The sequence below is a fragment of the Cornus florida genome, unplaced genomic scaffold (genome assembly GCF_030987335.1).
Source record: "Cornus florida cultivar Cherokee Brave unplaced genomic scaffold, ASM3098733v1 CherokeeBrave_3.0.0_Hap2_Chr02, whole genome shotgun sequence".
In the NCBI taxonomy this organism is placed as follows: domain Eukaryota; kingdom Viridiplantae; phylum Streptophyta; class Magnoliopsida; order Cornales; family Cornaceae; genus Cornus; species Cornus florida.
The window spans coordinates 54,629,478-54,701,566 of NW_026775572.1; the positions used below are offsets into that span (position 1 = coordinate 54,629,478).

A 72,089-nucleotide genomic window follows, 5' to 3' on the forward strand; every position below is an offset into this window, starting at 1 on the left:
GTTTGGTGGTAAGCCGAGAGAGAGGAGTTGGTTGTGAGGTGCATTGGTTTGCAGGTTGAATTGCAGCAGCGAGGTGATTCATGCATTGTGGTTGTAGGGCTGCAGGCAAGTTGCATGGAAGTGTGGATGCCGAGAAGGTGGAAAGATGGGTTGGTGTGCATAGATTGCAAGGATGGTTGCTTGCTTGCATGGTGAAGTGGAGAAATGCCGAGAGAAGGTTGCATGGTTATAGGAGCTTGTTGCAAGCATGGAGGTCTTGGGTTTGTTGAGTGGTGAGAGAGAGAGGTGGAGTGGTGAGTTTAAAAGAGAGCGAGAGGCTAACTTCGAGTGCTCGAAAATGAGCCTGCGAGCACTCGAAATGAAGGCAATGTCTCGGGTGTTTAGTGCAAGCAATTTCGAACAATCGAAATGGTATTGCGAGTGCTCGAGATTTTGGCAGAGAGAGAGGGTTGGTTGGTGCATGGAGTTCGAGCACTCAAACCAGAATTTAGAGTGCTCTAAAATGGCTCAGAAGGCTACGGAAGTTGGGCTAAAAATTTGAAGCAATCCAAATGGGAAGCTAGAGTGCTCTAAATGAAGGCAGTGAGCTTGGGATTGATGGTTCACATTTAGAGCACTCCAAATGGGAGCTAGAGTGCTCTAAATGAAGGCAGTAGGCTCATGGAAGTTTGGTTCACAATTGGAGCAATCCAAATGGAAGCTAGAGCGCTCCAAATACAAGTAGTAGCCTCGGAATGATGGTGAGGAAGTTTGGAGCAATCCAAATGAGAGTTAGATTGCTCCAAATTTTGACAGTAGCATTCGAATTGATGGTGAAGACATTTTTTTGCAACTGCTGCACCTGATGCCAAGCAATACATAGATGGATTTTCAGAGCTTGCATGCATTATTCCAAACCAATGCATGGATGGAAATCAAGAACTTGGCAACTTCATGCAATGCATGGAAAATTTGGAAAATGCTTCAAACTGTGCAAATTTTTTACAGCATGGAAAATTTTTAAAAATTTCAAATTCAGTCCATTCCAATGCATGGGTGGAATTTGGTCTCTTCAAACTCATGGATGAATGTAGGAAAATTTTTTAAACCTTGCAAATTCATTCCATTCCAAAGCATGGATGAAAAATTTTGAAAACTTTTCAACTTCGTTCTAATGCATGGACAATTTTCAAACTTTTGAACTTCAATCCATTCTAATGCAAGGAGGGAAAATTGTCAAACTCTACACTTCATTGCAATGCATGGAAAATTTAGAAAAATTTTCAAATTGTGCAAATTTTTTTTCAATGAGTGCACGGATGATTTCAAGAAGATTTCCCAACTTTTGCAACCTCACACAATGCATGGATGATTTTGAGAAAATTTTCAAACTTTGGAACATCTCTTCAATGCATGGATGAGATTAAGAACATTTCAACAATGCATTGAAGATGAGAGGTTATGCATGTGAGTGCCATATCGAAAGTCCGAGAAAATTGCCTGATAAAGCCGGAAACTTACGGGAATGAAAACAAGAGTTGAGAAGGTCTAAGAAGCCGGTCTAAAATTGTGGAACACAACTGAAGAGCATTCCAGGAAAATCAAATTTTTGGCTTTTCGAAACCATTTCCCAGAAAATTTCAAAGCTCAGGCAATTGAAAGGAGGGAAGCTTGGAAATTGAAAGAATTACTTCCCATAAGTGCTAAATTTAGCGTCGATAGCTAGACGCACCGAGATCAGGTTAGTCCTCCTTACCCTATACCATGTCTCTCTAGAGATTCAAGCTTCCCTAAGTAAGAAAGTTCGTTTGGAAGCGGAAGAAAAAGAGCTTGAAGACAAAAGTTGGAAAGAGGTAATGGAAAGACCTCAATCCACTCTTCATCCTCAATGAAGTACTTTGGACTATGGGGCTGATTTGGATTATAGGAAGATGGAGTAGGTGAGAGTGCACCTAGCAAAGGCTTTTGAAGGGTCATATTGAGCACGGGAATGCTCGACAACTTATCCTTCAAAATTTCAACATCCTCCTCACACTTATCCGGCGGTTCGGGCTCAACAACTTGAGACAACTCAAGTGAAGGAATGGGATGAGATGCAAGCTCCCAAGAAAGAGATACATTTGATGTTGACCAAGGAAGAGAATGAATAGGTGGATGAATATTAAGCAAAGAATTCACCTCCGAAATGGAATTGTCAACATTAAAATCCTCACAATTGAAATGAGCCAAACAAGCTTTTAGAGGATCCTCCATTGAAGGAGGTGCATCAAGCAAAGGATTATGTAGGGGCTGTTTTGGAGTAGGGTAGACAATCTCTACATCATTATTTTTTCCATTTTGAGCCACAATTGCTTCATTTTGATGTGGGGCAACAATTTGATCTTCCACCACCATTTCATCATTTTCACATGTAATAACCACTTGATCATTCTCATGATGAAAGTTACTAGGAGTAATCTCATCATTCATAGAATTTTCTTTTAGATTGGCTATAAATTCAAATGAAAATGTTTCCTCCTCTTTATGATTTTTAGCATTAATCCTTTGTTGAATTTGAGATATTTGGTCATCTATCATTGCACTAACTTGGGACTGGTGATATGGTACCACTTGATTGATAGACTCCACTGTGGATTGCATGCTAGCAAGGGAAGCCAATAGTTGATTGTTGGAGTCCATCATTTGTGTGTGCATAGACTCCATCATTTGTTTGTTAGCAACAATTAGCTCATCCAATGGAGACGGTGGAAAAGGAGAAGAGGGCGGGAAAGAATGATCATTGGGTTGAAAAGGTTGCATATGAGATTGTGGGGTTGAATTTCCTATGTCATGCCACAAGAAGTTTTGTTGGTCTCCCCAACCCGAGTTGTAACCATTGAAGTATGGATCACTACCCGGTTCAAAGAAATTTTCATTTGGTTGCTCTAGATAAAAATTCGAGAATTGTCTCGTTGGAAGACAATCTCTTGTATGATGTGAATTACTAGAGCAAAAAGCACAAAACGCATGTGGTGTGTAGAATTGAGTTGGGAGATAATTATTCTCCATCTAGGAGTTAAACATCAACAACACACAACATAATCAACACAACAATTCTTTATCATCAACTCCACATACAATGATATTCCCTTTCTCCTCAATTATCAAGACAAAAATTAAAATGGCCACGACAAGGACCGATGCTTTGCAATATAGTAAAACAAAAATAGCCTCGACAAGGGCTTCACAAGCTAAATTAAACACATACACAATATTCATAATGCGAAACTAGAAGTCACGAGACTTACCTGGGGGCCTCTAAACTTACAATTTGCTAGCGTTCCCACGGCGAGTTTCGAGTCCCTAGAATCTCACAAACATGAAGATGATCAAAAATACACAAGGAGTATTCACAAGACACAATATTCACAATCAAACTAAAATTAACCCTAGAACCTTGGTCGCTAAACCGTATGCAAGTACCCGGCAACGGCGCCAACAATTGATCGGTTGATCAACTATATATCAACCTTCGCAATAGCACGAATCATTGTAAAATAGGGCTATTGGTCGGGTAAGTCGAACCACTGGGACTACGCTAGTCTATGGCAACCTAAGTGTCTAGAATTGTTCTTAGAATGATAAGGGGTAATAAGGGTTTGTTGATGGTCACTAAACTAGGAATTCAAATGTGCATAAAACAATAGTGACTTGCAAGAATTAGAAGAGATAGAACAATAGAGAGGACTAGGGAGATGAATCCACACTACACCCTAAGTACATGCTAGATTAGGTCTAAATTTGGGGATAAATAGCATTTATGCAATGGTCAAGAAATATGAAGCAACTCCGTTGCCTAATAATCATCAATAAGTTCACTTAATCAAAACAAGAATGATCCATCAAAAGCTACCATAGTTGAACTACTTAAACTAAGGTGTAGAATCAAATACACTATCTCAAGCAAAAGACCATCAAGCTTTCAATCAAATGGTGAAGCACATGAAGGTAGGAATCAAGTATAAACCATCAAAGGAGGTACCTAAGCAATGGAATATCAAGTTTCAAAATCAACATGCCTTGAAAAACATTCATAGTCTATATTTTCATTGTCACTATGAAAATAAAAGCAATAAGATTGATCCAAGAATCATCAAAGATATGACAATGAACTTACATCAACCATTTACACATTAAAATTCATTACAAGAAGGAATATGCTCTTAGACTATGAAACTACCATACATTATACATTATAGTCCCCAAAAGTATAGCCTAATCTAGAACATGATCAAAAGAGGAGGCTTCATCACCTCCCTAGAGAAGATTTAGTTACCCATAGGAGCAATGGAAGAAGGAAGAAGCTTGAAGACCTCCTCCATTTTCGTGCTCCCTTCTTCTAGCTCCAAGAACTCTATCTCCTTGCTCTCTTTTCTCTACAAAATCTGATCCCAAAGTAGCTTATGAGATGTGTGGCTCTTATCCCTCTTATCTACCACCAAACTAGGCTCTCTCTCTCCTACAAAAACATCCCCAACCACCTCATAAAAGAGGGCCATCCAAAATTGGAAATTTCAGAGCACAAGTGGGCTGTCTCGTGGAGCAAACTGCCCAAATTTCGAGTGCTCGAAATAGGGCCTCGAGCACTCGAATTTAGTGTGAAAAGCTCCATGCTTCATTTGCTCCGCCCAGACCTACTTTGATGAAATGGCCATAACTTTATGCTCCGAACTCCGAATGACAAACCGTTTGAAGATTTGGAGAGATAATTCAGAGCTTTAAATAATTCATGTTTTGGTGGAGATCCAATTCTCAAGGATGGTTTGTCGAAAATGAAGATCAAGGCAGAATTTCATTGCTGCCAGGCAGTTCTGCACACCTCTGGTAACAAGGCCATAACTCTCTGCTCCGAGCTCCGAATGACAAACTGTTTGAAGATTTTGAAAGCTAATTCAAATCTCTAAATCTTTCATGTTATGAGGGAAGTCCAGTTCTTGATTTTGGAAGGTCAAAATGGCGAGAAAATTCCAGGTTCTACTGCTACCAGAATTCAGCATTGGCACCTTTTGTTGCTCAAGATTCCACAAGGCCTTATTCTTGTTCCATTTTGGCCAATGAACCTGAAAATGCATAAAACATAGAAATGAAGATAATCTACATAAATTAACATACAACGGACTTTACTAATGCAATTTAAGGCGCTTGAATATACAATATTCGGCGCTTATCATTTTGCTTGTCTTTAGCTATGGAATTGGTGGCTTTAATCCAAGAAAAGACAAACCTTCGTGACTGAGAACTTGACACTTCTGTGTTCTAAGCACTGACATCTAACCTATTGAACACAGAGAAACGAGGTGTATGGTTACCTTGAGGAGATGATCTATTCATCTAGCTTGTCATATTCAACCTTTCAAATACGGAATTGCGGGGTATTGGAACTTCAATTCGATCGAATAATGAGGTTCATGAAACAGGCTATTGATCTTCATTATCTTCATTTTCCTTAACACTAATGTATTGTGTACTTACTTTCTTATCAATCGGATGGCTAACGATACGGTGGTACTTGCAGTATTTTGGGTCATTCACTCATCTTATCTCTTCAGGGCTTTTGCATTATGGGAGTTCAATCATTTTCTTTTCAAGTAAAAATTCTAGTATTCTTAACACATCGAAGTCTGGGAATGAGTACTCTTTTTTCTCTAACTCTTTGAGTGTCAAACGTGACTTCTCTGGCCAGAGCTTATCCTTCTCTTGGAATTTGTTTTGCTTATCACTTCCTTTATTCTTCTCCTTTGTGGAGATAGTCAATGGTACTCTCGTGATGGTCATAGTCTCTTTGTTGCCTTTCTTTGTCGGCTTGTCGGCTTCTTATCTTTCCTTACTTCCTTTTTATCCTTAATCTGCTCCAAGTTAGAAGGATTGTTTCCTCCTTAAGTATTGATGCTGATCTCCATGTCATGAGCATGTGTGGCCAACTTTTCAAAGGTACGGGGTTTGATGCCTTGAAGAATATAGAGAAGTCCCCAATGTATACCTTACATGCACATCTCAACAGCAGAAATATCTGAGAGTCGGTACATGCAGTCTAGGCTAAGTGCACGCCACCTATAGATGTTGTCCATAACAAGTTAGTCCTTCCACTACCTAGTGTTGGTAAGTTCTATCATGCTCATGGTACGACGGGTACTGTAAAAGCAATTTAAAAATTCACGTTCCATTTGGTCTAGCCATCTATTGACTCAGCCTCTAAGTCAGTGTACCAATCAAAGGCATTTTTCTTTAGGGAATGAACGAATTGTTTCACCAAAAGATCACCATCAGTTTTGGCATTGTTACAAGTTTCAACAAAATGGGCGATGTGTTGCTTAGGATTGCCATTTCCATCAAATTGTTGTAATTTGGGAGGTTGGTATCCAACTGGCATTCTCATGTTGTCGATTCGCTTTGTGTAAGGTTTCGAATACATGAGAGAACTATGAGTTTCCCCGCCATATTGTGACCTAGTCGTGTTACTAATCATATCTTAAAGTTGTTGGACAGACAATGAAGCGATGGAGAGGGCAAAGTTGGTTTTGTTTGCCCCCTGTTCGGATGTGGTTGCATGGTGAGTCTTGTTCGCCATGGTTGCATGTGGCGTGAAACCAGGAGGGTACGTGGGTCCTTGACTTGACTCAGCGAACTTTTGTACTTCAAGCTTATTCATTAATGAAGCTGCAAGTCTTTGTCTTCCACAGTCTTGGTAAGTTTCTCAATAGCACGAGCCATAGTCACCAGTTATTCTTCTACCGATGTTGTATCAGCCATCATGACTTGCATGTAGGTTGAATGTGAATAAGTCAGAGAATCAGCATACCTTAGTGAAGTCATACCTCTTGGAGACACCGGGGATAAGGCTGAGTGTGAGCCCGTGCTTGAGTCGGAATCCAGAATGGATCGAGATAAATGCAGTGACATACTTCTCGAAGAGAAGTCTTCCATACCAGCGATGTCCTCCTCAGGGCTCGTGGGGTTGATCTTCATGGCTCTTAATGATTCAAGGGTGATGAATGGTTGAGCCTTTGCATTCACAGGCTTAATGGAGTTGACACGCACTGTGCTTGGCTTCTATGCTAAAGAAGTGGCTGCCATTGCTTTGCTACTGGTCATTGGTCCCGTGGAAGTGCTACTTCCACTTGATGGAGCAGTGGTGTTCTTGGCGGCCTTTGAGGTGAGAGCCTTGTTGGTCGTTGCAACCGCGACTTTCTTACCAACATTCTTCGAGCCATGAACGATTTGAATCTTCTTAGAGGCCATCGATGTAAGTAAGAGAATGTGTTGATGAAGTGATTAAGGAGATATAGATGAGAGGCAGAGAAGTCCCACCGGGCGTGCCAAAAATTTGTACACACAAATTTTGATTCCGGAGATTCAGGAACGAAAATAAATGCGATGAATAATAATTTTATTAAATAATATCATAAAATAAATGAGTACAGTTCTCTGTTTGGCGATTCTATAGAATCTCCCTCTGATTGAATCTCCTTGGAACGTTGGCGCAAAGGCTTCGGAAGCTTGATCTTGGGCCAGTGGTTGGATTGTATTTGAGTTTTTCAAAATTGAAGAAAACTCAAGTGGATTTCTGAATGAGGGCTGGTGAGGCTTGATCTCGAACGGTAGATTTGATAGTCTTTGATGAAGAATGGCGTATGTGTGGCACGCTTGTTGTTGTTGTTCTTCAAAAACTTTGGAGTGTTATTGTTGTTCTTCAGAAACTTTAGAGTTTTTGTTAAGTCAGAGCTTCTGAAGAGCTTCAATGTTTTGTTTGTCTCTTTCTTTGTGTGTATTTTCTATGTCTCTGTTGGTGTCCTTTCTCTTGTAAGGTGGCCTTGTATTTATAGGCCAAGGAGTGGGTCGTCTAATTTGGAAACTCCCCAATATTGTGCAATTCTTCCATAAATAAGGGATTTGTTTCCTTTTATATGGAAATCAATTCAAATTCAAATTTAAATTAATTTAAATTTTACTATTCTTTTCTTTAAAGGTATGAACCTTTAAGATTTTGACACGTGTCCATTGATGGGATCAGTATTTGTGAAATTTAATTAATCAAGGAATATTTGACTTCTCGACCAATCCGACGGTGATTAGACCATCACAAATTTTAGGCGTCTACAGACCTAGATGCTATGGAGCATGCCCCATAGAAATTACCTCTAATTATCATGAATGCCATGCTTGGATGACTTGAAGGACCGTAGATTAATTTTATTACCATACCATCTACTGGAATTGTTTTCTCACCCTACCATTTTGTAGGCACCAGGGTAGACAGTTAGAGCTCCTATGGTCTTTGAAACACAATCTAGAACTTAAATTTTTAATTGTAACTTGATCTTGTTACTCTTTTCTTTTATTTTTTTTCTTTTTTTTTGATGTAACATAACTTATGTAGTGTTTTCTTTCCTTTTGTCAAACTTGCTCCGAAAAGAAAGAACTGGTGTGGGAACCATCATTTGTCTAGTGTTGAGGTTTTCATATGATTTCCTTACCCTTAGTCCCTTATTTGTATCCTCTGAACTTTTAAGTAATCTTTAGGTTTAAGACTACGAATATGTGTTTTGCAAGTTAACTTGTTATGGCTTAAAGCATGCAATTGATATATATATATATGAGTAAAGTGCAAAAAGCTCCTTCGTTATATAAAAAATGTGTAATTATCACCCCCACTTTTTATTTTGTGCTTATAAATCTCTGTATTATTAATACTTGGAGCAAATTGGCCCCCTAATCATTAGTTTTGACTAAACATTTTATAAAAATTCTAAACTACCCTTGCTACTGATGTAACCAAGGTAAAGGCTCTCTCCTTTCTTATGTCTCTGTCTCATCTCTCTCTCTCTCAAAATACAACCATTTACCACCGAAGCAAATCCAAGGCCAGCCCTAGGCTTAGGCGACCCGGGTGGGTCGCCTAGGGCCTCCAATTTAGAAGAGCCTCATATTTAAGATCATTGTACAAATATAGTAGTATATATCTAAAATGTGACTACTTTTCATAATTCCAGGTAATAGCAGTAACTAATTACAAGCCAAACACATGTCCATTACAGTCCATAATTTCCATTATTAAAAGACAATACATATACTTACATATCCTATAAATTTATGGCAATAACACATGTACTTATAATATCAATTTATATATATATATATATAATACAATAATTTGTTTTTGTCCCTTCCCTTCAAAAGAAAAAAGAGTTTTTTATATTTAAACTTAGAAACCGGTTTATTATTAATATTATATTATTATATTATTTTTGGACTTATGTGCATGCATAGTGAGCTCCGTTAAGCCCAGTCCAAGCAATCAAATGTCACACACTCCAAAATATTCTTAAAAATTTCCTAAAATATGACATGAATTCTGATACTGATGAGACTGAATTATTTTCGGAGCTAGAAATCTTAAGAAAAACTTTACCAATAGGAATAAAAACCCAATTAGTATTGGATTTTATAAAAACACAATTTTATTTTATTTGTTTTCAACATTAATATATTTTATGTGTTCATTTTAATGAAAATTTTGTACTCTCGTGAACTGCTCATTTAAAACCTTATGCATGAAGGTCTAGCATTTGAAAATTGGTCGGAGCTATTAAAAAATTGGAAATCTCAGGGCAGTTTTGAGCAAATCCATTAAATCAAAATAGAGTCTCTGTTTGTGATGCTAAACAAGGACAACAAATCAAAAGCCCGAACCTCGTCGCTCCTGAGTACGATGATCAAAATTTGTCTGACAAAGTGTCTGACGTATTTGATACTATTGTTTATGTGAGATAAGGGTAGATTGGTTTTGGGAGTGAGCAGAATTTGGAATCACATGGATGAAAAATTGAAAAAGAACGAAATTGTTTGCCATTTAACATAGTGTGAGCCAATTATGGTTTTGGTTTAATTTATATATATAATTGGTGTATATATGATATGATATGATATGATGTGGGTTTGATCTGGGTGTTGTGACCTTTAGGAGTTGAGGCATGTCCGAAGGCTTCCCAATTTTGAGATTTGCGATGTTGAATGAATCCATCTTTGGGGAGTTCGTCTTGAATTTTGTGTTTTGCAGTGCAATTTTTGGGGGTTTTCACTTGAAGACAATTGGGTTCGGATCAAGGTGTTGGTAGTTCTTCGTACATACTCGAAAGAGTATCCATCTTTGCCGAATCCCACAGTTTGGATCCAACACAGTTGCAACATGCTACTGAAATTGGCTTCGTTTCCACACACGTATTAAGGTATGAATGATTATAAATATATATATGTATATATATTAATACAACAAACCCATTTATGTATATGTGTGTGTGTGTGTGTGTGTGTGTGTATGGGTGACTGAAAAAAACCAATAGATGAGAAGTTCTGTAGAGAGAGAAAGACACGTATACATATCAGTTATATATATATATATATATAATCTATTTTTTATAGGGAAAATTACATATAAATGGAGTCAAAGTTCCATATTTACTTAGATATTGAGTCAAAGTTCCATATTTCTCTAAAATGGATTGCTGAGGTGGCACATGGTTTTTTACTGTTTAAAAAATTGTGGTGCCTAAAATACCCTTCCCTAACAAAAAAGTAGTACCTTCAGTTCAAAAAAGTAGTACCTTCGGAAAAAAAGTAGTACCTTCGCGGGTGTTTAAAAAATATGGTACCTGGACGCCAAAAAGTAGTACCTTCAGTTCAAAAAGTAGTACCTTCGAAGAAAAAGTAGTACCTTCGCGGAAGGTTATTTTAGGCACCACAATTTCTAAACAGTAAAAAACCATGTGCCACCTCAGCAATCCATTTTAGAGAAATATGGAACTTTGACTCAGCCTCTAAGTAAATATGGAACTTTGACTCCATTTATATGTAATTTTCCCTTTTTTATATGCATATTTTATATGGTAAGAGTATTTTAGTCATTTAATTGTTTAATTTTGTGTAAATTAAAGATTTATCCGGCCAGTTTTATAAATCATATGGGGTGTAGGTGCAGACTTTGACAAGTCAACAAAATCTCTACAATTATTACACCCAAAATAATAATAGAAAAACAACAACGAACTAGAGAAATTGTATAGAGATGAAGGGGTATTTTGATGATATGACCGAACTTAGGATTATCTAGATTGCCTACGTATCTCGCTTCATGGAGCATGGGAATCAGGTCGGAACGTAGTTCTGGCAATGAGATTTGGATCTCTATTTGGGGGCTTTGCCCTTTTTTCTATCTGTCCCCCGTTAAGGATCCTAAGCCCTTTTTATATATCAGGTCGGAATGTAGTTATGGCGATGAGATTTGGATCTCTATTTGGGGGCTTTGCCCTTTTTTCTGTCTGTCTCCTGTTAAGGGTCCTAAGCCCTTTTTATATAGGAAAAAACCAAAATCGATTCCTTTTAGGACTCGCATTGTTTGTCCCTCAAGAATCATACTATCCTTATAACAAGGATTTACATTATTTGGTTCCTATAGACAATAATCCTTTTTCTAATAGAACTGTTACTAAAATGGGTTTAGTAATATATTCGTAATTAGGTTTGGGGTCTCATCATCTCGGGCCTTCTTAATGAGTTCAGCCCATTATGCTTAGTTAACCAGGCCCAAGCTTCTTGTAGAGGCCCAGTTTGAAGGCTGAATAGTCTCAATGTCTGTGGTGGTCCCCTTATGTGCTGATGTGTCTTATCTTAATTGGAAGGGGAAATTTTTGCCCCCACACTTTACCCCCAATTCCCTTTAGTTTGACGTGGCAGTCATAACTAGAGGGAATTAATCGTAGCTAATGAATTGTAATGGTAACTGTAGTAAACCAAAAGTTACGTTAGTTAAAAATTGGGAGAATATGCCTTGACGGTGATGACTTATATTTGTCTTCTTGGAAAGTACGAAGACCTAAAATCAAGGCTTCTGAGGAGGTTGTAGTTGAGGTGCCCCCATGCTCAAAGGTGGCATCTTATGTTGAGCCTTCTTCTGTTCAAGTAATTGGTGCTTTTATTTTCTCAGGTTGACGGTGATCGACTATTCACACTGATGATCGACTTCTCATGCCTTTTGCTAAACGTTATTTAAATTGTTATTTTTTGTAAAATCTTGGCCTTCAAATTTTTTTCCAAGGCGACGTGTTTTGCTTCAACACTCTTCTGTGTCTTAGGCCATAAAATTTATACTTCGACTCTAGTGAGTCCGAGTTAAATTTTTTGTGTAACTTTCGTTCTTTAGCTTTCTCCTATGCCTTAGTGGATTTTACATGAAAATTTAACCTTTGAATTATTTGAGTCCGAAATAATTTATTTTTATCCTCGGCACTGCACTGTGCGTCAGAGGATTTTATATGAAAATTTTAACCATCGACTTTTTTGAGTTTGAGGTAATTTTCATGTCATTTTGTTCCGCAGCACTTTTGTGCCTTGGAGGAATTTTGAGGTCCTCGGGCTCTTGAGGTCCGAAGGCGAATTTAATTCCTTGGCAGCTTTGTGTGCCTTAGAGGAATTTTTTGGAATCCTCGGACTTTTGAGGTCCGAAGATTATTGTTCCTCGGTAGATGTTTATACCTTAGAGGAACTTTGAAATCCTTAGACTCTTGAGATCCGAAGACTATTGTTCCTCAGCAGATGTTTATGTCTTAGAGGAACTTTGAGGTCCTCGGGCTCTTGAGGTCCGAAGGCAAATTTAATTCCTTGGCAACTCTTTGTGCCTTAGAGGAATTTTTTGGAATCATCGGACTCTTGAGGTCTGAAGACTATTGTTCCTCAGCAGATGTTTATGCCTTTGAGGAACTTTGAGGTCCTCGGACTCTTGAGATCCGAAGACAAATTTTATTCTTTGACGGCTTTTTGTGCCTTAGAGGAATTTTTTGATACCTTCGAACCCTTGAGTTCCGAGGAATTAAAAATGAGAAGAGGTCATGAAGAAGAGTAACCGTGACTGTGTAGTCCCCTATTCGTTTGTTTGGGAGCCTATATTGTAGGGAGACTCTTTTCGTGGTGTCTACCTATGGTGAGATACGGTTATATTAACCATATTCTCCTTATTTGCATTCGATGTGGGATAAAATAGAATAGAGTTAACGTGTTGGGCCAAGTATTTTAGGCTTTTTGTTTGCAAAAAATAGGGGAAGGATTATTACAAAAAGTGTCCGTTGGACACAGTGCTTGGAGATGGCTCGTAGGCCTCCTCTCTACCAATGGGCCTTCTTTGCAATATGCTTGTATGTTTGAATGTTTCCTTATATAAAGAAGTCGATAAAGTTCTACTTTATAGATGTGGGACAACATATATATTGCAAAAAGTGTCTATTGGACACAGTGCTTGGAGATGGCTCGTGGGCCTCCTCTACTACCAATGGGCCCTCTTTGCAATATGCTTGTATGTTTGAATGTTTCCTTATATAAAGGAGTCGATAAAGTTGTACTTTATAAATGTGGGACAACATATATATTTTTGTCTGTGTCAGCCAAAGAAAGAAAGAGAGAATATATTTTCTTTTCTTAATATCTCTTTAGGGCTGCTTATATTGCCCTCATTACGAAAGGTATTATCCCCATTAAGGAAAGAAAAATATTTCTTGTTTTTGTTTTGCCTTTGCTATATGTCACTTGAAAAGCTAGGACAATATGCCTTGATGGCGGCAATGTAGGTAATTTTCATAAAAGTTTATTCCTCGGCACTATTTTATGCCTTGGAGGATTTTACACGAAAATTGAACCTTCGACGTCTTTGAATTCGAGGTAATTTTCATGTCATTTTATTCATCGGCACCCTTTGTGCCTCAGAGGATTTTACATGAAAATTTAACCTTCGATTTCTTTGATTTCGATGTAATTTTCATGTAATTTTATTCATCGGCACCCTTTGTGCCTTAGAAGATTTTACATGAAAATTTAACCTTCAACTTCTTTGAGCTTGAGGTAATTTTCATGTAATTTTATTCATCGACACCCTCTATGCCTTAGAAGATTTTACATGAAAATTTAACCTTCGACTTCTTTGAGTTCGATATAATTTTCATGTAATTTTATTCCTCGGCAGCTCTTTGTGCCTTTAGAGGAATTTAATACAAAAATTTAACCTTCAACTTATTTGAGTTCGAGTAAATATTCATATAATTTTATAACTTAGCAACTCTTTGTGCCTTTAGAGGAATTTTGAACTTCTCAGACTCTTAAGATTCAAAGACAAATTTTATTTCTCGGCAGCTCTTTGTGCCTTAGAGAAAATTTGAAGTTCTCATATTCTTGAGATCCGAAAATGATTTTTATTTCTCGGAACCTCTTTGTGCCTTAGAGGAAATTTGAAGTCCTCGGACTCTTCAGATCCGAAGACGAATTTTATTCCTCGGCAGCTCTTTGTTCCTTAGAGGAAATTTGAATTCCTCAGACTCTTGAGATCAGAAGACGAATTTTACTCCTTAGTAGCTCGTTGTGCCTTAGAGGAAATTTGAAGTCCTCGAACTCTTAAGATCCGAAGACAAATTTTATTCCTCTTTGCAGTTCGTTATGCCTTAGAGGAAATTAATATGAAAATTTAACCTTCGACTCTTTTGAGTTCGAAGTAATTTTCATATAATTTTATTCCTAGGCAGCTCTTTATGCCTTAGAGGAAATTTGAAGTCCCCAGACTCTTAAGATTCGAAGACGGATTTTTACTCCTCGGCAGCTCTTTGTGCCTTAGAAGAAATTTGAAGTCCTCAGACTCTTGAAATCCAAAGACGAATTTTATTCTGCGACAGCTCTTTATGCCTTGGAGGATTTTACACGAAAATTGAACCTTCATTGGCACCCTTTGTGCCTCAGAGGATTTTATATGAAAATTTAAACTTCAACTTCTTTGAGTTCGAGATAATTTTCATGTAATTTTATTCATTGGCACCCTTTGTGCCTTAAAGGATTTTACATTAAATTTAACTTTCGACTTCTTTGAATTCGAGGTAATTTCATGTAATTTTATTCATTGACACCTTTTGTGCCTTAGAGGATTTTACATGAAAATTTAACCATCGACTTCTTTGAATTCGAGGTAATTTTCATGTAATTTTATTCCTCGGCAGCTCTTTGTGCATTTAAAGGAATATTGAAGTTTTCGGACTCTTGAGATCCGAAGACGAATTTTATTTCTCGATAGCTCTTTGTGCCTAAGAGGAAATCCGAAATCCTCGGACTCTTGAGATCCGAAGACTATTTTTATTCCTCGACACCTTTTTGTGCCATAGAGGAAATTTGAAGTCCTCGAACTCTTGATATTCGAAGACGAATTTTATTCATCAGCAGTTCTTTGTGTCTTAAAGGAAATTTGAGTCCGAGGACGAATTTTACTCCTCGGCAACTCGTTGTGCCTTAGAGGAAATTTGAAGTCCTCGGACTCTTGAGATCTGAATACGAATTATATTCCTCTTTACAGCTCATTATTCCTTAAAGGAAATTAATTTGAAAATTTAACCTTCGACTCTTTTGAGTTCAAAGTAATTTTCATGTAATTTTATTCCTCGGCAGCTCTTTATGTCTTAGAAGAAATTTGAAGTCCTCGAACACTTGAGATCCGAAGATGAATTTTATACCTCGGCAGCTCTTTGTGCCTTAGAGGAAATTTGAAGTCCTTAGACTCTTAAGATTCGAAGATGAATTTTATTCCTCGGCAACTCTTTGTGCCTTGGAAGATTTTACATGAAAATTGAACCTTCGACTTCTTTGAATTCAGGGTTTTTTTTCGTATAATTTTATTCATTGGCACCCTTTGTGCTTCAGAAGATTTTACATGAAAAGTTAACCTTCGACTTCTTTGAGTTCGAGGTAATTTTCATGTAATTTTATTCATCGGCACCCTTTGTGCCTTAGAGGATTTTACATGAAAATTTAACCTTCGACTTCTTTGAGTTCGAGGTAATTTTCATGTAATTTTATTCATCTACATCCTTTGTGCCTTAGAGGATTTTACATGAAAATTTAACCTTCGATTTCTTTGAGTTCGAGGTAATTTTCATATAATTTTATTCCTCGGCAGCTCTTTGTGCCATTAGAGGAATTTAATATGAGAATTTAACCTTCAACTTATTTGAGTTCAAGGTAATTTTCATGTAATTTTATTCCTCGGCAACTCTTTTTGCCTTTAGAGGAATTTTGAAATTCTCGGACTCTTAAGATCCGAAGACGAATTTTATTCCACGGCAGTTCTTTATACCTTGGAGGAAATTTGAAATCCTCGGACTCTTGAGATCCGAAGACGATTTTTATTCCTCGGCACCTCCTTGTACAATAGAGGAAATTTGAAGTCCTCAGACTCTTGAGATCCGAAGACGAATTTTATTTCTCGGCAGCTCTTTAAGCCTTAGAAGAAATTAGAAATCCTCGAACTCTTGAGATCCGAAGCCGAATTTTACTCCTCGACAGCTCGTTATGCCTTAGAGGAAATTTGAAGTCCACAGACTCTTGAGATCCAAAAACGAATTTTATTCCTCTTTGCAGCTCGTTATACCTTAGAGTAAATTAATATGAAAATTTAATCTTCGACTCTTTTGAGTTCGAAGTAATTTTCATGTAATTTTATTCCTCAGCAGCTCTTTGTGCCTTAAAGGAAATTTGAAGTCCTAGAACTCTTAAGATCCGAAGACAAATTTTACTCCTCGGTAGCTCTTTGTGCCTTAGAGGAAATTTGAAGTCCTCAGACTCTTGAGATCCGAAAACGAATTTTATTCCTCATCAGCTCTTTGTGCCTTGGAGGATTTTACACAAAAATTGAACCTTTGACTTTTTTGAATCCGAGGTAATTTTCATGTAATTTTATTCATCAGTACCCTTTATGCCTCAAAGAATTTTACATGAAAATTTAACCTTTGAATTCTTTGAGTTCCAAGTAATTTTCATGTAATTTTATTCATCGGCACTCCTTGTGCCTTAGAGGATTTTACATGAAAATTTAACCTTCGACTTCTTTGAGTTCGAGGTCATTTTTATATAATTTTATTCATCGCCAACCTTTGTTCCTTAGAGGATTTTACATGAAAATTTAACCTTCGACTTCTTTGAGTTCGAGGTAATTTTCATGTAATTTTATTCCTCGGCAGTTCTTTGTGCCTTTAGAGGAATTTAATAGGAAAATTTAACCTTCGACTTATTTGAGTTTGATGTAATTTTCATGTAATTTTATTCCTGGGCAGCTTTTTGTGCCTTTAGAGAAATTTTGTAGTTCTAGGACTCTTGAGATCCGAAGATGATTTTTATTCTTCGGCACCTCTTTATGCCTTAGAGGAAATTCTTGAAGTCCTTGGACTCTTGAGATCCGAAGACGAATTTTATTCATCGACATCACTTTGTGCCTTAGAGGAAATTTGAAGTCCTCGGACTCTTAAGATCCAAAGACGAATTTTACTCCTCGATAGCTCATTGTCCCTTAAAGGAAATTTGAAATCCTCGGACTCTTGAGATCCAAAAAAGAATTTTATTCCTCTTTGCAGCTTGTTATGCCTTAAAGGAAATTAATATGAAAATTTTACCTTCGACTCTTTTGAGTTCGAAGTAATTTTCATGTAATTTTATTCATCGGCAGCTCTTTGTGCCTTAGAGGAAATTTGAAGTCCTCGGACTCTTGAGATCTAAAGATGAATTTTATTTCTCGATAGCTCTTTGTGCCTTAGAGGAAATTTGAAGTTCCCGGACTCTTGAGATCCGAAGACAAATTTTATTCCTCGGCTCCTCTTTGTGCCTTAGATGAAATTTGAAATCCTCAGACTCTTGAGATCCGAAGACGAATTTTATTCATCGGCACCTCTTTGTGCCTTAGAGGAAATTTGAAGTCCTCGGACTCTTGAAATCTGAAGACGAATTTTATTCCTCGACAGTTCTTTGTGCCTTGAAGGAAATTTGAAATCTTTGGACTCTTGAGATCCGAAGACAAATTTTATTCCTCGACAATTCTTTGTGCCTTAGAGGAAATTTGAAGTCCTCGGACTCTTGAGATTCGAAGACGAATTTTTACACAATAGAGTATACTGAATAAACAATTTGATTTTTACACAATAGAGTATACTGGGTCGTAAATCTTTATGTATCATGATTGTATCATGTGTGAAATATATATATATATGTACATATATAATATTGATATATATGTATATATATATAAATTGTAATAAAGATTTAACTGTAAAAATCAAGTTAGGAAACTTATCTGAGACCCATCACCTCGTTGTGTCTGAAACGGAAAATATCAAATGGAAAAACTGTTACTATTGATGTCGACTAGGAGAGAGGGGGTACTCTCTTTGATTGGATCGCTTGTCTGCAACTACCGATACCATCAATTGGAAAGAGATTTCATCCACCGCTTCTTAAAGAATTCAGTAAGTATTATACAACCATAATAATGCGTCAAGTAGGAGTTCTTTTTGTGTGATAAATATAAGGAATTTTTTTTGGGGTACGGACTAGTTGGCTTGACTCGAAAGCCTACCACAACATGGAATCATCAATACGTGGTGCTTGAAAAAGGGCTGGGTTCAAATCCCAGAGAGTTGCGTTATTGAATTCGTGAATGCATCACGTTGCTGGAATTCGTATGGATGAAAGTCACGTTGGAAATTTTAATTTAAAGTGTTGTGACTTTTGGTTGGTGTATTGTGCGTTGTGGTTGGACGTTTGTTCTTGTTGTGCAAAGATCTAGCCATGTGAGGAACACGAGCTTCGGAGTTTGCCAGGTGTGGAGACCGGCTGGCAGTTGGAAAGTATTAGATTCAAATCCTAGAGAATCACTTTGCTGAATTTGAACGCGCACATGACACTATTGGACTTCACCTGGATGAACAACGATTGTAATTTTGGTGATTGGAAAGGGATAGGTTCAGATCCTATGCATCACGTTACTGGTGTAATGTGATCTGAGCCAAATAACTAATCACTCGTGGGGTATATTTTTATATGTTTTCACAGACGGCGCCAAAGTGTAGATGCAAAAATTCATTCGACTTTGACAAGTCAACGAAATCTTTACAATTACTACACCCAAAATAATAATGGAGAAACAACAACAAACTAGAGAAATTGTATAGAGATGATGGGGTATTTTGATGATATGATCGAACCTAGGATTACCTAGATTGCCTACGTATCCCGCTTCATGGAGCATGGGAATCAGGTCGGAACGTAGTTTTGGCGATGAGATTCGGATTTCTATTTGGGGCTTTGCCCTTTTTTCTGTCTATCCCCTATTGAGGGTCCTAAGCCCTTTTTGTATAGGAAAAAACCATAATCGATTTCTTTTAGGACTCGCATTGTTTGTCCCTCAAGAATCATACTATCCTTATAACAAGGATTTATATTATTTGGTTCCCATAGACAATTATCCTTCTTCTAATAAAACTGTTACTAAAATGGGTTTAATAATTTATTCATAATTGGGTTTGGGGTCTCCTCATCTCGGACCTTCTTAATGAGTTCAGCCCATTATGCTTAGTTAACCCAGCCCAAGCTTCTTGTAGAAGCCCAGTTTGAAGGTTGAATAATCTCAACGTTTGTGGTGGTCCCCTTATATGCTAATGTGTCTTGTCTTAATTAAACGGGGAGATTTTTGCCTCCACATGGGGTAATTGCATATTTTGTGTATAGCAGATTGTTTTTTACTCTTTATCATTTTTTTTTTTTTTTTTTTGTGAAAATTTAATGTTAATGATGCCTACCTTATTCTTATGGACAAGTAAGAATCATTCATGGAGTTTGAGTAAGAGTTGACTGTAGTGCCCACCTGTAGCTAAGATTTTTTGGACCAAGGAGTTAGTCGACTGTTTGCGTAGTTATATATATCTATATAACTATATATATATATATATATATATATATATATATATATATCCCCAGAGAGCATTCTTTAAGGGCCCTTTGGGTAATTAAGGGAACCTTGTACAAGTGTTTTGAGTATGTTTAAGGGTGTTCATGTGTATGTTTGAGAATTGAGTTCACTTTTCGTTTCTTTTCTCTCTCCCTTTTTTACTTGTAAATGTTAAATGGGCACTTGTAGGGGCGGCTCAATCTAATTTGGAGCCTTAGACGAAAAATAAAAAATGACTTTTTTAACAATATAAATAAAATTAGTCACAGCTAAAAAATAAAATATACAAATATATATACACAAAAATTAATAAAATTTAAAAATAATTAAAGAAAAAAAACCATTGAACTTGATTTAGAAAACCCAAATCTAATACTTCTACAAAATTTTCATCAGAATAAAAATGCGTTCATAATAACTGTAAACTTGTAATGAGATGAGAAGGAGAAGACTTGCTGAAACGAAGAAGATAAAACATATTAATATAATATATATATATATATATATATAGATGGAAAGTTTTTGCCATTTTTCCAAACAACATTGAATAGATATTTAATATGTTAGTTTTAGGTGTAACTTACCTAAAAATGTTTTTTGTGATGGTTTAAAAACGTAATTGAGAAAGAAAGAAAGAAAGAGGGAAAAAAAATTAATATTAAATTTCTATGTTGGTTATAATTTATTGTAAAACGTAAATGAGAGAGTAGAAAACATTTTTCCAAACAACATTAAATAGATATTTAATATGTTAGTTTTAGGTGCAACTTACCTAAAAATGTTTTTAGTAATGGTTTAAAAATGTGAATGAGAAAGAAAGAAAGAAAGAGGGAAAAAAAAATAATATTAAATTTCTATATTGGTTAGAATTTATTGTAAAACGTAAATGAGAGAGTAGAAAAAGGTGGGACAAAAAAGAAGTCATAAAAATTATTTTAGGATATAAATATTTGAGTTCTAAAATAAAATCTGAAAAAAAAAATAATAATAAATAAATAAATAAATATATATATATATATATATATATATATATATATATATATATAAATCTTTAATATAAAAATTTTATATTTATTGGGGTTTAACAATATTAGAAAATAATTATAGTGTAGCTTATACGAAAATTTTAAAATTTTAAGGCTTTCCTATTAATTGAGCCGAGCCGGCCTGGGCACTTAATTGTTTGATTAGCTTCAAACATTGTTTCTGCTTTGTTCTTCATTTATTTCTTTTGGGATTTAATTCAATGAATGATTGAACTAGGGAGGTGCTTGGGACCTCATCGACAATGTAGCTTGGTGGTTGTGTGTGATAGCTCCCGCTTGATTTGATGGAATAGTTGTCTGGTTTCGGAGTTGGCTTCCATTCTCTTTTCCTTTCCTTTTCTTACGGTCAGGGTCTTTCTTTTCCATTAATTTGCACCTGTTTTTTGAGGCTACAGGTAAATTTAGTGGTTGCTAAAAGTATCCCAAGTCGGAGATGCAGGCTAACAATTGGATGAAAAGGCGCCGGACAAAAAGGGTTATATCACTAGACTTTCTATACTAGTGTCACCCAAACACCTTTAACCCCAAAATTCTAATAAAATATGCATTAGAGTTGTTATGATCGCACCTCATTTTATTTGTCTTGAAAAAGATTTTCCTTATTTATCGAGGTTGCCAAACCATCAAAAATGCCATGACTAGAGTGCAAAGTGCCACAAACCTTCAAAGGGACGCGAATTGTTACATTGTCAATGAATTCAGATCCATTTCAATTAAATAACAAATATCAGATGTCAAAATTGGTATTTTTAATAGTTCAAATTGCAAAACATTGTCGGTCGTAGGTAACAAAATTACATATAATAGAAGAGATCATTGAAAATAAATAAATAAATAAAAATAGTATTCAATTATGAAAAAGTAAGGGATCCATGTCAGTCTAATTTACATATTATATGAAGAGCGTGATCCAGCAAATCTTTGTAAAGATCCGTCTCTCTCCTCAATCAATACTCTGACATGCCTTAAAATTTTAATATATTGAGCATTTGAGCTAATCCCCTTTGAATGGCAGTTGGGAAGTGGTATGAAGGGAAGCTAGTGTGTGTTACAGTGTGTATGCGTATATAAATATAACTGTATAGTGATTGTAGATAGTAATCTCACTCATGGAAATTAGAAGTCCCCTCCTCTTCTGCTTGCTAGCCCTGATGACTCACTTTGTGGGTGGTTTAAAATGCAGTCCTCAGCACTCAGTTCAACTCAGTCGGAGCAGTTTTCCAGATGGATTTGTATTCGGAGCATCGTCATCGTCGTACCAGGTACGAAAGATCACTTCATTGTCTCATACAAGCATTGATTTAAACCATCTTCTACGCAAATTATTATATACATATATCCGAGAATTGTACCAATAGTATCCCCTTAACGTCCCAAAGTAAAACCATACTTTATGCATTTTGGATGTGTATTGTTTCCCTATATAATATATACATATACATATATATATATATAGATACATATATGTGCAATTAAATCTCTCATATGGCTGTGTATCCCCTCAGTATGAAGGAGAAGCATCTGAAGATGGTAGAAAACCCAGTATGTGGGATACCTTCACTCACAAACATCCAGGTATATCTCCCTCTCTCTCTCCTTCACAAACACACACACCACACACGTATTTTTATAGTGATCATGTGCTGATGTCTCATAACACCGAATCATGAGCCCCCTCAATATATATATATATATATATATAAACCTAATCTGCCAATATATTAGGTTTAAAAGAGAAACGAGGAGTCAGAAACAAACGTGGCAGATATGATATATAATTAAATAATTATAAAAATAGATAATTTTTGCTCGGTTGAATCACAAATACACATATGATATATAATTAAATAATTATAAAAATAATAAATAAATAAAATATTTACATTGGCTGAATTTATTTCAAAAAATATATATGTAATTTTTTTTCTATTACTTTCTCATTTTGTAATTACAACCTGTATATATGTGAAAGGACACAGTCAAGTTAGTAAAAATCATCAACTAATCTCTAAGTAGGTATATATCAACCTTGATACAAAGTCAGCAAAGTAAATAAAAGTTAGGAGTAAATGCAAGGTTTTATCGATTGAACAATATTTGGGTCCAATTCAGGTTAAATAAAGTTAATATGGCCTAATAAAATTGTGTCAAGTGTTAAAATTAAATATAAAATACCCGTCCAAAAGCAAAAGTTGGGTAATATCTTTCCTATTTTAAATCCTAATTTTTACTTTTGAATACTTGTTTTAAATCTATTGAACTATATCAACAAGTTGATCCAACTTGAATTAGACCCAAGCATTATTCTTATCAATTTCTAATACCACTTAGTCTTATGACTCTTATATCTAATGAAAATCGGATGAAATTAATTGTAGTGGCCCACATAATATATGCCGCCAATTAGTCATAAATTTTTGCAGATGTAGTATGGTGCTGATTTTTTTTCTTCCAAAACTTGTGGTTGACATGACAGAAAAAATTGCGGACCACAGCACGGGTGATGTAGCAGATGACTTCTATGGTTGGTACAAGGTATGGTTCGAATTCTAATCCTCTTTAGTATACTATTATTTGAGGATTCACAATTCTTACACGCCTAAACAAAACAAAACAAAACAAAATAAAAAAAGGTGGTAATATGCAACAAAACAATCATGAATTAGAAATTATGTTTTTTTATTTCTTATTTTTGGATAAATAACAATCCTAAATTACTGTTGCACAGGAGGACATAATTCAAATGAAAGAGATTGGATTGGATGCATTCAGATTCTCCATCTCATGGCCCAGAGTATTACCTAGTAAGATCATCCCTTGATTTGATCACAACCGTTTATATGTGAATGGGGCCTGGGACATTGAATTATCTTTTTTATCAACATTTCTTCCATTAAAATGATAACAATAGTTTGATATTTCATTTATTATTATTATCATCTTTCTTATCTCTCAGGTGGTAAGATCAGTGGAGGAGTGAACCCACTAGGTGTGAAATTCTACAACGATCTCATAGACAACCTCTTATCCAACGGTGATAATCTAATCTAACTCCTACTTTATGTATATATAGTTTGCTATAATTTGTAATATTGGACTGTTTTTTTCTTTCTTTTTCATTAAATTTTCCCTATAGGTTTGCAGCCATACGTGACCCTATTTCACTGGGATCTTCCTCAAGCCCTAATTGATGACTATGGTGGATTCTTAAGCCAAAATATTGTGTAGGTTGAATTCACTAACAAATTAATTATATACAACTATACACCGCATTGTCTACACACACATGCAATAACTATAAGATTATATATAATGATGAACAGGGATGATTTTCGCGACTATGCGAACTTTTGCTTCAGAACATTTGGCCATCGAGTCAAGCATTGGCTGACATTGAATGAACCATACGAAATTTCTGTATTTGGATATGGCAATGGTTTGTATGCACCCGGTCGATGTTCTAACTACATTGGAAATTGTACGTCTGGAAACTCGGCAACCGAACCCTACATAGTTGGCCACCACCTACTCCTTTCGCATGGCGCAGCTGTGAAGTTGTACAGGGAGGGATACAAGGTTTGTTTTTTTATGAAGGTTGTAGAATAATGGTTTTTAGGTGCTTAGCAATCCAAGGTCCTTCGATGCCTTGGAGTGGGACATTTAGATTGGATGACAAACGTTTGACCTATTATAAGTGGTATCAAAGTCGACTAACTTTTATTCGGTATCACGCTAAGCACCTACCCGAAAGTGTTTAGGTCCATGTCATTAATGGGTTATCCAGCTATTATGGCGGATGAGTAAACAAGGAGTATGACCCAAGCGCAATTAATATGTTGGGAGTTTGAATGGTGTAAAATGTCACAAAGGTCTTGTATCACATGAGATAGTAGGATAATAATAGGTCTTGTTTCACTTACCTTCCCTAAGGTTTGTCAACATCCCTCAAAGACCCCCTCTATATTTCATAATCCCACTTACCTCTCCTGTTAGTGAAAGTCGTCCAACTTAATAACGATACTATATTATTTTACCATTTTACTCATGAAATGATCGATTGTTGTCATTTTTGGACATTAGATGAGCAAAACTGAATTTCTATCAATTTTCTGTTGCTAACATTAGCAAATCCTGTTTGTTCCATTTTAAACTTTAGAAGGGCAAAACTGACCTTCTATTAATTTTCTGCGGCTAAGATTAGCAAATCCTGTTTGTTCCATCAGGTTCCTAACGGCAAAGAGAACCAAAAACTTAGAAAAGATAAGTAAGATTATAATATAATGAGGGGTCTATGTAAAATATTGACAAACCCTAAGGAAGGTAAATGAAATTTGCCCTTTAAACTTTTGAGTCTGATGATAATTTATCAGCCATTACAAGATGTGGATCCCACTCCAACTCATCAAGGGCCTTGGATTGCACAACCCAATAAATCGGCTTAAACCTTTGGGGGCATTAGCTTTAAAGCGCTAATAAATTTAAACACTTCTGTCAAAACATTTTCTCTTTCCATGCACTTTAGTGGATTGAAAAAACCTATCACTCCCTAGTTATCAAAAGGCTTTAAGAGTTTGAAACGTGTGGATAATGAGTGTTTATGTTTGCTTTAACAAAAATAAAAATAAAATAATTAACTTACCCCTAGAGTTTAGGGCTTTACCAAGTTTTCCAAGATTTTATGAAGTGGCGTCCTTTTACTTGAATTCTAACAGTTTAGCGTTACAACTAGAATTTAGTACATTGATCAAATGGTGAAACACTTTTAAAAACAGGTAAAAAATTATAGATTTAATTCTAATTTAATATACCTTTTTTCAATCAATATTAGTAAGATGAAATTAAGTATCGCTATGAATGTATCGTGAACTTAAGTACAAATTTTTTATTTTCAAGTCTTAAAAAATAATAAACTGTTTTTAAAGTACTAAATCAAATAAACTATATTTATAACTTATAGTAAATGTTGTGTCATTATATTATTTTTGTTGTTGAGTACCAAAGTTTTTGCACATTTTACTGCAGGCTTCCCAAAAGGGCCAAATTGGGGTCATATTATCGTCGAGTTGGTTTATGCCAATTTCCCAAAATATCGTGGATCGAAAGGCTGCTTTAAGGGCTCTTGATTTCATGTTGGGATGGTAAGCGTACCCTTCTCTTTTATGACGAGACTAGTGCTACACGGGCACATTCACTTTTGAGAAGTTTTACTCTAGTACCGTACTCTCTCTCGAGATTTTTTGGGTCATTAAATCATTTATTAGGGAGGCTCCATCCTACATTTAACGAGTAGGAGACTCGGGAGTACGTTACCCCTGGTATTCTAGAATTTTCCTTTACTTTGATACCAATTTCCTTTGCGTATATGTGTTTTGAATGACTATCTTTTGCACCGTACTTCCGAGGTCTTCCAGTGATTGAATCATCTATTAGGTAGGCTCCATTTCCACATCTAACAACTGGGAGACTCGAGAGTATGGTATCCCTGATATTCTAGAATTTCCTGTCACTTTGATACCAACTTCCTTTGCCGGTATGTGTTTTGAATGACTATCTTTTGCAGTTTTAATACTTCAAAGCTATAATTTTGTAGGTTTTTACATCCAATTACATATGGTGTATATCCTGAGATCATGCGGTCATTGGTGAAAAATAGACTACCAAAATTTACTAAGACGCAATCTAAGATGCTGAGAAATTCTTACGATTTTATTGGCATAAATTACTACACTTCACATTATATTGCCAATAGTATGCTTCCACCGAGTATGAACTTGAGCGTGACAACAGATAGTCATGTTATATCATCAAGTAAGCTCAGAGAAATATACCTTGATGAACTTGGTCCTTTTTTATTTTCATTCTTTTGGTTAATTTTTTTAATGCTTATGGAAAATGTATCTTTTTCCCTTTTTCACAGACGAGAAAAATGGAGTTCCCATTTGTCCTCCGGTACTCAATCTCTCTCTCTCTCTCACACAGCATAATCCCACAAAGAATAATACTCTCTATTATCATAGAGTTCACTTCATAGTAGTTCTCATGAGTTCTCCTTTAAATTAGCACATTTTAAGCACAAAATATATTAGTACACAAGTTACATCATCACGTACAATATTTTTTAAATTGATCTCAATGTAAAAATAATAAATTAAAAAATTAAAAAAAAAAGGGCTCAAAGTACTACTATAAACAAAATTGTACGAGATAATCAAAGATGATAATTTGATTTGCTAAACGAAAAAGTCAGAAGAAGGAAAATGTAAAATACTAATAATGAATTAGTTGATTACATAATTCCCATACAATCCTTTTTTAAATTGGTTAAACCTCTCAATATTTGTTCAATTATCAGAGAACTCGTGACAACTACAGCATTTGTTATACATAAATATACATGTGTTATGATAATGTGAATGGTTTTGTAGACTGATTTGAGCTGGCTTCACGTGTGTCCAAAAGGGATTCGAGAGCTTGTGCTATATATAAAAGATAACTATGGAAATCCACCTATTGTCATTACGGAAAATGGTAAATCATTTTCATTTCTTTTCTTATTCATATAATCTCAGATGAGATACTACAGTGTGTGCCTATTACTTACTAGACTAAAAAAAAAAAAAATGTCCACATAAATTTTTAGACAATTAATTTAAACTATATTCTGTTTTGTTACAGGGGTTGCAGATGCAAATAATAGCACTTTACCAATTGAAGAAGCCTTGAAGGATAACTTGAGGATAATGTACCACCATGGCCATCTAACATATCTTTCAAAAGCCATCAAGTGAGTATTTGCAAATGGCATACCGAATTCTAAGCCATCTTTTCATGCATCACATTTTAAACTAAAAATTAAAATCAATCGTTTAGGGTGATTAGTCTATTGATTTAAATAACCCATCCTTAATTCATTAAATAAATAAATAAGTGAAAAACCGAATAGCTAACTTTGTTTTATTATTAAGCAACAGCCACCTTTTGCTATTTTACTGAGATGAATAGTAAATAAAAACATGAGGATTTTGAATGTGTAAGATCAAAATTTATAACTACAAGGACCATCTAGTGGTATCTTGCAACGGACCGGGCACTTGTTCTCTAGCTTAAAAGTTGAAAAGTGATATCTTGTACGTTAGTGAGTGTTGGGAAACAAACAACCACACGAGAACAAGTAACAAAACAATTTACAAAATCAAATCGCTTGGCATGAAACAAAACAAAACAAAACAAAAAGAAATACAACACAAACATTTTTTTTTTTCTTTTTATTCTAGTTGTGACTCACACACACTGTCTTCACTGATATTCGAATCCCTGACCACCCTTTGAGAAGTAGAAATCTTATACCGTTAGGTCACAGACATGTTGATAACAAACATTTTTTGTGTGGTTCTCCAAGATTGTATATGTCCACGGCTCACACCAATTTCACTATTATCATAAAATGGAAGAGTACAGTGAAAACGGCAATTACAATGTCTCTCAAGGCGATGTGTAGCCAACAACGAAATAAATAGTTTACCTACATACAAAAGTTACATCACAATCACCATAAATAGTCTACCTACTATAATAATATATATTTATTTTAAACAAGTATAAAATCTTTTGTAATGTTTATTATTACATGAAAATTACTAATGACAAAGATGGGTTATTCACAGGGAAGGAGCTAATGTGAAAGGTTACTTTGTATGGTCATTTCTTGACGACTTCGAATGGAACTATGGTTTTAGTATTCGGTTTGGTATAAATTATGTAGATTTTGAGAATGGTTTAAGAAGATACCCCAAATGCTCTGCATTTTGGTTCAAGAAGTTCCTTCAAAGGAAAAAGTTATTCTCTAAGCCATATATGTCGCACTGGCTTGTGAACGCCAATCACGCACATTTCATCAGTAAAGATTCTTATCTTGCATATCTATGATCAACTCTTGAAACAATGTTTTATTTGGAAATAAAATCAATGTATCTATATACTTTTCAAGATAAGCCTATTTATCTTGAAATTTTCAATTTTTCCCCTGCTTTGGTGCTTTCTTTATGTATTAACTAAGCATCCAATTAGATGGATAAATTTAAAATGATCAGATTCTCTTTTAACAATTTGAGGAGTGTGGCAAAAAAATATGTATATTGATAGGTCGATTTGCACTTTGTTGGAATTAATAGCAATTTTTGGAAGGAGCCAAAAACTTGAACTCCTACCCGTTATTAGTATCAATTTTCATAAACTTACTTTTAAATCTTAAAATTAATTGTTTCATTAAAAATCTTAAGTAAATTTTTTTAAATAAATAGAAGTAATTTTTTTTATTTTCATGAAAGTATTCCTTGTAAAAGAATGTATTTGTTATTTAATTAAGTAATTTATTAATTTTTCGTGAACAGATTGTATGAAAAATAAATAAATAAATAAAAAATAAAAAGGAGTATTTTCAAGGTTAAAAAGTTTAAACCGAGTATAATAATTTTTATTATAAATAATAAAGTTTTAATAGTTAATCATTTTAGAAAATGACAGTTATAACTCTTTTTTTTGTAATAAATTGATACTAATAATAAATTTTAAATAAATGGTATAATTAAAAGGGTAAACTGCATTAAACCCCCGTAATTTAACTGACAGAAGTTAGTTGAAAGAGAACTGTTTGGATATTGAGTTTTCTCATATATTTTTGAGATAAAAATGTCTATGTACCTATTTTAATATACCCCCACATATATATTTACTCCATTATCACTCTTAGCAGCATATCATCCACCATTGTAGCAACACGTACTCGTCTTTTTGCTTAACTTCTTTTATTTACCCATATATATATATATATTCATTATATTAACCATTATAATATTATATATAATATGTGTAATAATATAACGGTATATATAATATGTACCATTAAATATTGTTTATACTATATTTGCATTTCTGTCCAACTTTCAGACCTATAGTTCATCTGCTATATATATATATATATATATATATATATATATATTTGAGAATTATATTTTGCATTAATTTCTTTAGTTTTTGTTGATTTCCATTTTATATAGATTTGTTAAAGGGACACTACGAGAAATAATGCCTACATTTTTTCCTTTTTTTATATTATTTATGCCTACATGTTTTTCTTCTTCTTCTTCTTCTCTTCTTATATTTCAAAATAATTTTTTTTTTTAATAAAAAAATCTATTCCTTCCATGTGACTAATGTGAACTTCACATTCTAGTAAAATGTTAACATATTAAAAAATAATAATATAAGTGTTACTTTCTATAAATGATGTCGTTTAAGTTATTTAATAAATAAATAATTAATTAAGACGCACTCACAAAGTAGATTTTCAAATAGGCCTAATGAGTATTTAAGTCAATTTATACTTCAATTTCCTTTCAGGTAACATCCGTGAATAGTAATTAAAATTTAGATTAGAAAAAAGATAATAAAAATAATTTAATAAAAAAATGAAAATTTAATGAAAAATAGTAAAATAGTTTTTGTGATGGTTTATCTTTAATTGTAACAAATTATTAATTTAGGGGAATAGTTTGTACTTGAGGGTTATTTGTAAAAGAGCAGTAGTTTACTAGATTCATTGCATTTGACCCATATATTTATATAAATACATATTATATAAATAGCATGAGCTTTTCTCTTTTCAAATTTTTTTGTTTTTTTTGTTTTTTTTTTTTTTTTCATGATAGTTTAAAATTTAAGAAACAAAGTTGCAAGTGTGGTTTTACATGATTGCTCCATTATGCATACCACTTGTAGGCCTACCAAGGGCGAATGGTTGGAGTGCACATGGTTCCAATTATTCATGACATTAAAACTACCCTAACAGATTCATAAAATTTGAAACCAATATGATTCGACCAGTGTCTTAAAGCAATCCGATTCAATTCGTAAAACATCAAATTAGTTTTACGAATTAAATTTTTATAAACATCCAATAATTTTGTATTTTTTTTTTAGCTCAGTGTGAGATTCATAAGTAATGATCGATTAAAATATATATATATATATGCTGCAATAGCATGCTTTTTGGCTACTCAGACTGCAACTCTTCACCCTTGATTACATGCCATTGCAGAACCTTTTTTTATTATTATTTTTTTTTACAGTGCGTGAATGGCATTGTTGATGAAATTTCTACAACAATGGCAAATTATGCCTTTTTCAACTACTTATCAGTTATCCCAAAAAACATTAAAAAAAAGAGGAGCAAGAAATTAATACAGTAGTAAACAAAGAAATTAGATTGGGCTGGGTTTAGGGTCATTGGGCTAAGAGAACCAGCCAGAAACAAACTTGGATTGGTCCAAACCTGTAGCCCACGACAAGAAGGGTACAACCCAAAAGCCTTACAAAACATTAAGTCATACACTGCCAGTCTTTGTTTCGTTTGGAGACTTAAAAATAAAAGTTGAGCTAAATCATCGTACCTGTGAACCTAAGAGTACGTATACTTCTCTTAAAGTGCCGTGATAGTATTGAACATTCCGACACTTTTTGGATACATAAATATGACTGTCGACAGCTAAAAGTATCTAAATAGGTTTTTTCTTTTTCTTTTTTTTTTTTTTTTTTTTTTGCATCAGATACGACTGAGACACAACATGGACATAGTAATGATACATTTTGAATACTTTCAAAATATGACAGGTGATTTTGTAATAATTTTTAAAAAAAAATTCAATTCAATTCAATCTAAAATATATTGTGGATTAATTAAAAAAATAATATAAAATTTAACAAAACAACAATAACAAACATTTAGCTCCAAATTCCAAATTAGCAATTTATTTATGATTATATGAATAAAATGACAAAAATATATATATTATATTATATTTTTTGACATATCCATGTTGTACTTGTATCTAATCTTTTTTCAAATTAATCCAATTTTTTTGAGATTAATGTAAACATTTGAGATGATAAAATAAAGTTGTGGAGTATTAACAAAGATTATCTCCTATCCAAAGCATGGTTGCTGAATCGGCCGGTCAGGTTTTTCGGACCTCCGGTTCCATTAAGCGTGTACCAGCCCACTCCCAAGACTTGTTTTCTACAAAATAAATGAGGTTAGGGTGGGGTGCAACTTGGGTGGGCAAACCTAGCCCAACTTGAATCCAACACAAAAATTTTAAAATTTGGGCTTTTAAATTCATAAATTCGGCTCAAATTGAGTTGAGTTTTATCAAAACCCAAACTTGTTCAGATTGGGCTGGGTTCAATCCGAACCCAACCCAAAACCCCAAATTAAACAATTCTACAATCCAACCCTAACTTGTTCATGCTTCTCAAATGGAAATTTGAAGGCCTGTTTGCTTTTAAATTTTCAAATCAAATCTCAATAACACAATATATATGTATATATATTATACTATAATATTGTAATCAGAATGACTTTTACTTAATTAAGTTTTCAAAATTTGTGAACCTAACAAATTTTCGTAATTTTTTTAATTTTTAGTTGAATTAAATTAATTAATCGAGCCCTCAAACATTGTTGTTGTTTTGTGGAAGCCTTTTTCCAATTATTCCAGTTATTTTTAGGAAAAATAAGTAAAAAGGGAAATAAAGTCTTGTAAATTGACTGGAAAAATAAAGAGACAAATCATAAAATCTTTTTATTATTAAAAAAAAAAAAAAATAGATAAACATTCATTTCCTTTAACTTTGGATTGTAGCTAAATATGGTACAGTAAACAAAGCTGCGTGATAGTATAATTAATTTATATATATATATATATATAAAACAAAGTACATTTAAAAATTCGGCATAAAAAATGCAAGTCACAAAAACACGCCTCTGTATGTATATGGATATAATATGAATTTAATGAAAATTCGTGGTATAAAATTTATATATAATTTATTTAATATATTACAATAATTATTAGTTTTAAACTATTATTTTTTTATTTTAATGATATTCCAATATCAAATGAAATTAAAAGAGTTTCAAAAATAATATAAAAAATTTATAAAGTTGCATATTATTGTATAGATATTTTTTTAATTACTCAAAAGAAACAATTCTTGCATTCTTTTAATTGTAACAGACAGAAAAATGGTATGTTTATGGATGTTCTATAATTGCACTTCTAGGTATTTATTAAAAGAAAAATGGCAAATATTAATGAATTGAAAAATAAAATTTCCTTAAATTTTTTCATGGAAAAAGAAAAATGTAATTTGTATATTTGTAAGAAAAAAAAAAAAAAAAAAAATTGACCAGCAAAACCCGCCAAATCCGTTCAAATATTTGGGTTCGATTATGTCCGGGTTATGGACATAATCCATTTTTTAACAAACTTCGGGCTGCCCAACCCAACCCAATTTCGGGTTGAGATTGGGCTGGGTTAGACTTGCCCAACTTACAGCCCTAGGTTTGGCAGACTCCAACCACTCTGTGACATGTTAGAGTCATCCATTTGTTGGACCACAAGCTTTTAAGAAACACTAATAAATATATTTAAACTATCTTCATTCAATTTTCTAAGCCTTTGAATGGTCGATTGAGTAGTGTTTTACAGCTTGAAGGCTTTTCAAAGGCATCTATCTATGTATAAAAAATGTAAAACATCACAAATTATTGTATTGTAAAATTAACTCGGACTAAGTGAACGTGGCTAATGATTTGGTAACTTGTATACGATGAAAGCAATTTCCTTGATGGAATATAGTATATGATTTGGTAACTATCATTGAATAGAAAATGTAATATCATTGTAGAATTCAAATCCCAATATAATTCAATTACATGAATTCACTTTCCGTTTCGTTTGAAATCACCTTTCTCTTGAATTGTTTTCTTCTTAGTTTTCTCTTAAATCTTCATCCTTATAGAATTCAAATCCATACATAATTTTTTAAAAATTTATATGTTAAATTGACAACAATTTTTTTTGTTAAACTTGTTTTTTAAAAAATATATCATTAATAATACAAAGCATTTTAATAATGGCAGCAACTTAAATTCATTAATAAGTCATTGTTTTTGCTAAATGATCTTTCAAAATTCAATAAAATTGATGTAGAACTGATTATTGAAGCTTTTATGGCTCATTTCAGGGGGCCAGACAGACATACTGACAGATTTTCTGGACTGATCCCGAAGTATGCGTCTTTTACTCGACAGAAAAGTTTTTTTACTGGAAACGGCCCAACGAGAAAGACTCGCTGCTATGTTGTGACATAACCTGTTTTTCGACAAAATACCATCATTTAGGGCCTCGAAATGGGATTTTTCTGTCCTAAAGAAGCATATCGAATACTTCAGGATTTTTGTTCGTTATCTAAATGAACTCGGATTACACTAATATTTTATATTTAGCAGTTTTATTTTATTAGGTTTCTTTATCTATTTTTCAGAATTTTTAGAGAAACTTTATTTTTAGGCTTATTTTCGAGTATTAGTATCTTTTCGAGATTAGGTTTCCTTATGTTATAAGGGATCGTGTTGCAGTTAGTTTAGGGTTTTCTTTCATTATAAATATGTGTAATGCAGATATCGGAATCATTCATTCAATTATCACTACAAATACCAAATTTCTCTGAAATTATCTTTCATTTTGTGGATTCAAAAAACCTTAGTTTCTGAATTGAAAGTAAAATGTTCTTTGTGAACAAATTTATCGCTTCCAAAGTTTACAAAAATTTATTTTGATCGAATATGTTGTAAAAAGTAGCGTATCGGTGCATTTTGGACACTATGTGTGAGTTTGAAAAAATTAACGACTACGATAACCGATCCATTATATAGTGCTGATACAGGTCCGATTCCGTTATACCGCGTCTGTGACCATGACCAATACCACAACTGCGATGTGAACCTTGCTCTGAAGTTGTTAACCATAATGATAACCGAGCAATGATTTGAAACAATAATATACAAAGATTGATGGATCATCAATCTAGGGTTTTTTTAAGCTTTCCTGTCCTTTTCAAACTAGAAAACTATTTATTTTATATTCAGTTGAAAGAAATTGGTCTCTTGATATTGGAATCGGAAAAAATAATATAGTTTAAATTCAAAAAAGAAAATTATTCAATTCAAATTTCAAAGCACCAATTCCATACAACCAAACATAACATTAACAAATTTCGATAAGAAAACTCAGAAAAAAATAAATAAATAAATAAAATAAAATTAAACATAGTTTGGTATATGGGAATGGATGAAGCTGGGAATGGTCATTCTTATTCTATTATTCGGTTGCAAATATAAAATGAGGTAGGAATTAAATAATAATCACCATTGGTGGTGGTGAAAGGCGACGACGGTGGAAGTGGTGAAAGACGACAACGGTGAAACTGGTGGCGGTGGTGGTGGTGGTGGCAAAAGGTAGTGGCAGTAGTGTAACGAATGTAGAATTGTGGATGTTTGTGTCATTTCTTTACACTTTGTACAATAATAAAGAATATCTACAAATGCAGAACTAAAAATGTACAATAATAAGCAGGGTCGAACTACACATTCAAGATGAAATTTCGTTATATACTCAAATTAAAACCAGAATTTATGGGATGAAAAAATATATATATTTTTTAAAACAATTTTTTATTTTTTAACAATGAAACTAAAAATAAATAAATAAATGATGGGAAAGATCTTAAGGAATATAATCCACCACCATGGATATAAATAAATATCTTATTTCTCTTATATGATATTTTTTCCAAAAAGAAAATCACTTCACCAGTCTAATTACAATTTGGAAAGATGAAGAAAATATAGCATTAAATAATACTTGCTTATATATCAGAGAACATATTTTATTTTATTTTATTTTATTTGGTATATCTTCGGTAAATAAAAGTAGATATTCTACGAATTACTATTATTTGACAAACACATCCCTTTTTTATGCATATAAAACTCATAATAAAAGAAATGTCTTAAAGCGGAAAATTCATACAAGAAATAAAAGAAATTCATTTGCATTTCAACCATAGTGGCTTTATCACTTCCTTGAGAGTGATGTTTACACTAAATAACAATGTACTCCATTCCTCCCTAACTCTCTACATATCTTCCCCCTTTGAGAGTTCCTATTTATAAAGTTTATAAGGGAACACTTAGGGAAAAAAAAAATTTCAAATTCAAATTATAGGAGGAAAAATATATAAAAATAAAAAATACATTTAAATTCCTAAAATCTTGTTCATTTTCAATTTAAATTGATATTTGTTGATTTGTAGGAGCACCGAATTTGAAATTTGAATTTGAATGGCCGTGTATAAAATATAGAACAATTGTGTTCTTGCAATCAAGCCTTGAACTCGAGACCTCTTATAAAGTTGATTATGTACTAAACCATCTTTCTTACAAGGATTTTGGTGGACTTCTTTAGTTATAAATAAACTCCCATTCTTTCTTTAATCATAAACTCTCACATTTTTGCTTATTTTCTTCTTATTCCGAATTTATTTTTAACCCCTACAAATAATAAAAAGTAAGGAAAAGAACATTTAACTAATTAAAAAGATTAATTAAATACTTAATTTTGAGTATCAAATAGCAAGTTTTGTGCACTTGTCACGGTGGTAGTGATGGTGGAAAGCGAAAGCGATGGTGGTGTGGCCAAGAGAAATTCTCATTCCTTGTAATGAATTTTCATTATAAGGGAATGATCATTCCTACTTCAAATGTCATACCAAATAAGTAGGCCTGTCAACGAATCGAATTCGGATCGGATCGATCAAATTTATATCTGATTTGTTAAGCTAACGAATTATTATATTCAAATCATCAACGAGTTAACAGATTGAATGTTCCAATCCATATGCTATTTAGCTCAGATCGGATCCGATCAGATTCGGATCCGATCAGATTCGGATTATAATCATATTTAGTAATATGTATAGTTATAAGGGTCAAGGGCAAAAAACACCCCTCAAGTATGCTTATAGTGTATATCACACCCCTCACGTGCAAAAAATACCCCTCAAGTTTCCATTTGGTGTAATTTAGTCCCCCTGACATATTTAAAATTTAAATTAACCAAATTACCCTAATTTAATACTTTTAGAAAATAAATAAAAATAATTTTTTTTTTTTTTTTTGTAAAATGACCAAAAAAGACATTAAACATTATTTTGCAAAATAATTTACAACCCCAATACAGAGATGGTTGCAAGAGATCAACGATTGCAGAGGGTAGAGCCTTAATCGAAGGTGCAGAGGGCAGGGAAGAAATCGACGATTGCAAACATGATGGTGGAGCGACAACAGCAAGTTTTGGCGCCGCCGAAGGTACTAGCAGCAGCGAAGACCAACTGGCGAAGCTATTGGAGGCACTAATGGTGGTGATTGGGTGGTGGCAGCATGTTCCTTGGGGATTTTAGAGACGCCGCTATTATACACATCGTTGCTCCGACCGAGATTCAAATCGAAGAAGCTTCTTCGCTTCGGCCAAACTCCGGTTTTGAAAACACCGACGATGACCACCACGGACGCACATCCGATAAGCTTGATTAGGTGGACGATGACGACAATGACGGGATGGCCATCGAGGTTGTAATCTGACATCCCGACGGTGATGGGTGACGACGAATTTCAGAATTTTCCCTTTCTTTCTATAAAAAACCTTACCAACATACCAACAATTTCAGAAAGCTTTGGTGCGTCGCCTGTGACGGCCCTGGTTTTTCAAGCCAGTACGTCCTGTGATGAACCGAAGATTAACCCGATAACGGATCCGAATGAGGAAGCGAAAATAGAAAACAAGACTCTAAGAAGTCAAAGTGACCTTCCATGAGGTCGTGGAACTCAATGAAAACTGATGCGGAAGTAAAAGATCGAAAATATGACAAATAACCCCCCAGGGGCAAAATACTCATTTCTAAAAACTATGAACTCGAGTGCCACCGAGCATACCGCTGGAAGGACAACGAAAAACTAATCAAGATGGACTCAAGAATCGCATGATTCGAAGTCCGGACGAAGGAGAAACGACATGACGAAGAAAAACGAGCACTTAAAGCAAAAAGGGTAAACTGGTAATTATCCAGGAAGATCCAGGTGCAACCGAGCACACCGTTGGAAAGATAGCGAAAAATTAGTCAAGTTCAAAAAAAATTTCACTCGATTTGGAGTCCGGACGAGGGAAAATCGAGGGTTTGAAGTTGAGACGTCGCGGCGGCCCGACGAAGGCCATGGCGCGCCTATGCGCGAGCCTACCGGTGCCCATGCTGGCGCCCAATGGCATGCACATGATGACAGCAAGAAGAAAAAATTGAGTGTCCAGAACTGAGGCTTGATACGGAGGTCGAAACAAATTTTTCTGGAAAAACACAAAGAAAAAACCTCCCCAAATTGAGTTTTCTACCCAACTATGAGGACGGAAATGAAAAAAATTCACTGTGAAATCCCCAAAATACCCCTAGATCAAAACTGGACAAGAGGCAAAAAGCTACTACAGGATCAGAAACGGGTTAGAAGATGAATTTTTCTGAAAAAATACGAAAAAGAAACCCCTCCCGAAATCAAATTTCTACCCAGAATCTTAAAAGAAAATAAAAAAAAAACTCATTGCAAAATGGCCAAAATGCCCTCCCAAGAAATCTGGTCAAAAGAGCTAAAAAGTTACTAAAATGAAAACTGGAAGCTGAAACTTAACGAGGGATTTCCGGTACCAAGATGACATTTTATGAAAAAACACGAAGAAGAAACCCCCCCTAAAATCACGTTTTCTAAGTGACTATGTGAAGACCGGAATTTATTTTCTGAAGAAAAACCCCAAAAGGCCCTAATATCATATTATGCAAGAAAATTTTAAAATGAGTCCATAGGAGGCTCAAATCACAAAGGAAATGGTTTTTCTTGAAAATAATCATGCACGGAAACATAAATGTTGATTTTGAACGGGCGGGAATGGTCTGTGGCTCCCAAAAATGGCCGAGTCAAAATCCGACCCCCCGACGGCCAAAAAGGCGAAAATGAACTTGAAATGGAAAATATGGAAACCAAAATTAGGAAATGATTTCAAATAACCGTTTGGCCCTTGGCCACACTTCATACAAGATGAATGAGACCTAGTGGAGGTGCCAGAACATACTTTACCCCACTCGATTTGAAAATGAATCCTTAAAGGCTCGGTTTCTACTATTTTAGCCCAAAAATGCAATATTCACTAAAATGCAAAAATGAAAACTAAAAGGTATTTGGCCCTTGGCCACACGTCATACATATTAAATGAATGCTAGACAATGAATTTCATACATAAAGCACACTCCGGTGCAAAATAACATACTAAAACGCATGCTTTTTCACATATTCTCATTAAAGGCAAAATACAACCATTATGAATAAACATGGACTTCAAATGAAATTTGGCCCTTGGCCTTATATCATATACATAAAATGAGAATAAAAAAGTGTGCTTAGACACACATTACAAGTTTAGAATAAAATATACACATTTGACAAATAAGGCTACAGATGGCATTTCAAGCCAACCTTTACAAGAATGGAACCTTCAAGTCCACAAATCATCCGAGCATAATGAGAATCTCAACCTTGATTCCTGTTCCTGAAATATGCCCCAGTAACTTTAGGGTGAGTAACATAAAGCTACTCGTTGGAAATGAGCATGCATCGACCTAGTATTTTACAATTTTATCACCTTAAGGTGAAACATGTCAAAGGGGATCATGCCTCCTAACGTCTATGTCAAGATGAGACTCAGGGAGCATCCTAAGCTACCCTAGATTATTTCTAGCACAAATCACATCATCCATGCAATTCAAACAATATAGGAGCATGCTATATAAAGTAACATGATATAGATTCTCAAAGTCATCAACTTGAAATCTAATATACAAAAACGACAAAGGTAGGCCATGCCGCCTAACGTCTATGTTCTAAATAAATCTATAGGATCATTCCTAAGTCACATTTGAACAATAAAATACGAATCACAATATCTATGCAATTTAACTAACATAGAAGCATGTTATACAAAGCAACAAGATATAAATTCTCAAAGTTATCAACTTGAAATCTAAAAGTGCGAAATCTACTTAATATAACAATTTAGTATAATTAGAATATCTAATACCACACATCAAGACATACATTCTCTAGGTTATCAACTAGAAATCTAAAAGTCCGAAATCAACTAAATATAGCAATTTAGTATAATTAGAATTTCTAATACCACACATCAAGACATAGATTCTCTAGGTTATCAACTAAAAATCTAAAAGTGCGAAATCAAATAGTGGAATACTTGGACATCTAAGCTCGGAATTCTGCCGAGACCTCAACGGCTATTACGGGCACTAACCCGCTGGTAATACCACCCCTAGTGCGCACTATCTTAACGGGGAGAACTCATACCTCCCGCACTAAAGCTAAACTCTAGCCATATCGTAGTAACAATGTCCCAAGTGACTCTAAAATAAATAAGTTTAGAACTTATATACGAAATATATATAAAGCACAAAATTACATTCCATACATAAGTAGGTTGCAACCACACAGCTCATGTTCTAAATCCACAACTACTATAGGATGACAAATGTCGAATCTTCAGAGCGCGATTCGTTACGCGCTATAATAACATCACATGTCGAATCTTCAGTATGCAATTCATTACACGCTATAACAATATAATTCAATATTGAAAACATAAACTGAAGAATCTAATACAAGTCCAAAATCATAATTTAGATATCTTCCAATGCCAAATTCATGATTAAATCAATAATGCAATAGAAACGGAAATTAATCAAGTAAATTAATTAATTTCTCTAAGTTTCAAATCTCAACCAAATGGTCCCTAATTAACACATGTTAAACAACATAGCATGGTCATTGCATATAACAATTCAAAAACTTAATTAGGCCATTAAAACAATAAGATGGAATTTAATTAAACCATGATAGTCAAATCCCTAAATTCTAAAACAATATCAAATGGTCTCAAATTAACATATGCTAGTATACAAGCCCTAATCATCACAAATATCAAGTTAAAAACTTAATTAAACCAATAGACCTTTAAAATAGATTTTAATTAATCCTTTTAATTAAAATCTCTAGATTTTCATACTCATCCAAATGTTCTCAAATTAAAGTATGTTAAAGAACATGCCAAGACTTAATTTAATAGCTTATCACAAGTTAATTCCATGCAAGGTACATCCATGATAATTAAACTTTCACAAAAGATAATTATTAAATAAAAAGTGCAGTTCTTTATCAAATACTTCCAATTTAATATATATTAACAAACATACCAAAGCCTAATTTACTAGCATGCCACAATTTAATTCTAAGTTGAATATCATCATGAGAATTAAATCTTAAACGTAGAAAATAATTAAATTAAATTCTAGATTATGAACAAAAGTATGCATACAAGTTGTATAATCATGGGAAACACTCAATACAACACGCATATAATCCTAAAACATCCCCTACCTCAATTTGAGATGATAATCTCAAAAGCCACCAAAATGAAACGGTTCCGAATCCGACAATACTTCGGGTTTTGTCGAGGACAACGCCGTGAACATTAAACTCCAAAGAGGACCTACCAAAATCCTAACTTTACCTCAAACCCGAACTCAAAAATTGGCCAAAAACGGGTTCTAATAAGGGGGAAAGAAGTGCGTAGTCAAGACAAATACAAAACGCAAAGGCACTATGACTTTATAACAAAAGGAAGGAGGTTTAAATGAGAGGAGAAGGGTGGCAACCCCCCTTGGGCTGCCATAGCAGGTTCTGGTCGTGCATGGAGAGGGGAAAAGATGACTTTTTTGATTTTAAGTCCCCCTATTCATAGAAAATCTCAAAAAGTGTCCCGAAAGGGTACTGCCGGGTCCAGAAAAGTAAATTTTGAGCAGACGCATTCAAACGGTGAAATTTCATGAACAAAAAAGATTCAAAATGAGAAAATATGAACAACGGAAGAAACGGCGTCAAAAATTGAGTCCCGAGCAGAGAGATATGCCCCGAACAAGTTCGGCAGCAACCGGGGCCAAAAACTCTGAAACTGGAGAAAAATGACCAAAAGAAAATTCTAAGAGTACATAATTTGATGACATGTAAAAATGAATCCCGTACGAGGATCCAGGCTCAAAACGAGGTATTTTTGCAATAATTTTCATTAATTGCACAATGGCCCCTCCAAAAAGTGAAAATTGCACTAATGGCCCAGAATGAAAATATCTTTCAAAAATATTTTCTTAAAAATCCCTGAAATAAAATATCTTCAAAAGATATTTATGAAAAACACCCCAAAAAATAAAAAAGATTCTGAAGAACTGTGCATCCATACCCCTATGGACACCGAGAGCAACCAGAGTACTTTTCTACAAAAGTAAAGATACGTATTTCGTGGAAACCACTTAGAATGAAGATACGTGAAGTCAAAAACTAACTCCGAGCATGAAAAGTGAGGTTGTGCCAAAAAGTGACAAATGAGGAAAAGAAAAAATAGGGAAAAAGACGAAATAGGGAAAGGACGAAAAGTGAATAGTGTCGAAAAACGAAAAATGTGGAAATGACTCGGTCCTTAAAAGAAGTTGTCAATCCAAAGAAAAGAGTCTCAGAAATCATTCCAGAGCACTCAAGACAACACTAAGTGACAAGAAACCGAACTCAGAAAGGAAAAGAACAACGGAAAAAAAAAAAATCCGTGAAAATCTGAGAAAAATGAAATGAAGGAAATGACAGGGTCATTACATCACCGGTTTAACATCAACTTGTCCCTCCCGATAACGCCTTCGATGTCGTCGTCCGCTCCAAGACTGCCCTCGATCTCACTTGCCCTACCGTCGTCACCGACCAATGTGTGGAGCCTCATATCTCATTATAAGTTTGGGTTTTGAACCACCTTATCGGCAGAGATATATCTACTTAATTTTTTTTTTCCTGAATGGATGTGTCTACTTAAAGATGAGCCATTTCTCTCTAAACACTAAAACAGGTAACTCTCCCGCACTATCTCTCATGGACACTACAGAAATGGACGAGCCACTGTCGATAACCGACCGACTATTCCTTCTGCAAGAGCTGAACCAAATAATCACATGAGTCACCGGCCAAAAACACCCAATTGACATGGACGTCGTGAAGGCTGAGATTAGCAACTCCGTCGTGATCACACTCCCCAGATTCAACAGCTTAATGGCTAGAGACTCTTGCAGCATTGAACACTGGAGAAACACACTTCATCATCTGCCATGAACCCCGTTGTCGACTGTGCTGTCAAACCCATCACCCATGTCCTAGAATTTTCGCGTCACTAGTAGAAGTTTTGCCTGGTGGTTGCGGTTTTGGGTGAGAGTAAGGTTTGGTAGGGGCATTTTTGGAAGAGTAAAAGGGTAAAATGGGTATTATATTAATTAAGGGATATTTTCACACAAATTGAAAAGAATAAGGGTATTTTTTGCACACCTTTTTAAATAGGGGATAAAAGTGCTATGAAAGGTGTACATCAGGGGTGTTTTTTGCACTTACCCCATAGTTATAACATTTGACGGAGTGTTGCATAATTGTTAATATATAGAATATTGCATAATATAACTATACAATTAAATGAATATAGTGGTAAATAATTAATATATATTAATTTAATAGTAAAAAACTAATATATATAACATTCATATATAATATATTATAACGTAATAATATTATATATATATATATATATATATATATATATATACAATTTTAATCGGATTGGATTATTATCGGATTGCATTACTTATAATTCATATCAGATTTGTTAAAGTAACAAATTATTATATTCGGATCATTATCGAATATTTTTTCTAATCGATATCCGGATATTCAAATCAAATTTGAATCAAAATCCGATAAGAGAATAGTTGAAATGAAATGCATATTCCATTCCATTCTTAATACCCAACCCAACCTAATGACATACAAGAAAACAATATAAATAGAATAAAATATAAATGTTAGATATATTCAAGGTTAGCATAATGTCATATTTGTTTTTTCCTACCCTCTTCTTTAATTCATTAAAAAAAATTTGGTTTAAATTGTCGTACAAAAAGTCAATTTTTTTTTTTTAACCAACGTTAATTTAATTGATCCACAGTTTACGAATCAACCTCGTATCAGGATCACTTCCAGTCCCACAGTGCCCCATTTTGGGTCAATTAACAATGTTTACTATGTTTGGTTAAAAAATAAATTTTTGTAATACAGAATTTTCGTGTATATATGTATATACTATTAAAGAATACACCCTTTTTGTTCCCTCATTTATTTCTTCTTCCTCTTCCCTCCCTTATTTCAGGCGCCATTTGAAATAGAAATCGAATCCCGCCACTAGCCTTCTTCTTTCTCAAAATCTGAATGAAGCCATTTTAGAAATTTATTTCATTCCAAATAGAAGCTGGAAGTAGCGATTGTTGTGTGAATCAACCTAAAATTTGGATGCTATAAATTGTTTCCAAATAGAAGCAACACTTCTGTCAATCATAATAAAATTGCAGATTCTGGTTTCCTTCAAAAATCGAAGCAGTAGTGTATTTCCAAAGCTAAGCAGGAGTGTATTTCCAAATCGAAGCAAGAGATAGCCTTATTTCCAACCCTAAGCAGGTATGATTCATAATTTCGAGATTTGATTTTGAAGGAAATCATCTTATTTCCTTAAGAACTGAATGGCAGAAACAAATATAATGAGTAAGAATATAGAGACACAATTTTGGTAAGAAACCCATAAATAGAAAAAATTTGGTGAATTTGAATTGATCGCTATTTTATTGTGCAGTTATTAAGGGTTTTAATGTTTGTTTGTAAGGATAAAAAATAAGAGAATTTGTAGGGTACATGACTGGCAGGAAAAGAGTGTTTCAGAGTGCTACAATGTTAAGAATATGTTTGGTCATTGGGTTTGCATCGCAACATTTTCTTAAGTTGCATCCCAACTTTCTCCTAATAAGATTCCCAAATTCTTCCTTATCTATATTCTAATATTTCTATAAAGTGAGTCACAACATTTTCCTATGGTACATCCAAAAATTTTCGTAATATAAATCCCAAAGTATTTGTAAAATGTGTTCCAAAATTTTCATAATATAAATCCCAAAGATTTCATAATTTACATCCCAACTCCTTGAAAAGGTACATCCCAAATTTTTCCTAAGGTGAGTCCCAACTATTTCATAAGGTGAATCCCAACTGTTTGCTAATGTAAATCCCAAATTTTGCGTCATATTAATCCCAACATTTTCACAAAGTGTACGTGAAATTAGCATTAGTTGGTTGGACATATATGTTCTGTTGTGGTAACGGGGATTTTTATCCTCGTTTGTATGGGATATACTTGATTGATACATGCAAAGAAATGAATGAGATATATGTCAAATTTAATTCTCAAACATGTGAAAAGGTTTTTTATTTGATTGGTCATACATGTGAAAATGTTTTGTATTTGAGCTGTTGAGATGGAACATACTTGGGATGTAGAAGTAAAATTATTTTTTGTTAATTCAATATTTTGTGCATATGTGAGAAAAGGTTTTGTATTTGAGCCATTCAGATGGAAGGTGAAGTAAATAATAGTCAAGACACAACAAACGGATGAAACGTTCCTGTTGTAGAACTGGAAGTGATTAAATGGAAACCAAGGTATAAAATGGAGTTTGATAGTGAGGAAGAGGCTATGATTTTTACAACACATATGGTGGTCGAATTGGTTTTAGCATCTGGAAGGAGTATGGCAATAAAGTTAATGGAAGAATTACATCAAGGGCGTTAATTTGTAGCAAGGAAGGTATGGTGGGGACTGATAAATGGGATGTATTTAGAAAGACTCCTCGGGCTGAAACACGAACCAATTGTGGTGCACGAATAGTTCTTAGATATGATAAGACAAGGGCAAAATACATAGTTTCTAAATTTGTAGAAAGTCACAACTATCCATTCATAATTGCTGAATGCAGCCACATGATGCCGTCCCAGCGATGAATTTCCTCAGTCCAGGCCATCGATGTTGAGTTGGCTTTGAATTTAGGAGTTCCGGCTTGTAATGCATATGAGTTGATGGGAAGACAATCTAGTGGCAAAGAATCAGTTGGGTACTTGAAAGTGGATCTTAAAAATTATCTAAGGATGCGAAGACAAAAAAGAGCTTCTTTATGGAGAAGCGGCATGGCTTGTCCATTATTTTGAGACGCGTGCTTGTGAAAATCCTTCGTTCTTCTATTCCTTGTAACTGGATACTGAGCAAATGATTACGAACATATTCTGGTCAGATTGTAGAATGATCATTCATTATGGCTATTTTGGAGATGTTATCAGTTTTGACACAACGTACAAAGTGGTACACGACAACAGACTATTTGTAATTTTCTTGGGTATGAATCATTACCGGGAGACCGCAGTGTTCAGAACAGTCTAAATGTATGATGAGACAGCGGATTCGTTTGTCTGGTTATTTGAAATGTTCTTGAAAGCGATGGGCGAAAAAGCGCCAAAGATGATTATTACGAATCAAGATGCTGCAATGGCGAAGGCATTAAAGCAAGTGAATAACTTTCATGCATCTACATTCTTGTCACTTTCATGCTGAAACAATTGTATTATTTCAGTCGTATTTTTTGGATTTGCAATATTGCAACACGGGTATTAAGTTAATTAATCTAACAGGTCATGCCGATGATGAAGCATCATTTATGTGTTTGGCACTTAATGAATAATGCGCAGAAGAACCTACTGTTTATGTTTAAATGCGTTGAAGGAATAAAAAGGTCATCTCAAAATTAATGTTCCAAATTGAGGAGGAGGATGATTTTATCAGGGAATGGGATTTAATGATTGCAGAGTATGGTGTTGCTGGTAATAAGTGGCTTTCCACTTTGTTAGATTTGAGACATAAAGGGGCCCTGGCATTTGTCAAACACAATTGGTCTGCAGGAATGAGTAGCACACAATTGAGTGTGATGAGCGCTGAAAAGTGCACATTTAAACCCCTTAAGCTTGAGTATTCTAAGACCTTTATCTATCTTATTTTCTCGTTTTAGATTAATTTCATGTTATTGCCCTTTTTAGGCGTTTATCCCTAAAATAAGTCAATTCAGCCAAATTAAAGCATAAAAGAAGCAATCTCAAGCTGAATGGAAGAAAGAAGCAAAGTGGTGGAAAATAGCAAGCTTTGATCAATCAGACATATTTTCGATCGATCTCACAGTGATCGATCCAGCCTTACCAAGATGGATCAAACCCCTTGTCCTTATCCTCAAGAATTTCCATCTTCGATTGATCCAACTTTTCTTTAGATCGATCGAACTTCTTTGATCTTATTCCCACCAACCACTTTTGTCTTTCTCCCAAAATATCCCAAAAATATCTCAGATTTGTCTCTTTCCAAAAAGGCGCCGCCAAGGATTGATCGATCTGGCCTTACTTCGATGGATCTGGCCATAGTGCGATCGATCTCATCTGAATTCGATCGATCGAACCTCCTCAAGTCCAAAATAAAAAAGAGTCCAGCTCATTAAAAGATAGCTCGTGGTGTAATCATTGAAAGGGCCCTAGTACACAAGACCTGACCATTGGGTTTGACACTTGAGCTACCTATATAAGGATTTTGAGCCATTTTTACATCATATCTCAATAGGGAACAAGAAAGACATACACCATTTGGGAGTTTTTCCATTCATCTAGGGTTTCCATCAAGGAGAAGATACTTCATACCATGGAGATGGCCCTTGAGGGTTGGATGACTACATCAATGAGTGGCTAAACATCTTCTTGGGGCTAGAGTTAGCCCTAAGCATGCCTTCTAGACCTTGATGTTTTGTATTTTGAGGAGATTTGTGTTGTAATCTTGTTTTGACATTTGATTTATATATAAATCTTGTTTCTAAAATGATTTGTGTTGTTTAATGCTTCCAATTGATCATTTCATTCTATTCATATGTTTATGTATACTAGAATAGATGTTCATGTGTTTATCTCCTAGTTTTATAATATTGATGCATGTCTATGTGTGTTGATGCTATGAATCTAGAGATTGTCAAGGCATAATGCTTTAATGGAATACTCTTGTGGTTTGTTTGATGGTTCGTACTCATTTTTTGATGGATTGTACCTCAACCTTAGTTTAATTAGTTTAATTTTCATGCCTCTAGCTTAATTGTAGTGTAGTTGCCTTATTTTCCTAGATAGGAGGACAATCCATGCTTATTGTTTGATATTCCATACTTATGAATGCAAGTAGTATAATTCTCTAACTTGTTAATGTGTTTGATTATGAGCTTAAAGGAAGGAATAATGGCTTAGTTTGATATATTATGCTATTCATTAGGTTGTCTAAATAATGTATGCTTAATTAGTCATCCATACTTGTTGATTCAATCATTCACACCTCTTGGTATTGCAACACATGTTTCCCCTCATTCATTACACATTGAGTGTCTAGAAAGGTGATGTCTAATGGTGACCTCTAAATCCCAAGACCTCTCACTCGTGTTCTCTACCCTTTATTTATTTTAATTGTTTTATATTGAATTTTTTTTACATTATAGCTTAATTAACTAAACAAACAATCTATTGATCATTCGACCTACTAATCCGACATTGTTTCCATTTCAAACACGCATCCGATCCCTTGGGACGATCCCTACTCACCCTAACTATATTAGTAGTTAGAAGTAGTAGTGGCACTATATAAATTTAAACTTGGCCACACTTTATATTGCAATTTGGGGTGTTGCAACGACCACGCACCAGAGTGAAAGCTTCAATGGTCAATTGAAGTATTACTTTTCTAGACAACTTATTATACCAGAATTCTTCACACGCTTTAACAGATTATTGTCGGACAAGCGGTACAAGGAGTATGAAGCCGAGTATGGCTTGGTGGAGAGGCAACCGGAACTAAAAACAAAATGCCACATATTACGTCAAGTGGGTAAGGTGTACACTAAGGCAATATTTCAGCTTTTTCAAGAGAAGTTTTTAGCTGCTCTTGCAAGTTAGGCTATTATTAGTTGCAGTGACTTGGATAACAATGGACACTGTGTTTATAAAGTTACTATTGAGGATGGGGTGCAACGTCGTGTGAGCAGGATATTTGAAGATGAATTGTCATACTCATATTGAAAATTTGAAAAAGAGGGTTATTTGTGCAGGCACAGTCTAAAAATCCTAAAAGACTGCATGTTTCTGAATGAGTTGCCTTCCCGATATATAATAAAAAGGTGGACTAGAAATGCTAGAGATGGCAGGTTGGAGGAAATTGTTTCCATCGATGTGAATCCGGATCCTCAACTTGAGATTAGGTGTGATACTACCGGATTTCTGAATGCGGGTTGGCCAGGACACCGCCTGATTACCCGAGGATATCAAACCAATTAGCAATAAACGAATACAAAATACAATTAAGATAAACAGGAATAAATGATAATCACTAAAAGGAAACTAAAGTGATAATCCAATAATGAAAACCTCAGAATAAATTTCCATTAATTAATAAATTTTTCTGATAACAACTGATCCTTTATACTGTGTAGACCCCTGGAAAATCCAACTGAAGACAAATTAAATTAAAAAGGAAATCCAAAGCTAAATACAAATAGTAGTCCTATGCAGTCGGAAGAATAAGTGACCGTCTCTTCTCAGCACAAACAAGCTCTAAGACTGGAACCATTCGATACCTGAAAAATAATAGTGGGTCAGGCCCACGAACAAGTTCCACTCTAACTACAATCTAAATAGAGACCCGATACGCAGATACATCCTAAATGTCTCAACCATATCAATATAATCCGAAAAAATATATATGTATCCACACTACAGGACTCTCACTAGACTATGATGAAGGTCTCAACCTGAATAGAAGGCAACATGCAGAATGCACCTGAGTGGGCATGACTACCTAAGCCTAACAGGGTATACCTCAACCAACATAACCAGTTACACATCCTACTGCATATACGCTCCCTAACCAACGATCATGAGACTCAAGCTCATATCGCAATACCATAAATTATATATATAAATTTCCATCCAAAACCAATGTAGTGCAGCTCAACTATTCGTTGCCAAGACACGACATATAATTAGGATTTAAATGTTTTAATTAAACCCCATTTCCTTCATAATATAGAAATATAAACAACCATCCCACATGTCATTCAACTGTTTTAGTTGACAAATGTAAACAACCATCCAATATGTCGTTCAACTATTTTAGTTGACAGGACAAGCAACCATATACAATTTAACTGTTTTAGTTAATCCATTCAGTATGTATGAATAGGTAGGTATTAGCGTTTTGATCTAATCCATCCCTAGTATGCCACCGTCCCATACCGGTGCATACAATGCATATGATCCATAAATGATTCAACACTTTAAACAGTACGTCAAATAAAATCCACATAATCCATACAGTTGATAAAACAGAATTTAAACAGTTTATCAACAAAAATCCAAAATAACATCCCTGGAATTGCTAAAACATTATTCATAGTTCAGTAAATAAAATCCAAAGCATTTAACACATGTAATTACAGAACAGAGTTTAACAGTTCAACAATTAGAATCCAGAGTAAGCATAGACTAGGTCTGACAGATAAATGACCCTATTGCGCATCCACAACAAAATTTATAACCATGTTATATTCCGTTAAATCGCTAGGCACAATTTAAGCCATTAAATCCTCTCCAACCGTTAACAGTATACAAGATTAGTTAAACTTCCCTACTATTAAATCCACTGGCATAAAGACACTAATTATGTAATGTGATTTTTAATACAGCATAATAACATGTTTAGAGTTCATGCTACAATCCGTAAAATTTGTAAAACAAGATTAAACAATTCAGTCCTTCCTATCCATTAAAGCGTGCAAAGTTGCTTATTTTTATACCGTTCCTTCTATTTGCACTACTGAACAAATTATGCAATTAAAGAGTTTAAATTCCCATAAAATTACATTTAAAATCCTCAGTACAGTCCTTGAAACAATACAGAATACCAAACATGTCCAAAACAGTGCCCAAAACTATTCCGAAACGCGCCAAAACAAGGGAGCCTGCTCTCAAAACCACAGAACAGGCTCAATGGACTATGGAGCCTTCTCTCTTAAATCAAAGAGCCTTCTCTTTTATCAAAGAGCCTTCTCTTTCAAATCAAGAGCCTTTTCTTTTATGAAAGAGCATCCTCCCTGCTAAAGGAGCCGTCTCTTTGCCTACTGTGCATCTTCATCTCCGGCAACTTCCGTTGATTCCGTTCATCTATGTTAAGGTCTCTAATGGTCTTAACAGTCTAATATATATCCAGTATCATCCCAGTCCCTTGTTTATAACAGTAGGAATTAATACCATGATTAAAACAATACCAATTTGTTATGCTTTAAAAACAGACGACGAGCTTCCAAACTTGCAAGAATTATTTCAGACAAAATTAAACATACAACAGATAATCAATTTAACATATATTATATATACAAGATTCAATTAACATCCCATTAAATTCCTAGAGATCAACTAGGTATGCACAGAACACAAGCCAAGGGGAGAGAAACAAAATAGAACTTGCCTGTGTGGTTTTTAAATCGAAACCTCGTCGCCGTCTTCCTAAGTTTTTCCTGCAATCGTGACTGCCGTCAAGGACTCCTCTGCTCCGGTTCTAACCCTCGAACAACCTTCAACCTTCCTCCTTGGTCCAGCCTTTAAGCCACAGCCGAAACCCTAACGGAAATCCCTCTGTTTGCCTCACAATCTCTCTCTGTGTTTTCTCTCTATAGCACTGTACGTGCCTAGGGTTTTTCCAACCCTTTTGAAGACGTATAACAGTGTATATATAGGCACCAATAAAAACCTAAGTCCAATTCTAATCAGAGATGGAAAACCTAATGAATTCCTAGTCTAGTCAGCCAACACGTGAGATATAAAAGACTAAACTCTATTTTAACATTACAATTAAAAAAACTAATAATTAAATCTAATTAACTCATTTAAATAAACTAACCAACCATTTAAACAATTAAAACTAATTTAATTCAATTAAAGAAAATAACAATACAATTAAATACCCAATTAAACACCCAATTAAACAAATAATTCAATTAAATAACAATTAATCAATTGATGCAAATAATAGGCAAACACAATAACAAAATAAACACACAATCCAATTAAATAAAACAATTAATCAATTAAACATAAACATGAAATCACATAAACACATATCCACATAAGCACCTAAAGAAACAATCATTAAATTTCAATTAAGTCCTTTCTAAAATTAGGGGTATTACATTAGGCGACGGCACAGGACACTTTGCCGTATACTGACTGAAATATCTTCCATTGCATCATATGATCCTAAAGGATATAATGATCTATTAGAAAAAGCACTGGACTGGAAAAGAATAGTATAAATAAGTTGTGGTCGTAGGTTTGTAGAGAAAATTATAAGGGGTGAGGGAAAAAAAAGGGTGAAAAGCAACAGTGGAACAATTCACATGTCCCTGAAGGTTAAAGATACCTCTAAAGGACGATTTAAGAGGCTGAAACCACCCCTAGAGTTAAATAGTGGAAAAAGGAGGAAGTTAACGAAAGCAACAGGCCAGGTATACGTTACTGTTGCACGCACTGCTATTTCATTATTTAACTATTTGAACATACGAACAAAATAAATCCAATTTCATAACATCATATCCTTCATCATAAAACACTTATGAGTGGAAGAAACTAAAATTTTTTATGTTTTAGATATCAAATGAAACCGTTGTTTTGGGAGATGGTGTGTCGTGGGCACCAACGTCTAAAGATGTGTAAAGAGTGTGAGTGTGCAATGTGGCCAAATTTTAAATTTATAAAAGCCAATACTACCTCTAACTAAAAGTATAGCTAAGGTGAGTAGGAATCATCCCCCGGGATTATAGGCGTGCTTGCAATGGAAACAATGTATAGGGTTAGTAGGTCGAGTGATCAAAAAGTGGTGTGTTTAGTTGATTAGACTACAAACTAAACTAAACAAGTTCAATGTAAAATAAGTAATTTAAATCAAATTTAGAGAAAACAGGATTGTAAGGTCTTGGGGTCTAGAGGTCACCGCTAAACATCACCATTCTTGACATTCAATGTATAATTAATAAGGGGAAACATATGTTGCAATTTGAGAGTGTGTGATTGATTGTTTCAACAACTATGGATGACCAACCTAGTGAATAGCATAATACATCAAACTAAGCCATTAATCCTTCATTTAAGCTCACAATCCAAACGCATCACATGGTTTGAGAATAATACTACTTGCATCCATAAGCATGGAACATCCACAATAAGCATGGATTGTCCTCCCATCTAACAACTAAGGCAACTACACTACAACTAAGCTAAGGGCATGAAAATTAAACTAAATAAACTAAGGGAGAGGTACAATCCATCAAGACATGAATATGAACCATCAAATAAACCACAATAGTATTCTATTAAGCACTATGCCTTGACAATCTCTATATCCATAGCATCAATACATATAAACATGCATCAATAACACAAAAACTAGAGATAAACACATTAACATCTATTCTAGCATACATAGACATATATATAGAATAAAATGATCATTTGGAAGTATTAAACTGCACAAATCATTAAATAAACAAGATTCATATATAAAATAAGTGTCAAGACAAGATTACAACAAATACAAAGCCTTAGAGTCTAGAAGGCATGTTTAGGACTAACTCTAGCCCCAAGAAGATGTTTAGTCACTCATTGAAGTAGTCATCCAACCCTCAAGGGCTATCTCCATGGTAGGAATGACCTCCTTCTTAATGGAACCCTAGAAAAATGGAAGAACTCCCAAGAATGTGTCTCTAGCCTCTCTTCCTCTCCTTTTTTTCTCTCTAAGAATGTTTTTAAGTATATATGTAAAAAGTAGCTCAAATCTTTATATAGGTAACTTAAGTGTCACACCCAATGGTCTGGACTCGTGCACAAGGGCTTCTCCAATGATTGCACCATGAGACAACTTTTAATGAGCTGGAATTTGATTTAATTTGCACTTGAGAGGGTTCGATTGATCGAACTATGTTGAGATCAATCGAACATTGGTGAGATCCATCGAACGCTGCAGAGATCGATCATCCTTGGCGGCACCTTATTGAATAAAGACAAATCTCTGAGATATTTTGGGAAAGAGACAAGAGTGGTGGGTGGGGTGGTAAATGAGGATAAGATCAAATATTTTCGATCGATCGAAGATAAATTGGATCGATCGAACATGGTGGAATCTTTTGGATAAGGACAAAGTCTTGGATCCATCTTGATGTGTCTAGATCGATGTTGCTCTGATCGATCGAAGGAATGTTGAGATCAATCGAACATGCTGATTTTTCACACTTTGCTTCATTTTGCTTCCACTTTGCTCCTTTCTTCCATTCAGCTTGGGATTGCTTCTTTTAAGCTCTTATTTGGTTGAATTAACTTATTTTTGGGATAAGTACCTAAAAAGGGCAATAACATGAAATTAGTCTAAGACGGGAAAGTAAGATAGATAAAGGTCCTAGAATACCTAAGCTTAAGGGGTTTAATTGCGCACTTTTCAGCAATCATCACACCCCCAAACTTAAATATTACTAGTCCCTAACAATGAACTACAAAGTAAATGAATGAAATGAACGACTATACAACTATAAACTAAAAAGCAATATATGGATAACGCCACTTTCGTAGGGAACACGATTGCATATAGCATATGCAACAAGCCTTTTAAATCCCTAGGTTACCCCTAGGGGACGAGTGAAGTCTCGTGAGGGTTTTCAGAAATGATACTCACAAACATTAAGCTCATTCTCACAAAAGAGGCACCAATATTGCAAACAAGTATTAGTAGAAAACTACCTCAAGTTGTAATTTTTCAACTATTTCCAAGCAATCTCCCAAAATTTCAACATCAAGCAAGCAAGTATGGTCCTCTACACATCAAGAAAATGATCATGCAAATCTAAACAATGCTAGAATCCTCTTTGAGTGGACCGGCATCAAATATGTTGCTATCTAAGCCAACTAAAGAAATGATCACATCCTTACCCTCAAACTAGTACACAAATCTAGTACCGATCATCAAGACAAAGAGTGGACCTTTTATTAAAGCTTTATTGTTCTAGGTGTGCTTATTCTTTTCTTTTCTTTTCTTTTTTTTTTTTTTTTTATCCCTAAGGATCAAAGATGGAAACATAGTGCAATGTGTTGATCTATTAAGCTTTCTAGCGATCCATGAGGTTGAGCGTTAAGTCAATGACTCCCAAACTGGACGGCTTTAGGGCATTAGGTGTTGAAACACCCCTAAAGACTTACAAGCTTAAATCAACTAGACTACAAATCAAAACAACATTCATCTAATCATTTCCCACTTCTCACCTTTTGGGAGAAGTCGTCACTTTTTTTTATTATTTTTGCAACTTCTTCTTCTTCTTCTATTTTTTTTTATTTTTTATTTTTTATAGCATTCAATTATTAACCTAGAGTTTGGGCCCTCCACCTTTCGGTGCGAGAAATTCAATGTTTGATGAGGCTAGAATCCCAACTACTCAATGAAAAGGGTTTGTTATCACCTTTATCAAGAATGAAAGCTTTCAATGCACTATTAGCCCAATTGGGATATAACCAATTCAATAATCAACAAAGCATGTACCCCACAAATGAATGCTAGTGTGTGGCTGTGCAAGTGTAGAATACTAGAGTGAAACTCAAAACGATCACAAAATCAGGATGATGTGGACCACAAGTGCAAGCAAGCTATCAATCTTTGAAAAAAATTTACTCCTAAATGGCATTCACAAGACATATAAGGAGTATTGGACTCTTAAGTCAAGCAATTTTTAAAATTTTAAGCAATATAGTCCTCAAAAGATCAAAATCACAACTAGTTATGGACCAATCATAGAAAATCCCTCAAATACACAAATCATGCTTAAAATTTTGAATTGAATGCAAATACTGTAATTAACACCCATTACCCCCAAACTTAAATGGCACAGTATCCTCAATCTGCAAAGATAACAAAAGGAAAGAGTATACCAGTGCAACTAAGGCAAAGAATGGCCGGGACACAAATATCTAAAGTGGGTAGTATAACCTCCCCAAACTTGGAATTAACCGCGGTCTTGAAAATATTACACTTGGATAAAACTCATCAGATAACAAAAGGGATAATAACAGTGCACAATGGACATGCAAGTGTAAATGGGATAAGAAATGAACTAAGGAGAGAGGAAAAATGATGGTCCTGAAAAATTTTGGACAGCACTCTCTCACTGAAATCACTGGGATGCACCTGATAAATGGAGTCAATCACAGATAAATGTATCAATATAAAATCCAGACATCCAAAAATATCATGCATAAAAATTTTTTTGTATAATACATCACAGTATCAGGGCCAACAGACTGGCCGCAAAAATATCACAACAATAGCAATGTAATAATAATGTATCACAGATATATCAAGTGAGGAGAGTAAAGAGATAGAGAAATCAGGCAAAGGAGGTAGGGCGAGCGGGGTGTGATCCCTGGATATCTCTTGATATGTCACGCAGCGCAGCTAAGACATTTGTACAGAGAGTAGAAATGTCTACTCTGAGGGAGAGTACTGCATCCTCCAATGCTTGGACACGCTTTCCTAAGCCGGGTGTCGGAACTGGAGCCTCAGGAATAGCTGGATTATGAAACTGTGGTACATCTTGAGTCTGTTCCTGGGAATGAAGTGGCGACCCAACTGGAGAGTGATGTGGTAGCTCCTCTGCTGGAGGCTGCTGCTCCAAGTCTAACTCCATATGTACTGTAGCCGCCGGTGCGTCTACTAGATTGTCCGCTGCTGCTGCTGCTGCCATCTCCGCCTCCTCAGCCTCTGTAGCCTCTTCTGCTGCTAAGATAGTGTCCTCCTTTAAGCTCTTGATAAGAGCATTATAGCTCTTATTCCAGTTCTTCTTGCCGTAGTGGCTAGCCCCTGACTCAAATCGCTCATGTGGATGGAAAGGGTAGCGCTGGTCCAGGAGGATCTGAGTAATAAGCTGAGCAAAGGGGAGATACTTAGCCCGCTTAGGCTTTGCTTTGCTGATATAGTCTGTGTATAGCCTCATCATGACACTCCAGTAGAATGCCGAAATGGAGAACTAGTGCCCGGTGTAGAATGCATAAAGGGCTGCCAGAAAATCAGAACGCCTCTCGATCTTATGCCCCGCCATAAACACATTTCGGTACAAGACCGAATCGAAAAACCATAGGTTATTGGGCAGATAAGTCTAGGTGGCGAAAGTCTCGCCAGCTGCATAGTGGTCAGTAAGGGCAACGGTCATGTCTGCATCAGAAGGCCTCCTCAGGATAGGATAATCAAGACCATGAGGGCAGATATGGGGGCACCGAGAAGATGTGGCCAAAGTGTCGACGGTGATGATGATGGCCATCAATGGTAGTTTGCAGCTCTGACAGATTACCCGGGGCCGGCCGGAGGTTGGGAAGATGGGTTGCAGCGGTGGAAGGCGATGAGGGTTGAGATCGATGTGTAAATCAATCAAATGACCCTAGGGTTTCTATTTTTAAAAATGATTCCTGATATGTTTGATTGATCATGAAAAATCTCAGATCGATCGAACATAGATTGATCTTTAAGAACACAGATCAATCAAAGCTCAAAACGACGCAGTATTTTTGAAATTTTTATTTATTTATTTTTTTTTTGAAATATTTTTGGAATTTTCAAAATAAAATAAATAAATAAAAATAAAATGAAAATGTTTTTGGATTTTTTTGAAAATATTTTATTTTATTATTTTAAAATAAAAATAAAGGAAAAATATTTTTGTATTATATATATATATACATATATATATTTTTAAATAATCAAAATTCAAAAAGGGCAGTTAAAGTCAAAGTCAAAGTCAATAAATGGGCACAGATCGATCATTCAAAGATCGATCTGGAAGATACTTTGATCGATCATTCAAAGATCGATCTGGAAGATACTTCGATCGATCGAATGGGTGAAAACCTGCAGACAAGTTCGATCGATACACAGAGAAGCCTTTGTCATGGGTTTCAAAAAAAATTCTGAATGAAGATCGATCTGAGGAAAAATTTGATCGATCTTGGAGCACTCAGATTAATCTGAACTGAAGTTCGCTCGATACACAGAGAGCTGAAATATGTAGGAAATTCTCGATCGATGGGACTGAGAGATGATTGGATGCAGGAATGGATGTTCGATCGATTTAACCTCTTTCGAGATCGATTGAACAAGTGCAAAATGCCTATTTTCAGAATGGAAGTGCATGCATTCTAAATCACAGTTCCTAGCAATGTGTATAAACCCAGAATATATCTAGACGACGCAATAAATGAAATGTAAAAATAGAAATGAGGGAGGAATAGGGTTGTAAACCTTACGAAGCATTGCTAGTCTTTAACGTCTCTAGCAAGACGTTGGGCTCTTTTAGCCCGGATTAAATATCTTGTTATGCATCCCCTCCTTGACGGGGTGAATAGATTTTTGAATCCCACCCAACAAATGGTTCTCTAGAGAACTTGTTGGATTTGATTCAAAAGACATTGATGGTCCTTGGACTATGCAACTCTTGGGCTTCCATGCCCTTGGAACACTTGGTTTTGAAAGAACAATTCTTGAATTCAAGTTTAAAGATGAACTCTTAGAACTTCCAAGCAAAAACTCATGTTTTTCAAGTTTATTGTCAATGCACTTTTCTACAACACACACTTCTTCATGCTTGTCTATTGAATTCGGGGTTGGATTAAAAATGTTTAACTTCACCTTTATGTGGCCAAATGAGATTTTCATTATCCCTGTCCTACAATTGATGTTGGCATTTGCGGTTGCCAAGAAAGGACGGCCAAGGATAACGGAAATTTGGCTCTTGGGATTCGGAACCGGTTCCGTGTCTATGACAACGAAATTAACGGGGAAGAAGAACTTATCAATCTTAATTAAAACATCCTTAATGATACTCTGGGCCTTTTTGATGGATCGGTCGGCAAGTTGTAAAACCACCGATGTCGGTTTTAAGTCTCCTAAGCCTAATTTGATATATACCAAATATGGAAGAAGGTTGACACTTGCTCCTAAGTCTAGAAGAGCCCGATTAATGACATGGTCACCAATGATGCAAGAAGTAGTAGGTAAACCGGGGTCTTTGAACTTTGGGAGTGTGTTATGTTGCAAAATGGAGCTCACTTGCTCGATCAAGACTACTTTCTTTAGTGCTTGGCTTTTGTTCTTCCTCTTTTGGGTGCAAAGATCTTTCAAAAATTTGGCATAAGCCGGAATTTGCTTAGTTGCATCCAAAAGCGGAAGATTGATCTTCACTTGCCTAAACACATCAATGATTTCATTAGTCTTAGTCTTTTGTTTGTCAAGAGAAATAGATCCTTTCAAGGCATCCGGAAATGGAGCTCTAGGCATAAAAACTTTTTCAAAAATTTTCTTTGAAGAATCTTCAACGCAAGAATTTTTCAAACTATCACAAGAATTTTTCAAATCATCTTTCAAAACTTTATTCAAATCATTTTCTATTAGTTTTTCAACAAAAGGGTCATGCACATGCAATGAAGGAGGAATAGGATGTGAAACGGGATGGGTGTCAACTTTTGGTTGCACCGGTTCACTCTCTTCATTAGACATACTCACTTGGTTCCATAATTCTCCCACTTCTCAAGGCTGTCACCACATTGACATGTTCAATTGTGTGACCTTCTGGTAGGGAATGAGTCTCCACAACACATTGTTGCTTTGGAGGTGCATTTAAAGGCATCTTCCCTTTCTCTCTAGCATTCAAGGTATTAGCTATTTGCCTAACTTGGGTTTCCAGCTTATGAATGGATTGGGAATGGGAATGAAGCAATTGAGTATTCACCTCTAGAGTACCTAGAGCAGTCAACACTTTCTCCTCAAAAATGGGACTCTAAGAATTTCCTTGGGAATACGATGATTGGTTAGGGAAATGAGAATTAGAGAATTGATTTCCATGTGATGATTGAAAAGAAGATCTAAAACCTTGGGAACCTTGGCTTTGCATTGGAGGTGGAACATACTTGTTTTGAAAACCACCTTGGGTAGGGTTTGAGCCTTCCCCTTGGCTTTTCCAATAAAGTTTGGATAGTTCCTCCAACTTAAATTGTAATGAGTGCCATAGGGATTATTCCCGTGGTTGACAAATGTAGCATTGACTTGCTCATGGTTTTTTACTTGGCATATGTCCATGGGGACAATTGGAAGTAGAATGTAAAACACTTGAACAAGTCATGCAAGATTCATTAGATGCACGATAAGAATGGTTAGGGGAGGAAAACATTTGATTTGCCGAAGTTTGGTTAATCAAAAATTGATCAAACCTTTGAGACAAGGATTTCATCTCGGCGGCTATATCATTGGAATTGATAACTTGATATAAGCCAACATTCTTCCTTCCACCTAGATTTTTACCATTTTTAGAGGACAAAGATCTATGCATTGAATTCTCACTCATACTTTCATACAATTGCCACACATCATCCTCATGTTTATCAAGGTAAGACCCATCCATAAATGCATCAACCATACCCTTGTGACTATTCGGTAAACTTTCAAAGAAATATTGAACTAGTTACCACTTAAGTATATCCACTTAAGTACGTCATGATGTGGGCAATTCCTAAGCAAGTCATTAAACCTTTCCCATGCCTCATGAAATATTTCCCCATCCCTTTGAGAAAATTCATAAATAGAAGTTCTCATAGCATTGGTCTTTGATACCGAATAATACTTCTTCAAGAACTCTTGTCGCATTTCTGCCTAAGAAATTATCAAAAAAGGTTTAAGATTGTTGAACCAATATTTTGCCTTGTCCTAAAGGGTAAAAGGAAAAAGTTTGAGTCTTAACACTTCTTCTGGCATGTCCGTGTATTTCACGGTGGAACACACTTCAAGAAACTCGATCATCCAAATGCTTATAAGGTTCTTCACTTGGAAGTTCATGATAGTTGGGAAGCATTTGAATGGTTTGTGGTTTAATCTCATAGTGATGTGCTCTAAATGGGGGTAATTGAATGCAAGTATGTGCATTGTATTCATTAGGCACACAATGGTCTCTTAAAGCAATGGGAGGATTCACAACTGGCGGTGCTACTCGAACACCTTAATTGCCTTGCATAATGGGAGGTTGTGGAGCAAAAATTGGCCGAGGCATTCCCAATGAAATTTGACCTTGTTGTTATGGTGGAATGAATGGTCTAGGCATGCTTAATAGTACTTGAATATTTTCATGATACACATTAGGGTGGAGGATGCCGTGTTGGTCTATGTGACCAAGGTCCTCCACATGGTCGCCATTCAATTCCTCCATTGGTAAAATGGAGTGATAAGAACTACCTCTTCCCCTAGGATTACGAACAACTGATTCAAGATGCAAATTAAGAGAGACAAGAGTAGGATTTAATGACCTACGACCATGCATGCACTAGCAAAACAAATAACAAGCAAATAACAATCACTTCGCCCCCACAACAAATCAATCAACAAACATTCTCCACATACATTGATCACATACTCCCATGTTTGAACAATATGTAAAGTAAAAGTAAATTGTCTCCACGCGGGCTCACGATTTATATATGAAATGAAAAACTTGCCACCACGCGGGCCGACGATTTAACTAGAGATTGAGTTAGAAAGATCTCACAAAGGGTCCTTAAGCAACTTCAATTAAACTTTCAAGTTTCAAGCCTTGCTATGCTTTGCAAATTTTTAGATATTAGCTCATTTTTGTGCTCTTGCTTCACTTCACTTGGCTTCCTTACTTCCTTTGCTCTTTAATTCCCTTTGCTTGACTCTCTTAGCTTAATGCACCTAGCCAATCAAGAACAAACACAATAAGTAACAAAAAAGAAAATAAAGTAAAGACACGATCAAAAGAGTAATAATTCCTATTTGTTTCCAAACCACGGCGTTGCCAATTCAAATCCCCGGCAACGGCGCCAAAAACTTGGTGTGTCACGAGCACTAACGTCTAAAGATGTGCAAAGAGTGTGAATGTGCAATGTGGCCAAGTTTTAAATTTATAAAAGCCACTACTACCTCTAACAAAAAATATAGCTAGGGTGAGTAGAGATCGTCCCAAGGGATTATAGGCATGCTTGCAATAGAAATAATGTATAGGGTTAGTAGGTCGAGTGATCAAAAGGTAGTGTGTTAGGTTGATTAGACTACAAACTAAACTAAACAAGTTCAATGTAAAATAAGTAATTTAAATGAAATTTAGAGAAAACAAGAGAGTGAGGTCTTGGGGTCTAAAGGTCACCACTAAACATCACCATTCTAGACATTCAATGTATAATTAATGAGGGAAAATATGTGTTGCAATTTGAGAGTGTGTGATTGATTGTTTCAACAAGCATGGATGACCAATTAAGTATATATTGTCTAAGCAACCTAGTGAATGGCACAATACATCAAACTAAGCCATTAATCCTTCATTTAAGCTCACAATCCAAACACATCACATGGTTAGAGAATAATACTACTTGCATTCATAAGCATGGAACATCAAACAATAAGCATGGATTGTCCTCCCATCTAACAATTAAGGCAACTACACTACAATTAAGCTAACGGCATGAAAATTAAACTAAATAAACTAAGGGAAAGGCACAATCCATCAAGATATGAGTATGAACCATCAAATAAACCATAATAGTATACTATTAAGCACTATGCATTGACAATCTTTAGATCCATAACATCAACACACATAGACATGCATCAATAATACAAAAATTAGAGATAAACACATGAACATCTATTCTAGCATATATAGACATTTGGATAGAATAAAATGATCAATTGGAAGTATTAAACCACACAAATCATTGAATAAACAAGATTCATATATAAAATAAGTGTCAAGACAAGATTACAACACAAATCCCCTCAAAATACAAAACATTGGAGTCTAGAAGGTATGCTGAGGGCTAACTCTAGCCCCAAGAAGATGTTCAGCCACTCATTGAAGTAGTCATCCAACCCTCAAGGGCTATCTCCACGGTAGGAATGACCTCCTTCTTAATGGAACCCTAGAGGAATGGAAGGACTTCCAAGAATGTGTCTCTAGCCTCTCCTCCTCTCCTTTTTTTCTCTCTAAGAATGTTTCTAAGTATATGTGTAAAAAGTAGCTTAAATCTTTATATAGGTAGCTCAAGTGTCACACCCAATGGTCTGGACTCGTGCACAAGGGCTTCTCCAATGATTGCACCATGAGACAATTTTTAATGAGCTGGAATTTGATTTAATTTGCACTTAAGAGGGTTCGATCGATCGAACTATGTTGAGATCGATCGAACATTAGTGAGATCCATTGAATGCTGCAAAGATCGATCATCCTTGGCGGCGCCTTTTTGAATAAAGAAAAATCTCTAAGATATTTTGGGAAAGAGACAAAAGTGGTAGGTGAGGATAAAATCGAATATTTTCAATCGATCAAAGATAAGTTGGATCGATCGAACATGGTGGAATCTTTTGGATAAGGACAAAGGCTTGAATCTATCTCGAAGTGTCTAGATCGATGTTACTCTGATCGATCGAAGGAATGTTGAGATCGATCGAATATGCTAATTTTTCATACTTTGCTTCCACTTTGCTCCTTTCTTCCATTCAACTTTTGATTGATTCTTTTAAGCTCTTATTTGGCTGAATTAACTTATTTTTGGGATTAGTACCTAAAAAGGGAAATAGCATGAAATTAGTCTAAAACGGGAAAGTAAGATAGATAAAAGTCCTAGAATACCTAAGCTTAAGGGGTTCAATTGCGCACTTTTTAGCGCTCATCAGGAGACACTGGTGGCAATGATAGTCCGTCAACCTCGTCCTACATGTTAGTGAATGTGAGTATTATTGCAAGTATATTATATATAAGCAGTTACTATTTATGATTGTTGATTAACATGTTGATTATGTTTAAAAGTGCATTGACAGTGTTTATATGAAATATTTTAGGGTGCAGAAATTCCCGTCCAATTTCTGAATGAAGAATCTTACATAACACCACCAGCTATATTCCATAACAAACAGCTTAATATTGGTGAACCATGTACTTCATCAACTAACCATGTAAGTTTGTTAATTAAGATGCATTATTTTATTTGTTTTTCTAACATGGACCAATTTTTTTTTACATATAAACAATATATTACAAAGGTCACATGGGACATATCCCACACCAAACTCTGCCCAGACCAGGCAACATCAGAAAAAAGTCACACTAAAACCTAATGCAAAACACTGATGTAGATCAGTTGGAATATTATCCATTTTCCGTTGACCTGCAGTAATAAAATCCCCAAAACTCTTGATCAAAAGCTGTATGTGATTAAAAAATTGACATCATTTTACCATCACACCGAGAATGAAGAAAAATGCTGATATCAGTTCCTTTTTCCAATAACATACTTGAAGTTGATTTTCATGAAGTCCCCCAAATAGCAACTATACTCTTCCATATAGAAGAATCTGAAACCTTTGGAAGACCTGCCAAAAGGATGTATTCCTTAGGTAACATGAACAATATTTATACCCAACCACTGAAATCCTATCTTTGGACACTAAATAATCCGAAGCTAATACACAGTTTTCAGTTAAATCAATATCCAAAAGTCTTCTCACCCCAAACCACCTTCTTCTTTAGGAGCAGCATGCTTCGTCCATTTTACATTCCTCGTATCTTCATAATATCTTCATCATGCCCCAAAATGAAGTTCCTTATTGTCTTTCATATGCCTATAATCATGTATAAAATCATTCCTTATTGTCTTTCATATGCCTATAATCATGTATAAAATTCCCTTTCGCATCCTGAATGATAGTGATATTGGTTCAAGCCGTATGCTCTTTAATTTACTGATGCAAAAACCTTCTGCACCTGTCTTAGTCGTTCATCCATGTAATTCTTGTCTTGTGAGACAGAAGAATTACTTCATTAAAGCTAGCACATTCAAATTTGTGTCTAATATACTACTCTTCAATGAAAATATCATTCATAGGATTCTCAACTAAACTCAATTGCACTTGCTCAAGAGACTTCTTAATACCAATAACCTCCTCAAAAATAGACCTAAACTTTACAAAAATTCCATTTTTTTACAACCCTTTTAACCAATGTAAAGTAGTACAACAGCTTCTGGATTGGATTCCCATGACTATTAATCAGAGATAGTGTTGCCAACCACTGCCTGTTTATTCCACACCAACAAAAATCCGAAAGGTTTTGGACCTTCACCAATGTGTAAAGGAATTTTCACTTGAAGTCCCCTATGATCTTAAAAGAATGTTGTGGAGTAAGAATAATATGTGATCTTGGAAATACATTATCCCAATCCTGGTTTATAAGACCTCGATCCAGCATTGCATAAACTCTTCTCTGACTAAACCTTTTAGTACCCCATGTAAATTATCCATTATCCAATGGAATATCAGATAAATAAAGCTGATCAATGGTGTGGTTAAAATCATATAGCAGTTAGGGAAGATGCCTAAGGCCTCTTTTCTTCCTACCTTAATATGTGTTGTCAACAATATAAATGTTCCAGGCAGATATTAGCGATCCAGCTATGTTGTCATCTCAACTATTTAGTACTCCCTCTTCATATGATGAATCAAGTGTTCATCGTTTGGGAGGTGATGAGGTAATCATTTATTCATTCTCCACTAATTTTTTGTCATTGTTCTTGTTATAGTAACGCATATAACAGTTTACAAAAATTATTTGGATTACATTTGTTGTCGTTGTGGTTAATTGCAAACACCTAAGCAAGCAAATGTGACACCAACATCTCGAATGGCAATGACGTCGAGGATAAATTATCCAATTCAGCATCGACTCTTTGAATATTGAGAAGAAACTTCTCATGTAATTGACTTTTCATTGGTTGTGTGTATCCTTGTAACCTTTTAGACTTCTTGTACAAAGTTTATGGCTTACTTCAGCTGCCCTTGTTACCTTTAGCTGTTATGTAATTGACCTTGTATTCATTGTGTGCATGCTTGTGACATTTTCCACATGTTGAGTATCACCATGTTTTGTAAATTCACTGTTCAAACATTACAAAATGTATGTCTTATTTTGGGTATGACCATGTGTTGGAAGCAAGAAATACATTGGAGGATCACTGTCAAATTAGATAGAGTGCTTGTTCACAAATATTAATGTAACCCAAGCTATTTAAATCATAAAAAATGTACCAATCAAACACTGAGACCCACAATGGACTCTTAGCTTAGGCGTTGGCAAATGTTGACCCTTTGTCCTGGGTTCGAGTCTCAGTATGAATGAGTGGCAAGTTTGGAAAAGAGGTATTCTAAAATACCTCATTTTTCATTTTTTTTTAAGGGCCTGTTATACAAAACATTACAAGGTAGGACAACAATAAATTAATGTGTAGAAAACATTCCTACATTGTTTTACCTACATGGATCAAAGACATGAAACACTGATATCGGCAATTGTAACTGGACAATAGCAAATGCTTGTACAAAAATTCAACCCAATTTTAACATTCACCTTTGCACAAGTTTCACTATGTTAGTTGAAGGAAAAAAAAAGAAAATGTACCAATGAAATAGTGAGACCAAGAATGGACTGTTGGCTTAGGTGTTGGCACATGTTGACCCTCTACCCTGGGTTCGACTGTCAGTATCCCTGGCTGGCAATCTCTAAAAAGCGGTATTCTAAAATACCTCCGTTTTTCTTGATTTTTTTTTTTAGTAAATGAAATGCAAGGATATAACTTGATAAAGTTATATAACTCATATCAATTAAAAATGTTTAACCAAAATTATTTAGTTAAAATTAAGAGTATACATTTAACAACTGAGACCAACAAGGCATGGATTGGATGTACGTACATAATATAATTCGTAAGATGTATGTAAATTTGCATTACAACCAAATAAATACGTAAATTTGTCAATATAATTCGTACTAAATATCCCAGAATAATCATGCCAAGACGTACGTACATAACATCCCAAGATGTACATACAGAATACCTTAAAAAATTCATACATTAAATCCTAATACATACGTACAGAAAATCCCAATACGTATAGTATATACAATCACAACACATACGTTGCGGATTAAATTAATATAATATGTAAATATAATCCCAACACAATAATAAATGTGTACTGGAGTAGTTGAATATTAATTCATAGATTCGATAGACTGTTTGTTCAGAAATATTAATGTAACTCAAGCTACTTAAAGCATAAAAAATGTACCAATAAAACACTGAGACCAACAATGGGCTCTCGGCTTAGGTGTTGGCAAATGTTAACCCTTTTGTCTTGGGTTTGAGTCCCAATATTATCGACTGGCAAGTTCTGTACAATAAGAGGTATTCTAAAATACCTCCTTTTTCTTCTTCTTTTTTTAATTATTTTTTTCTACAAAACATTACAAGGTAGGACAAAAATAAAGTAATATGTAGAAAACATTCCTACATTGTTTTACCTACATGGATCAAAGACATGTTGAATCATTTATGTCGGCAATTGTAAGTGGACTATAGCAAATGGTTGTACAAAAATTCACCCCAATTTTAACACTCACCTTTGCACAAGTTTCACTATGTTACTTGAAGGATAAAAAAATGTGCCAATCAAATACTGAGACCAAGAATGGACTGTTGGCTTAGGTGTTGCCACATGTTGACCCATTGCCCTTAGTTCGACTCTCATTATCCCTGGCTGCCAATATCTAAAAAGAGGTATTGTAAAATACCTCAATTTTTCTTGATTTTTTTATGGTAAATGCAACGATATAAGTTGATAAAGTTATGTAAGTCATATTAATTAAAAAAATTGAAGCTAACATTTATATTGATATAAAAATAAGAGTATATATTTACGGTATGAGACGAATAAGGCAACTACTTAATTTTGGCAGAATCGTACGAACATGTACAGATGTATTTTTGCATTGCAACCCAATAAATGCGTAATTTTGTCAATATAATTCGTACTAAATATCCCAGAATAATCGTACGAAGACTTATGTAGATAACGTCCACACATGTATGTACACAATACCTCAAGAAATTCGTAAATTAAATCGCAATACATACGTACAGAAAATCCCAATACCTATAGTACATAAAATCACAACACATACATAAATAAAATAAATATAATATGCAAAAAGAATCCCAACAGAATAATAAATGTGTACTGGGGTAGTTGAATATTAATTGAACTATGGATTAGAATCACAAATGGCTTTAACAACCACTCCCACCCACAGCGCCACCACTTCTGCTATAAATATATGTCATGAGTAGTGTTAGAAGCACCCATAAGAAAATATCTTCCTCTAGGCCAACCAATGGTGCGCTACCAAACCATAGAAGATGCACAACCATCCCCAATTACCCCACCTTCAGTCTCATTTCTATTGCAGATCCTCCCCTTACCCTGCAATACCTTATTATGCGCATAGATAATTTCGGGAGTGACTTGACTCGTCTGTCAAGTATGGTGAGGAGGGTGGATCGGCGCATAAAGAAGCTTGAAGCGCTGTGGAATGATGAGTCTAACGACCAAGTCTTGGAAGTTCTCAACTCCTCTGACGCAACAAGCGATGACTAAACTTGAGGAAGACAACTGTTTTGGAGGCGGCTGGTTGTGAAGGACCCCTTATCGATGTGCGGAAGTTTGGTGTGAAGGAGTATTTGAAAGGTTCTCTGTTTTGCTATGTTGGGTTTGGACATTCTATGTATATTTATATGATGGTGTTTTTGTTGTATGTTTTTTGTGTAAGAATTATGTGTATGATGTATGATATTAAATGATATATGAAGCCATATATATTTAGAAATGAATGTTTTTGTTATGCAGTGTGAACATTACTATATGAAGCCATTAATATGAAGCCATATATATGCATAAATTCACGTTACTATATATATGCATGGGGCAGTGTGAAAAAAAAAATTGATAAATAAGAATAATATTAGACAAGTGATGAGAAAAAAGGAAAGAAACATTGCATATGTATGATGGCTTAAATTGTGACTAAACTACCATAAATAGGGAGTTAAATTGTGACAATTTGGTACTTAAATTGATAGGAAATGGCTGTCAATTTGAAGTCACTCTAAAATCTCTACCATTAAACCCATCATAATTGTAGTCTCTCTCATTAAGCCATATATATGCACGGGGGCGCAGGGTGAACATAACAAAGTAGTGAAGCCATAAATATGAAGGCAGATATATGATCGACTAAATTTAAACACTCACCTTTGCACAAGAGTCTGTATGGTACTTAAACGATAAAAAAAATGTACCAATCGAACACTAAGAGCAACAATGGACTCTTGGTTTAGGTATTGGCAAATGTTGACCATTTGTCTTGGGTTTGACTCTCAATACCATCGACTGGTAAAAAGGGAAGGAGGTATTCTAAAATACCTCCTTTTTGTTATTATTTTTATTTTTATTTTTTTGTAGAAAACATGACAAGGTAGGACAAAAATAAACTAATGTGTAGAAAACATTCCTACATTGTTTTACCTACATGGATCAAAGACATGAATTATGACCCTTTGCTTTGGGTTCCAGTCTTAGTATCCTTAGCTGCCAACCTCTAAAAAGAGGTATTCTAAAATACCTCTTTCTTGTTGAATTTTTTTGGTAAATGAAAGGTAAGAATATAAGTTCATAGATATAAGTTCATAAACCTATACAACTTATATCAATTCAAAAAAATATGTCCGAAATTATTTTCTTCAGATTTAGATATAAAAGTTTATGAAATATAAAATAAAGACTATATATATTTAGGATATAAGACTAACAAGGCAACTACTTCATTTTGCCTGAAATTATACATATGTATTGTACACAACATCTCAATAAGTACGTAACAAAATAGAAGAAGTACGTACATAAAATTCCAACTACTACAAACATAAAATCAATTTAATTTGTATTATCAATCCCAAGAACTGGGGTAGTTGAATATTTATTCATGAATTGGCTTATAAACATAAATTGGTTCAACCACCAATCCCACCCACAGTGCTACGACTTGTGCTATAAATATATGTGCTTAGTAGTGTTCCAAGCACCCACGAACATCATGTCTTACTCTAGGCCAAGCAACAACGGTGCACTACCAAACCACAGACCAAGCAAACCCAGCCTCAATTACCCCACTTTCAGTCCTTTATCTATTCGTCAAGCACCCACTGGTCTAGATCCTCCCCCTACACTACAATACATGATTATACGAATTGACAATTATAGGACTAACCTCACTTGCCTCTGGAGGTTGGTGACGAGGGTGGAACGGCGCCTGAGGAGGTCTGAAGAGCTGTGGAACTCCGAGTTTAACGACAACATGGTCGTCGAAGTTCTCAACTCTTTTAACGCCATAAGTGACGATGGAACTTGAGGAACGATGAAGGATTTCGTAGGACCCTTTCTGCCTGATTGTGAAGGAATGTTTTGGAGGTAGGTGGGTGTCCTTTTGTATGTGCAGAAGTTAGGTGTGATGCAGTTTTTTAAAGGTTCGCAACCTGTGTTACTGGGTTGGGTTTGGACCTCGTATATCTGTTTATATTATGGTGTTTTCTTTTTTGTGTAAGAAATATGTGTGTATGATGTGTGATATTCAATGAAATATGAAGCCATATATATTTGAAAGTTGACGTAAACATATATATATATATATATATATATATATATATATATATATGTATGTATAGGGGCAGTGTTCAGAAAAATGAAGGCAAATAAGCATATTCTGTCGTCCAAGAGGAAAAAGAAAAGAAAAATGACATGTACAAGATGCCTTAAATTGTGACGAAACTACCATAAATGGGGAGTTAAATGGCGACTACTTCCAACTTAAATGGATTGAAAATGGGTGTCAATTCGCAGTGACTCCAAATCCCGGCCCATTAGGGTACAACAGTTGAAAATGACATTTGACAATTTATTAAAGTATTAATTAGGATCACTACTAAATAAGTCATCTTTTGTGGATTGATTGATTAGGTCCGGGTCTTTATTTGGACTATTAATTCCTATTAACTATGATAAACAATATATATATAATTCATAAACAATATATATAAGTCATTTATTTTTATTGTGTTTGGTAAATTAAAGGCAACAATATAAGTTCATTGTCTAACTTGTATAATTCATATCAATTAATCTCAGTATTTGCGAAATTATGTATTTCAAATTTAGATTGAAATTATTAAGTCATACATAATTAAGAGTATATATTTATGATATATGACACCAACAAGGCAACTATATAAATCTAACTTAGACATATATATTGTACATTACATCTCAATAAATACATACATTAATTAATATAATTCGTAATAAGTATCCCAACATAATCCCAAGCCAAATCCCTTAAAGGTAACCAACATAAATTTGCAACATATATAGATCCATCTGAAATGAAAACTACAGACATATAGTAGTTTACTTAATACATCATAATTCCCAACAACCCCAACAACATTTCACTTTTTTTTGGACGTACTACTCCTTGGCGATGGAATTTCAAAGTCATCATCTCCGGAGTCAAAAAAATATGACAAATCGGAATCCGATTTTAGGTCCGGCTCAATCATAATTTTTTCAACCTCTTCATCTGGATCCTCGTAGGTGTTCATCGCCTTTGTCAGTTTCTTCATCTTACGCCATCTTACATTTAATTGACAGATCTCACGTTTAAGTTGGGCAATAACAGATTCCATATCTGCGGCATTCGACTCTTGCATTTCAAGATGTCGTGCTCTAGGAATGGTCACTCCGAGTCGTCTACACTCTACCACAATCACAATCCTTGCACCCACCAACTCGTTATACTTGATACGTTATTGAGGTTGAACTAGTTGATTGACGTCTACTATTTCGACTTGAGAGTTTGACGTGGACCAAAGCTCGTGCATGTGCCATCGACGAACTGCTTCAACGGTCTCTGCATGGCTATAGTAAGGATAATACTTGTCATTAGGAAACCCTCGCATCTGTGTTATCGCTTTTGCCCGGTTCGTGTATATCCCTTCTTTCTGACCAACAAAAACAGCGTAATATCGACATCCAGCCATTAATGTGGACAAACTTGGTGTATGGGTTTCGTTGGATTGGCCCTAGGGTACAATATATATAGCACCCACTTACAATATATATAGCAGTTGA

General features: G+C 34.9%; 1 protein-coding gene and 1 non-coding gene across 2 annotated transcripts; both read left to right on the forward strand.

Moving 5' to 3' along the window:
* The first annotated feature begins 21,711 nt into the window (after positions 1-21,711).
* Positions 21,712-28,872, forward strand: LOC132295012 (beta-glucosidase 13-like). Its single transcript, XM_059793083.1, has 13 exons — positions 21,712-22,115; positions 22,359-22,428; positions 23,330-23,388; positions 23,582-23,657; positions 23,810-23,887; positions 23,990-24,077; positions 24,177-24,429; positions 25,876-25,991; positions 26,444-26,661; positions 26,771-26,802; positions 27,279-27,381; positions 27,529-27,637; positions 28,518-28,872. Exons 1-13 carry the CDS (start codon positions 21,963-21,965, stop codon positions 28,777-28,779), a joined length of 1,617 nt encoding a protein of 538 aa, XP_059649066.1. The 5' UTR covers positions 21,712-21,962; the 3' UTR covers positions 28,780-28,872.
* A 31,629-nt stretch (positions 28,873-60,501) lies between these two features.
* LOC132297771 (small nucleolar RNA R71) lies at positions 60,502-60,610 on the forward strand. The gene has a single exon (XR_009479404.1). It is a non-coding gene; the product is annotated as a small nucleolar RNA R71 (small nucleolar RNA).
* The last annotated feature ends 11,479 nt before the right edge of the window (positions 60,611-72,089 follow it).

What these genes read in the sequence shown, in the direction of transcription:
- LOC132295012 (XM_059793083.1), top strand. Translation starts at nt 21,963, where the DNA reads ATGGAAATTAGAAGTCCCCTCCTCTTCTGCTTGCTAGCCCTGATGACT. An exon ending in GAGTTCCCATTTGTCCTCCG is followed by an intron (nt 26,803 to 27,278) that starts GTACTCAATCTC and finishes ATGGTTTTGTAG; the next exon opens with ACTGATTTGAGCTGGCTTCA. An exon ending in TATCTTTCAAAAGCCATCAA is followed by an intron (nt 27,638 to 28,517) that starts GTGAGTATTTGC and finishes GGTTATTCACAG; the next exon opens with GGAAGGAGCTAATGTGAAAG.